At 44.1% G+C, this 69,498-nt stretch overlaps 6 protein-coding genes and 1 long non-coding RNA gene across 12 annotated transcripts; 3 read left to right on the forward strand and 4 right to left on the reverse strand.

Moving 5' to 3' along the window:
- Positions 1–210: 210 nt before the first annotated feature.
- On the reverse strand, positions 211–2,428 carry LOC137028906 (potassium voltage-gated channel subfamily S member 2-like). Its single transcript, XM_067398307.1, has 2 exons — positions 2,395–2,428; positions 211–2,137 (listed from the first exon to the last, which is right to left on the reverse strand). Exon 2 carries the CDS (start codon positions 2,135–2,137, stop codon positions 677–679), a length of 1,461 nt encoding a protein of 486 aa, XP_067254408.1. The 5' UTR covers positions 2,395–2,428; the 3' UTR covers positions 211–676.
- Positions 2,429–3,151: 723 nt separating this feature from the next.
- On the forward strand, positions 3,152–10,201 carry LOC137028919 (NIPA-like protein 2). 2 transcript variants are annotated; one of them, XM_067398322.1, is made up of 12 exons: positions 3,152–3,195; positions 3,643–3,715; positions 7,520–7,588; positions 7,677–7,845; positions 7,932–7,991; positions 8,124–8,245; positions 8,377–8,473; positions 8,722–8,860; positions 8,935–9,023; positions 9,100–9,163; positions 9,727–9,821; positions 9,904–10,201. In XM_067398322.1, the coding sequence occupies exons 2-12, from the start codon at positions 3,710–3,712 to the stop codon at positions 10,008–10,010; spliced, it is 1,017 nt and encodes a 338-aa protein (XP_067254423.1). In that variant the 5' UTR covers positions 3,152–3,195; positions 3,643–3,709; the 3' UTR covers positions 10,011–10,201. The 2 variants fall into 2 exon arrangements, with proteins under 2 accessions (XP_067254423.1, XP_067254433.1); XM_067398332.1 differs by lacking the exon at positions 3,152–3,195 and having other exon boundaries at positions 3,289–3,715.
- A 142-nt stretch (positions 10,202–10,343) lies between these two features.
- pop1 (POP1 homolog, ribonuclease P/MRP subunit) lies at positions 10,344–19,956 on the reverse strand. Its single transcript, XM_067361834.1, is given in 15 exon segments — positions 10,344–11,207; positions 11,312–11,473; positions 11,546–11,700; positions 13,998–14,183; positions 15,088–15,203; positions 15,383–15,502; positions 15,576–15,829; positions 15,942–16,156; positions 16,502–16,680; positions 17,346–17,433; positions 18,390–18,650; positions 18,764–18,939; positions 19,148–19,246; positions 19,325–19,400; positions 19,832–19,956. Coding segments are annotated over 14 exon segments (2,646 nt in total). The 5' UTR covers positions 19,832–19,956; the 3' UTR covers positions 10,344–10,648.
- A 925-nt stretch (positions 19,957–20,881) lies between these two features.
- On the reverse strand, positions 20,882–30,559 carry LOC137028930 (uncharacterized). 2 transcript variants are annotated; one of them, XM_067398345.1, is made up of 4 exons: positions 30,378–30,559; positions 26,836–27,912; positions 21,757–21,813; positions 20,882–21,485 (listed from the first exon to the last, which is right to left on the reverse strand). In XM_067398345.1, exons 1-4 carry the CDS (start codon positions 30,463–30,465, stop codon positions 21,433–21,435), a joined length of 1,275 nt encoding a protein of 424 aa, XP_067254446.1. In that variant the 5' UTR covers positions 30,466–30,559; the 3' UTR covers positions 20,882–21,432. The 2 variants fall into 2 exon arrangements, with proteins under 2 accessions (XP_067254446.1, XP_067254455.1); XM_067398354.1 differs by lacking the exon at positions 21,757–21,813.
- Positions 30,560–32,250: 1,691 nt separating this feature from the next.
- LOC137028937 (uncharacterized) lies at positions 32,251–33,509 on the forward strand. Its single transcript, XR_010896224.1, has 3 exons — positions 32,251–32,318; positions 32,611–32,653; positions 32,979–33,509. It is a non-coding gene; the product is annotated as an uncharacterized lncRNA (long non-coding RNA).
- A 73-nt stretch (positions 33,510–33,582) lies between these two features.
- On the reverse strand, positions 33,583–37,712 carry LOC137029714 (matrilin-2-like). The gene is made up of 4 exons (XM_067399374.1): positions 36,873–37,712; positions 36,568–36,699; positions 35,916–36,488; positions 33,583–33,863 (listed from the first exon to the last, which is right to left on the reverse strand). Exons 1-4 carry the CDS (start codon positions 36,940–36,942, stop codon positions 33,583–33,585), a joined length of 1,056 nt encoding a protein of 351 aa, XP_067255475.1. The 5' UTR covers positions 36,943–37,712.
- Positions 37,713–39,301: 1,589 nt separating this feature from the next.
- Positions 39,302–54,774, forward strand: LOC137002266 (frizzled-6-like). 4 transcript variants are annotated; one of them, XM_067361846.1, is made up of 7 exons: positions 39,302–39,718; positions 39,807–40,070; positions 45,996–46,192; positions 48,446–49,451; positions 49,531–49,679; positions 51,690–52,031; positions 53,580–54,774. In XM_067361846.1, exons 2-7 carry the CDS (start codon positions 39,891–39,893, stop codon positions 53,644–53,646), a joined length of 1,941 nt encoding a protein of 646 aa, XP_067217947.1. In that variant the 5' UTR covers positions 39,302–39,718; positions 39,807–39,890; the 3' UTR covers positions 53,647–54,774. The 4 variants fall into 4 exon arrangements, with proteins under 4 accessions (XP_067217947.1, XP_067217948.1, XP_067217949.1 ...); XM_067361847.1 differs by having other exon boundaries at positions 39,302–39,519; XM_067361848.1 differs by having other exon boundaries at positions 39,318–39,446.
- The last annotated feature ends 14,724 nt before the right edge of the window (positions 54,775–69,498 follow it).

Genomic DNA, 69,498 nt, shown 5'->3' on the forward strand with positions numbered 1-69,498 from the left:
AATCTTAACAGTCTTAAAAACAGGATTCATTTTCTTTAAGTAAAGGGAAAAGAAAATTTGGAGCTAGAAATATGACACAAATCCACACAGTAACAAACACGTTTGTGCTCATTCATACCCGACTCAGAAATAGAAAAATTTGTTTACCTCAAGGTTATGATAGACGGGGCAACTTTGTTGCTTGGGCACTTTCCTGTTGAGAATGGGCAACAGTTTTCTATCTGGATACTTTAGTTTGAATGGGAAAGTGCCCAAGCAACATTGCTTAAAAAGTTGCCCCGCGTATCATCACCTTTACAAAACTTTACAGCAACAAAACATCACTGAAAATCATTCATTTCAAAGTTCAGCTCCTTACATTTCAGATGGATTTGTCACATTTACAGATGCTTCTCAGTACTACTAATTCTGGTCACTACAATTGTTTTTCCCTTACTGAACAACAGTGATACAGAAAAACATGCAAATATATAGTGACAGTCGGAGGAGATTCAGTGCTAAGCAAAGTCCAGCAGACGCACAGAAATCCTCCTGAACCCACGAGACCGACAGCTTCCACCGATATATTGTACACCTGCTGTTCCCTCCAACCAATGAGCTAGACAATGAGGAGAAAGCCCAGGAGAAGATGCCGATTCACACACTGATCATCTCGCCGCAGTGACGTCAGCAGAGTCTAATGCAGAGAGACGTTCAGACTGTGATCGCTGGGGGAACTGCGGCTCATGTTGGACAGACTGGCCATCAGTGTCTTGACTTTATGAGCGTAATAATTCCTCAGATTGACAGACGGAGCCTCCTTCATTCCCCCATCGAAGTCGCAGCTCCGCATGATGATCTCCAGCTGTTTCTGTCTCTTATAAAACAGAGAAAACTTGTTAAATATCAAAGTGATCGGAAGCACGACGACTAATATTCCCGCCAGGATGCAGGCCGAGGCCGTCAGTTTACCCACGACGGAGCCTGGAACCACGTCTCCGTAGCCCACGGTGGTCATGCTCACCGTCGCCCACCACCAGCTGGCCGGGATGGTGTTCAATCCCTCGTTGTCCTCCTTCTCCACGGTGTAGGCCATGACGGAGAAGAAGGACACGCCGACGGCCAGATACAGCAGCAACAGCCCGATCTCCTTGTAGCTGTTTGTGAGCGTGGCGCCCAGCGACCGCAGGCCCGTGGAGTGACGCGCCAGCTTCAGGATGCGGAAGATCCGCATCAGCCGCAGCACCTGCGCGACTCGACCGAGGTTCGCCAACGCCGGGCTGCTCTCTGCGACCAGGTCAATGACCAAGGTCAGGTAGAAAGGCAAGATAGACACCAGGTCGATCAGGTTCAGCGGGTGCGCGAAGAAACGGAGGAGGTCCGGTGCCACGGCGAATCTGGCGAGCAGCTCGAACGTGAACCACCCGATTCCCAAGTGCTCCACAGCCTCGAAGCGAGGGTCCTCACGGGGCCGGCCGTCGCCGTCCAGCAGCGCGAACTCGCTCATGCTGTTCAAACACATGGTGGCGATGGAGCCCAACAGGACCAGGATGGAGAAGATACTGATGAGGCGGCTGGGGAGCGAATAGCCAGGATTGTCCAGCATCAGCCAGATCTTCCGGCGGACGCTTCCCAGCAGCTGCTTGTCAAATTTACCGGCGTCGCTGTAGAACTCCAGGATCTCGTCAAAAGACGAAGCAGTGCTTCCCTCTTCGCTCTTGTCGTCCCAGTCCGTCTCGTCGGGCTCCATCTTGCGGCAGTGGAAGGTGCCGCTGCAGCACGAGTCGATGAACAGCTCATCGATGCCCCAGTACTCGATTTCTTGACTGAAGGAAAAGACGCAGAGTTCATCCATAACGTGCAGTCGCCCCGTGTTGTAGAAGTGTAATACGTAAGGGAAGAGCGTTGGATTACGGTCAAAGTAGAACTCCTTCTCGGAGTCGTCGTAGTCGTCGCACAGTTCGAGGATGGACTCTTTGGAGCGACACCTCAGCAAGCGCGCAAGCCTCGTCTCGGGGAAGCGAGAGAGTCGTTTGGAAAGCAGTCGACGCCTGAAGCCTCCGACGTTGATGCGTATAGCGCCCTCCTCTGGAGCACAGGCGCTCTGACCCGTCATGACTGAGGAAAACAGTCTGTCACTGTGAGTTTCAGCAGGCATCTGGGGACAAACACACGGTGCAAACATGAGAAAACCATTTGCAGATATCACACACACACACACACTGAGGACTGAGCACCATTTCATCTACATCGAAGCAGATTCCCTCACAGAAACATTTCATCTGACACATGAAGCACGAGCAGCTCCCGGTTAAACCGAGCGCGGCGATTCCGCTCTAAACACGTTTCTAATTCACATGTCGTTTCTACGGATATGAGTAATATGTGAGGCGATTTAGATCGGCATAAACTCACCGCGATATTCCAGCGTTTCTCTACACGCGCAGAGCTGCAGGCGCGTGCACGACAGTGACGACACAGAATCCCGCAGATGACGAATGTGTGCATGAAACAAAAACAGTTCAAAATGTGAAAACGCTGATGACTTTCGCTCAGCTCTGCTGGATGTCCTCCAGTGTCATGATGGGCGTGTCTACTGACAGACAACAAGTGGATCATGTATTTATCAAACGAGCATCTCATTCTCTGTGTTTATGTCATGATCTTAGTCAGGGTGGAGCATCTCAGGGCTTTTTTGTGTAGTAATATTACCAAAAACACGTCTGGATCAAAGTACATGGAAAATTAATAAATGTAAACATCAGCAGAATGTTGAGAAGACCAGCTTTTTCTGTAAATATTGATACTTCGGGAGGGAAAAAATATGCTTTTACTTTTTTCTATCTTTAAACAAACTTATCTTTATCTTTAAGATGATAATGAGACATTTTTATTTGTAATGTTGGCCATTTTTTGTTTCAAATGCCACTTCTGTTACTCTAAACTTTACAATCCCACATTTAAACACACATTCTCAGTGTGTTAGCATGCAAGAATGTGCTGTAATGTAAGATAATAGATCTACTGTCCGTCCAGCACAGCACTGACCGCCTGCAACTCACACTCACTCACAGAACACTATTGTCCTGCCCTGCACAAAGAGTCCTGTAAGCATGAACACACACACACACACACACACACACACACACACACACACACACACACACAAACACAGAAAGTCCCAACACTGCCTCTTGTTCCTGTACCGGAGAAGCCGTATGTATTTCTACTCATAACTGCTGTTATTTTTAATAATAAGTGTGGACTGAGCCATGTTAGTCTTGTTAGTTATATGGCCTGTTGAGCGGTTGCTTATTGTCAAATACTGTTAATTTTTGATGTCAGGTTGTTTACTCAGCTACATATAGGCTATATTAAATTTCTTCTGATGATTTGTTTTTCTGCATGTTTTCTCTATGGAAGTCAAAAGTATTTGTTACATGGCTTTTCAGCAGTTTTGATTCTCTGTAAGGGATTTCACTTTGTTGTTGTTGTTTTTTTGTCTCAGACAGATTCATGGTTATGCGTCATGTATGAGATATGATACATGTAGTTCTGTATATACGCTCCTCTGATCACAGAGCTCTGAACAGCTGCGTCGGAGAGATGAACATGCGCACAGTTGTGTTGAAGTTGTTTCTGTTGTTCTTTTCACTTGTACAGTGTGTTTGTGAATGTGGTTATCCACTCTCTTTACATGCCTTGTGGGAACTACAAGTGAAGATCCAGGATGGAGGTACAAAATTAACAGTGTAGGCTACAGCATCTAACCTGAAATTACACTCAAACTACAGTTAAAACAGCCTGAGATTAAACTCTAACTTAAGCCTCTAATCTGACATTAAACTCAAACTACAGAATCTAATCTGACATCAAACTCAAACTACAGCATCTAATCGGACATTAAACTCAAAGTAAAGCCTCTAATCTGAGATTGAACTCAAACTACAGCTAAACAGCCTCTAATCTGATATTAAACTCAAACTACAGCATCTGATCTGACATTAAACTCAAACTACAGCATCTAACCTGAAATTACACTCAAACTACAGTTAAAACAGCCTCTAATCTGATATTAAACTCAAACTACAGCATCTGATCTGACATTAAACTCAAACTACAGCATCTAACCTGAAATTACACTCAGACTACAGTTAAAACAGCCTGAGATTAAACTCTAACTAAAGCCTCTAATCTGACATTAAACTCCAACTACAGCATCTAATCTAACATTAAACTCAAAGTAAAGCCTCTAATCTGAGATTGAACTCAAACTACAGCTAAACAGCCTCTAATCTGATATTAAACTCAAACTACAGCATCTGATCTGACATTAAACTCAAACTACAGCATCTAACCTGAAATTACACTCAAACTACAGTTAAAACAGCCTGAGATTAAACTCTAACTAAAGCCTCTAATCTGACATTAAACTCAAACTACAGCATCTAATCTGACATTAAACTCAAAGTAAAGCCTCTAATCTGAGATTGAACTCAAACTACAGATAAACAGCCTCTAATCTGAGATTGAACTCAAACTACAGCCTCTAATCTGATATTAAACTCAAACTACAGCATCTGATCTGACATTAAACTCAAACTACAGCATCTAACCTGAAATTATACTCAAACTACAGTTAAAACAGCCTGAGATTAAACTCTAACTAAAGCCTCTAATTTGACATCAAACTCAAACTACAGCATCTAATCTGACATTAAACTCAAACTACAGCATCTAACCTGAAATTACACTCAAACTACAGTTAAAACAGCCTGAGATTAAACTCTAACTAAAGCCTCTAATCTGACATTAAACTCAAACTACAGCATCTAATCTGACATTAAACTCAAAGTAAAGCCTCTAATCTGAGATTGAACTCAAACTACAGCTAAACAGCCTCTAATCTGATATTAAACTCAAACTACAGCATCTAATCTGACATTAAACTCAAACTACAGCATCTAATCTGACATTAAACTCAAAGTAAAGCCTCTAATCTGAGATTGAACTCAAACTACAGCTAAACAGCCTCTAATCTGATATTAAACTCAAACTACAGCCTCTAATCTGATATTAAACTCAAACTACAGCATCTGATCTGATATTAAACTCAAACTACAGCATCTAACCTGAAATTATACTCAAACTACAGTTAAAACAGCCTGAGATTAAACTCTAACTAAAGCCTCTAATCTGACATCAAAGTCAAACTACAGCATCTAATCTGACATTAAACTCAAAGTAAAGCCTCTAATCTGAGATTGAACTCAAACTACAGCTAAACAGCCTCTAATCTGATATTAAACTCAAACTACAGCCTCTAATCTGATATTAAACTCAAACTAGAGCATCTGATCTGACATTAAACTCAAACTACAGCATCTAACCTGAAATTATACTCAAACTACAGTTAAAACAGCCTGAGATTAAACTCTAACTAAAGCCTCTAATCTGACATCAAACTCAAACTACAGCATCTAATCTGACATTAAACTCAAAGTAAAGCCTCTAATCTGAGATTGAACTCAAACTACAGCTAAACAGCCTCTAATCTGATATTAAACTCAAACTACAGCCTCTAATCTGATATTAAACTCAAACTAGAGCATCTGATCTGACATTAAACTCAAACTACAGCATCTAACCTGAAATTATACTCAAACTACAGTTAAAACAGCCTGAGATTAAACTCTAACTAAAGCCTCTAATCTGACATCAAACTCAAACTACAGCATCTAATCTGACATTAAACTCAAAGTAAAGCCTCTAATCTGAGATTGAACTCAAACTACAGCTAAACAGCCTCTAATCTGATATTAAACTCAAACTACAGCCTCTAATCTGATATTAAACTCAAACTAGAGCATCTGATCTGACATTAAACTCAAACTACAGCATCTAACCTGAAATTATACTCAAACTACAGTTAAAACAGCCTGAGATTAAACTCTAACTAAAGCCTCTAATCTGACATCAAACTCAAACTACAGCATCTAATCTGACATTAAACTCAAAGTAAAGCCTCTAATCTGAGATTGAACTCAAACTACAGCTAAACAGCCTCTAATCTGATATTAAACTCAAACTACAGCCTCTAATCTGATATTAAACTCAAACTAGAGCATCTGATCTGACATTAAACTCAAACTACAGCATCTAACCTGAAATTATACTCAAACTACAGTTAAAACAGCCTGAGATTAAACTCTAACTAAAGCCTCTAATCTGACATCAAACTCAAACTACAGCATCTAATCTGACATTAAACTCAAAGTAAAGCCTCTAATCTGAGATTAAACTCAAAGTAAAGCCTCTAATCTGAGATTAAACAAACTCCAGCACTACAGCTGTGAATTCAGTGTCTCTCTGCTACAGTTTGTCTGCAGTGTGGAAGTTAAGTCAACTTTTATTTCTATAGCACATTTAAAAACAACAGAAGTTGACCCAAAGTGCTTTACAGCTCAAGCAAGATTAAAAAAAAAAAAGAAAAGTAAAATGACAAAATAATAATAATAATTAACTATTAAACTATTATAAAACAATCAAAATATTTAAATACAACATCATATATTTTATCAGCTTCAAAAACTATTCAGCAATCTATCCGAAAGCCACAGAAAAAAAGAAATGTTTTTAAAGAAGATTTAAAAACGGCTAGCGACGAAGATGACCTCAAAAAGGAAAGGAAGAATATTCCATAGTTTAGGACCTATCACAGAAAAGCGTGGTTACCCTTTGATTATAACGGCAACGAGGAACCTTTAAAAGCAGTGGACAGAAGACCTGAGAATTTTAAAATCAACCCTGAACTTCACAGGAGCCGGTGTAGGGAAATGTGATCCATCTTTCTTAACCCTGTTAACAGCCTGACTGACTGTTTGGGGCAGACCAATATACAATGAGTTTCAGTAGTCTAATCTTGATGAAACAAGTGAGTGGATCACAATTTCCCAGTCAGTACGGTAAAGAAAATGCTTTATTTTAGCAGTCGATCTCAGGTGGTAAAAACTTCTCTTGACAACAGCACTGATCTGCTTATTGAAAAATAAAGATTAGTCAAAAATCACTCGTACGTTCAACAACAACAGATCTAACTGGGCAACTGGGTCGGGTAAGCAAGACAAAGAGGAACCTAAACTCAAGACTTCGGTTTTGCTCTCATTATTTGCCAGCCAATGTTTAATATCTCTGAAGCAATTTAAGGCATTCTCTGAAGACCAATTCTTGTCTATACCAACTGGGAAATAAAATTGGGAATCGTCTGCATAACAGTGGTAAGATATGCTGTATTTCTGAAAAGTAAAGCTCCAGGGAAGCATGTACAATGAAAATAACAAGGGTCCTAAAACTGACCCTTGAGGGACACCACACTGCATCTGAGCTGATGTAGAAGAACTCGCCTAAATTAACAGAGTCTTTCTTTTAGATAGGAGGAAAGGTCGTCCCCTGGATGCCCATCATCCATTCTAAATGATTTAGAAGAATATTATGGTCATTTGTTTCGATGCGTGTTCAAATTGTATGTTTGTGTTCGTAGGTTTATATCGTGGGGATTTGCATTGCAATATGTGGAAACTTTCTCATCAGCATCTCCTTAAATATCCAGGTGAATCTCAGTCTCATGGACACACACTCACAAACAAACACTCTTCTCAGTGTTCTGGTGGTTTAGTGTTTCTTTGCTGGTGTTGCAGAAATACACGCACATGCGTCAGTCTCAGCGAGGGACGAAGCCGTACTACACCAGCCGTCTGTGGTGGTGTGGGATCCTGCTCATGGGTTTGGGAGAGCTGGGAAACTTTGCTGCATATGGATTCGCTCCGGCATCGCTCATCGCTCCTCTCGGCTGTGTGTCCGTCATCGGTAAATCACGACACAGTCTGTCAGGTATTTTACTCTTTGAATGGTGTTTAAAAGTGTGTAAAGTTGGTTCTGTTTCTCTCTTTCAGCGAGTGCTGTTATTTCTGTGGTGTTCCTCAAGGAAACGTTACGAGCTTCAGATATCCTCGGTGAGATCAGATTCCGTTTCACACCTCATGATGACATTAGAGTTTGCAGCATTGTCAATTCCAGCAATAATGTAAGATGAACACATTAAGCTCAGGTTGAAGCTCTTGTAATAAAGGTGTTTTCTTTCACAGGAGGTGCTTTAGCTCTGATTGGCACCTACTGTCTGGTGACCTTCGCCCCTCATTCGTCCCCTCATGTGACGGCCAATATGGTGGAGCGTTCGCTGGTCAGCTGGCAGTTCCTTATTTACTTTGTAAGCATGTCGAGATACAGCACACATTCGACCAATGACGTTATACAAGAAGCCATTAGAAAAGTGACAAAAACACAAACCGCTTTCATATGAATGACGAGCGAATCTTTCATCTGTCTGTCTCTCTGCAGTTGTTTGAAGCGATTCTCTTCGCTGTCCTGATGTATTTCTATAAGTGCAGGAACGTGAAACACATCGTAATCATGATGATCTTGGTGGCGTTACTCGGTAAGAACAGATTCTGCTCTCGCTGAAGATGATGAGAAACAGCACTGGTTATTCAATCAAGTCTTCACTCACAGCCATCAGCTGATGGAGAAAATGTAAATCTGTTTTGTGAGATTTTAGTTGGAAATAAAAGAGGCCTGAGATCCAACAGAAGTTGGTTTAAAAATATGATCATTTACCAGATTCAGAATAGAAGTACTTTGTATTTGTGTCTAGTTTCATAGTTATCCTGATGTTGTTTGTTTCAGCGTCAGTGACGGTGATCTCAGTGAAGGCCGTTTCAGGAATGATCACGGAGACGATCCGTGGAAGTCACCTGCAGCTGACCTATCCCATCTTCTACATCATGTTCATCATCATGGTCACGTCCTGCGCCTTCCAGATCAAGTGGGTCCGACCCTTCATTTACACACGTACTCTTCTCTGTATTAAATCTGAAGAATCTTGTTCGTCTCTTTCAGGTTTCTGAATCAGGCCATGAAGCTGTTCGACGCCACTGAGATTGTGCCCATCAACTACGTTTTCTTCACCGCCAGCGCCATCGTTGCTGGTCAGTCGTGTTTAAACCAGTTTTGTTCCTCCCTGGAAACACAAAAATGCTTAACAAATTTTTTTTGGATTCCTAGGCATTTTATTTTATGAAGAATTTTATGGTTTATCTATAATACACATCATCATGTTTGTGGTCGGGTGAGTGTTTCTTGAAGATTATTATTTATAACAATATCTGGTATATTTGAGGTTTAAAGGATTAAATTGACTTTAAAATTAAAATTAGCCCAAGCTTTACTCACTCTCAAGCCATCTTAGGTGTATATGACTCTCTTCTTTCTGATGAACACAATCACAGAAATATTAATAAATATCCTGACGCACATAAACTTTATAATGGCAGTGAAAGTATAACTGACGTGACGCCAGTTGTTTTTCGTAAGTTGAATACGGAAGGCAGTCTGGCGGAAGTTAGATATTTTACTTCATAACTTGTTAAATATGGATATTTTCTTACACAAACTCATCGCTTCACTTCAGAAGGTCTTTATTATGATGGATGGAGACTCTTTCTTCAGCTTCACACTCATTGATCCCATTATAAAGCTTAGGTGCATCATGATATTTATTAATATTTCTCTGATTATGTTCATCAGAAAGAAGAGAGTCATGTACACCTAGGATGGCTTGAGGATCAGTAAAGCTTGGGCTAATTTTCATTTGAAAGTGAACTAATCCTTTAAGATGTGTGCGTGGTTCAGGTGTCTGCTGGCATTTACTGGAGTGTTCCTGATTGCAAGAGCTCGTCCCAGAATCAAGATGGACCGTGTGTTCATTTCCATGGGCCAGATTCCAGGTATCTCTCAGTAACGCCTGATTACGCTCCAGAGATCGAGCCGTCAGGGATTCGGTTATAAGTGACTGTTTGTGCGTTTCAGGCAAAAGTTGTACGGATAAAGTGCAGCCGCAGTCTGACGACAGTAAATATGGAAAACTGGCATCTAAATTAACCTGCAACAGCGAAATACAGCAGGATGAGCCATAGAGAGAGAGAGAGAGCGCCACCTGCAGGAGGAACAGAGGAACTAACACTCAGTGTGTGTGTGTGGGAGAGTGTGTGTGTGTGTGTGTGTGAGTGTGTGTGTGTGTGTGAGAGAAGGTCTAACTGAGTTCAGAAAAGGGTTCATTTTGAATGCATAACTGTCTAAGTGTTTTGGGAGCATTATGATTTTTTAATAAACTAGTGTAACATGAAACAACAGAGTTTGATACTTTGTCTGAAGGAAAAACCTGAGAGACACACACACACACACACACACACACACACACTCTCTCTGTTAAATCATCAGATCTCACGAAGGTAAAACTTTTACTTGCACTTATTTTTACTGTACTGGAAGACGCATCATTTACATGAACTGAAACTAGAGGGAGTTTAATTGAACATCATTGGTTAATAACTCTGTATTTAAACAAAATTAAATGTCTTAGCAAGTCGAATCTTCCTCAAATCCCAGCAGAAAAAAAACAATCCAAACTTCCGATGACGAAAAGAGTTTCTCTGAAAAAAAACAAAAAAAAGTAAAAAGTTTCAGCATATGGTCTTGGAAGTCTGACACGCATTGATCGGATCACACAGATCACAAACATGCACGCTGAGCAGTCACGTGACAGGCCGAGTCTTCATGTGTCGATGCAGATCTGAGCGTAGCGGTACTGCAGAGACGAGGGGTTGCGCAGGAGGACGACGCCGCGCTGTTCCTGCGGCTGCTGGAGGAGCGCGTGCAGCAGTCCGGTCACGCTGATGAAGGCCAGCGCCTCGCCGCGGCCGGCGGCCAGAGAGAAGTCGCCCTGCTGAACCCAGCCCAGCGTCGGCCGGCTGCAGTGGGACACGACGCTGGGCAGAGGCTGCGGCCACACGCCCCGCAGGAGCCGCGCCGGACGCTCCGGGTCAGTCTTGTGCTCACGCAGGTTCTTCAGGTGGTCTTTGTGTCGGGGCTCCTGCGGGCCGCTGCTCCGTCCGTCTTTAAGCAGCAGCTGGAGGTCAGAGGTCGTCGGGACGCACACGGTGGCGTGCAGCGCCGGCTGGCCTTTACTCAGCAGACGCACACGCACCCACACCAGACTCCGTCTCCAGTCCTGCTGCAGCGCCGCGGCCGCCACACGGGTCAGCGGAGGGTTAGCGTTCCTGCGCGACACGCGCCGACACCACGCCGACAGCTGACGCAACACCTTCAGACTCCTGCAACACACGTCACATGACTCCGTCTGCACACGCTCAGTTTAGTGACAGTCTACAGATAAAAGCGAATCGCTCTCTCTTCTCAGCGTGGACGAGCAACTGACCTCAGAACAGTGAAGTGTGACGCTCCGTCTCCGCTGCCGCTCGCCGTCTCCGTGCTCAGATTCACTAGCTCCTCCCACTCCTCCGTCAGCTGTTGCCAGGGGCAACGGAACGGCGCCAGGCAACCGTGTTTGATGTAGTTGGTGCGTTTTGATGGAGGACGTCTGAAAGCAGCGAAAATGATTTATCATGGAGACATTGTGCACAAAATACACACAAAACAACATTTCTCCCACCTTTTGAACTTTTCTAGCAGCTCCGCCTCCTGCTCGGACTGGAAGCGCACTCCGGCAGGGCAGTCTGGGTAATCGTGAGGGAAGTGAGGCTGACCCATGAACTGGGAGTGTTTGATACTCATGTGGAGGCCGCCGACACGAACGCCACAATACACCTGCAGAACACGCATTAAACACACGACAGGAGATCATTATGAGCGTCTGATGTGTGAACTGAAGTGAGGCGGCGTCACATAATTTAACACCAGTGCTTCCTGATCTGAGACGGAGGCTGTGATTTGTTCTGGTCAGGAGTGATCAAGGACGACAGTAAACAGTGTTCAGATGAGTTTGGATCACTTATAAAGCACACCAACTTCACTTTGCTTTTACATTTCAAAACATTTTAACATTTCACATATTAAAAACTACACAGAAGCTTCCTTAGGAATTCAGACAAAATAAAAGTGTGCTTAAGGCATAACGTGAAGAGATTAAGACTGAAATGTAGAAAATGACTGCAAAACAAAATCTCATTCAACATAACCGCATTCTGCTCTGGTTTTGGGCTTGTGATCGTAACGGTGAAGTATTTTATGACAGTCTTTGCCGCATCAGTAACGCTGTACAGTTGATCACAACAACAAGGGAGACAACTGAATTAAAGGATTCGTTCACTTCAGAAGTAAAATTCCTGATAATTTTGGAAAGTTGGAAAGGTCACACAAAAAAACTCCATCTCATTTTCTGCTCCAACTTAAAAATCGTCCGAAATCGTTGTTTTACCTTTTTTTGTAAAGGTTGTTTGACTTAGTCTTTGTACATTCACTCTGTAAACACTGGATCGGTACTTCTGCCTGACCTTTCCAACATGATTATGTCATGCGTGGAGCATCACAGAGCAGTGCAAGACGAGCATTTGTGCTTAAAAAGTATAAAGTAAATTTTTTTTTTTTAGTACATGTCCGATGGTTTCTCTAGATGAGACTCTTATTCCTCGTCTGGGATCATGTAGAGCTCTTTGAAGCTGCACTGAAACTGACATTTGGACCTTCAACCCGTTGAACCCCAGTGAAGTCCACTATATGGAGAAACATCCTGGAATGTTTTTCCTTCATTTCTTTTCCACTGAAGAAAGAAAGACATGAACATCTTGGATGACATGGAGGAGAGAGATATTATCAGGACATTTTAATTCTGAGGTGAACTAATCCTTTAAGAGATCTCTGATCATAATATCATAACCCTCACCCACTGCTGGGTCAGTCGCGGCATCAGTCAGATCCACTCCACTTGAGGAATTCAATTCAATTCACATTTATTTGTAAAGCGCTTTTCACGATACATATCATTTCAAAGCAGCTTTACAGAGAACGCATGTGAACATTACAATTTAAAGAATGCAGTTAAAAAATAATGTAATAATTTAGGCAATTAATTTCCAATCACTGTTAGCAGTTTAACCGAAGGTAGAAGCAATGAGCTCCTGGAAAAATGAATTTCATTAACAATAAATAGGATATAGAAAATGCCCTAATAAATGAAACTCCAGTGCGTGTTTTCACTCCTCACACCTGCTGCACTCCGTAAACAAATAAACATCGTATCATATCTGTCACTAAACAAGCTGGTAATTTTTGTGAATGTTCATCATTTGTTCGCTTTAAATGCATCATGTAGTGTTTATTGCAGCACTGAATTACAGTTACACTATGATGTTATAATAACGCTAACAGTTATCTGACAGTAAACAGACTAAAGTATAAAACGTGTTACATGTTATAAAAAGGGACACTTCCAGTTCTTGATTATAACTGGCTGAGCTGTGTTCAATGCCAGTAATATACTGTGACCCACACACTTGAGAGTCATGAGACTGCAGCACGGTATCACTGCGCCATCTAGTGTTTGTGTCACACATAACTTTCTGCTGAATGTTCAAAACAACTTACTAGACTTGTGCTACTGTTTATTTTTGGGAAACCTTGCCAGGTATGTGGTAACTGTTTTAGGCTATAAAAACTATTTTATTAAAAGGCACCAGAATACAGGAAATGGCATGTTTCTGGGGGACGACCCATCCACATTGTTTTGCTTTCAACGCCCATGTCTCAAGTGGTTGCTTGAACATTTTTGCTTTTCGTTTATTGTGTGATTACCTCTATGTATTGGTGCTGCGAAACCACCAGCTTGTTTTATTATTTTACTTGGTTTAACCACAGCAGTCGTGTCATGTGCACAATTTCTTTTAGGTCCCTGTTGAAAGTTTTCCAATGCCCTCTAGTGTCAGCTTCCTGTCTCCACCACAGATCAACACCAAAATAAGGGCAATTTAAAAATAAATAAATACATGTTATGCAATACCAATACACATAGAGGTGATCAATGATTCCACTAACAAAAATAAGAAATGTGAGCAAAATGAACAATGTCAGAAGAAGACAGAACGAACATGAAGGGTGTCAGTGCGTACCAGAGGGACCCAGAATGCCATTCCCCAGCCCTTGGGCAGCAGCAGATCCCAGCCGGAGCCCCAGTGCAGACGCTCCTCTCCGCGCACACGACCCGCCTGATGAACCAGCAGCACCGGAACACCAGATGGAGCCGCTGACAGACGGGAACCTGGAACCAGCAGCTCGCTCCTCATGCGGTTCAGCTCCTGACACACACACACACACACACACACACACAACTTTATCATGTATCTGAAAGAGCATGTGTTAAACGGGTAGTTGATTATGATGTGACTTCTTTAACTTTAGTTAGTGTGTAATGTTGCTGTTTGATCATAAACAACATCTGCAAAGTTACGACGCTCAAAGTTCAATGCAAAGAGAGAGATTTTCTTTTTAAGGACTACAACGAGCTTCTTCCTGAGTTAGTGACACCAAAAACCCTAAAATTTACATAAACCCCGCCCAGAGAACACACAAAGGGGGCGGGGCCATGTTGGGCTGCTTTAGAGAAGAGGAAGAGTTGTTGTAGTCGAGTGTTGTTGTCATGCCGTCATTTTACGCCAAACGAGGGTCAATTCAACACAAAAGATGAACATGACGGCACATGCTAGTGGATGAGTTGAATCAACTCCACAGCAACTACATCAATTTATCCACTAACCATTCAGAAACGTCTAAAAGTTGTAACTTCTTCCTGAGTCTCTCCATCAGTGTCGACTCCGGTTTGAACAATGTAAGGCTGAACACTTTCCTCATTTTGGCTGCGTGAGATTCTCCAGCTTTGTTGTTGTTGAGCTGTTAAAGCTCCGCCCTCTTCTGGAAAGGGGGCGGGGCAGCAGCTCATTTGCATTTAAAGGGACACACACAAAAACGGCGTGTTTTTGCTCACACCCAAATTTGACAAGCTATAATAAATGAACTGTGGGGGATTTTGAGCTGAAACTTCACACACACATTCTGGAGACACCAGAGACTTTATTACATCTTGTGAGAGGAGCATTATAGTCTCCTTTAAGGAGAGAACTGAATTACCACATTATAAATAGACCAAGGGCAGTGAAGCACATGATCCATTTCATACGGTCAGTGTGAGTGTTGCTGCGTTACCTGCTCTGACAGTCGGCCGAGTGTCACACGCTCCCGAAGCAACGCGTCCCACAGCGCACTCTGACTGCAGTGAGCCGCGACTCCTCTGAGAGTCAGATCTCTCACACGCTCCTCCTCTGACATGTGAAACACGACAGCACAGTCATCATCACGTCTGGTGCGTGTGTGTGAGAGAATCTCAGGCCCTGCCAGGATTCGAACCTGGTTCATCTGCATGGAGGCGCAGAGGCTCCCGGAGCTCAGGGTCAAACACACACACACACACACACACACACACACTTCCTGTCATGTGTACCTGTGCTCTGCTGTAGGTCAGGTACAGTTTTACCACGTTTCTGAGGTAAAGTCAGTCTGGGATCATCTACAGTCAGTCCCAACACACAGCCTGCTGGGAGCTCTGCTGTTGAACACACTCCTGTAAAACACACACGCCATCAGACATTTACTGCCTCCTCTAACGGTGTCACATGACATCAGTCTTCATTCACCTCTCAGAAGACGGAAGACGTCCGTCTGCTGCTGATGGACGCTCCTGTCGGCCTCACCGCTGCTCAGCGGCTCGAACGCCTCCTGCAGACACGAGAGCCAATCGTCAGCCGTCAACGAGCAAAACGCATCATCAGCATGAGTGTGATGTCATCAGAAATCTCTCACCTCACTGGCTGGATGAAGTGCGTCTGTGAGCACCGTGTGGGCCAGCGGACCAATCAGACGATAGCGCACAATCTCCATGGTGAGGTCGCTAAACAGGATATGATTAATGATCACAGTCTTAGAAACGCACTTTCTACTTAACGACATGCGCTACAGAAATAAACGTGAATTGAACATGTGACATCATCAGATGAAGTCACCTGATGGCGATGGCCGTGTCTGTGGACTCCCAGCGCACCGGGGCTCCGGCGGGACGCGTCCCGTCACCCAACAGCTTTTTGGCGGGAGGCCCAGCGCCACCTTCGTCGGTCTTCCTCTTCCTCCCTGCGGGCGGCTCCGCGGCGGGACGAGGCTCCTCAGAGACGGACACGGCCTCAAAACACTGACACACCAGCTGCAGCTCCGACAGCACGTCCTGTCACATGATCACACCACTTTCATCATGACAGAAAAGAAAACAAGAGGTGAAAACATCCAAAGCATCACATGACCAGCAAGCAAGCTTCACTTCATACCATCATCAGTCGTCACGTAAATTGTTAAATTCCCGCCACAGTCTGGATATTATTTCATTTAATAATCATTCAATAATCGGATGTAGATTTGGAACGACAGGTATGTACTTGAAAAAGTATCAAGTGTCATTTAAAAGTCAAGCATGAGCTCTAGTCGTGATGTTTGTGGATCTTTGGCCATCGACACATGACATCACTGACGTCACAATGAGCTGTGAACACATGCATGTGACAGTCTGTTTGACCTGTTTAAGGGCCGGATGGATCCAGATCCACAGCTGTCTGTCTGACGCGTTAGAGACCCGGGGCCGCCACAGGAAGTCAGCCGGACCCAGAGAGCCTTGAGGAAACTGATCCGCTCTGTACAGGTGGACGCTTCCCTGACGCGCACCCGAGAGACACGACGCCGCTGCAAACGTGGGACCTGTGAAACACAACCAGATCAGAGACGATATCAACACAACAAATACACACTCACTGTTTGATTCAGTATGTTAGTGAGGACACTGCATGAATTTCTATTGATTTTAAATCAGGTTAATGATGTTTAAACATGTGCAAAACTCTCACCCTCATGTCGTTCCACACCCGTAAGACCTTCACTGCTTCAGGAGCGTTATGAATCTTTTGTGTCGAATCATGATTCGGATCGCGTGTCAAACTGCTGAAATCATGTGACTATGGCGCTCCGAACCACTGATTCGACACACGGATTCATAATGCTCCGAAGCTTCCTGAAGCAGTGTTTTGAAATCAGCCATCACTAAATAAGTCGTTATTTTGTTTTTTTGGCGCACCAAAAATATTCTCGTGGCTTTATAATATTAATATTGAACCACTGTACTCACATGACCTGATTTAAATATGTTTTAGTACATTAAGTACTAGGGTGAGTAATTAATGACATTATTTTCATTTGTTGGTGAACTAACCCTTTAAATAAAAGCATGTTTTGGCCAATTTATAAGCCTTTTTAAAACAGTGAGTACCAGTAAAATGTCCTCACTAGTCAGCTGATATAATATTTCAGACATTTGGTCCTCACTAACATAGATAAACCTATAAACACACACACACACACAAACCCACCCGTTTGTTTGTTGGTCAGTCGAGCCAGCGCTCTCAGTATCTGATCCTCAGATCCTCGAAGCTCCAAGCAGCAGAAATATGACAAATCCTGAGAGAGAGAAAGAGAGAGAGAGAAGGAAATCATGTTTTTTTCCTGTGTTTTCCTTTACAGGTGCAATGTGTAAAATTTGTGAGGATCTATTGACAGAAATTCAATATAATATACATAACTATGTTTTCAGTGGTACATAATGAACCGTTATGTTTTCATTACCTTCAAATGCGCCATTTCTATCTCATACAACGCGGGTCCCCTTACATGTCAAGTCGCCATTATGTGCCGGCCTGTTTCTACAGGAGCCCTAAACGGACAAACACTCTACAGAGCGCGCTTCATGTTTTTAGAGGCAGCTTGCATCGTCACTACTTTGAATATGCACAAAGAAGTAGTCGTCGTCTGGTTTATTAGAAGCAGTTCTTTGTTAGAAGTAAGAAGAAACCTCATTGCTTCACACAAGCTACTCTCTGCTCTCTCAGACGACGACATGTCGGCCAGACGGCCACCATAGCTTGTTAGTTGCAGTTCACAACCTCACCACTAGATGTCGCTAAAATTTACACACTGCACCTTTAAGGATTGAATAAATGACAGTGTTGTGGAAACACACACTGATGTCGTGACGTAAACACACACTGATGTCGTGACGTAAACACACACTGATGTCGTGACGTAAACACACACTGATGTCGTGACGTAAACACACACTGATGTCGTGACGTAAACACACACTGATGTCGTGACGTAAACACACACTGATGTCGTGACGTAAACACACACTGATGTCGTGACGTAAACACACACTGATGTCGTGACGTAAACACACACTGATGTCGTGACGTAAACACACACTGATGTCGTGACGTAAACACACACTGATGTCGTGACGTAAACACACACTGATGTCGTGACGTAAACACACACTGATGTCGTGACGTAAACACACACTGATGTCGTGACGTAAACACACACTGATGTTGTGGAGACACACACACACACACACACACCTGCAGCAGGGCGTGAGCGCTCATGGCTCTGTAACTGGCTCTGTAGCTCTTGGCCGTGGGTTTGAGCGGCAGACAGTAGCTCCAGGTCTTCAGCATGTGGAAGCGTTTGGTGTGCCAGATGTGCGTCTCCATCCATTTGTTCTTCCTCTGTCTGCGATTGAACTCCAGCAGCAGGTTTCCGTGACGACGGCGCGCTCGCCGACTCCTGCTTTTGGGCAGCGGTTTCTTCTCCTTGTCTGGTGCGCCCTGACTGCGCTCCGCCTGCACACACACACACACACACACACACACACACACTGAGTGACCTGTGACCTCTGCATCAGATTGTGTGAGACCGATGACTGCCGGGTCAGTAGGTCAAAGGTCAGCAGTACCAGTCTCTGAGCGCTCTCGCGCAGGCGGCTCGGCAGTCTCTTGGTGTTGTGGCTCATGGATCGTCTGCGCATGTGCTTCGGCAGAGCGTTGAAGACGTGGCAGCTGCCCGCAGGCTTCCTGACGGCCTTTAGCATGGCGTGGACTTCAGCGGCGCGGGCTTTAGCGAAGTTAGAGCCTGCGAGACGTCAACATAAACAATGTCATTCTTTTAAGCATTTGGCAGACATACACTGACTCGAGGTACACGCTTGATCACTTCTTGTTTTTCCTGGGAATCGAACCCATGACCTTTGCGTTTGTGACCGTATGTTTATATTCTGCTAAACATCAGAAATCTCAAGGTTTGGATGAACTATTCTATAATGATGAAGGTTTTTGTTCACCTGTGATGTGTTTGGGCAGATCTTGACTGTAACTATGACCCCCAGCCTGATGACCTCTGACCCAGCCGCATACCTGTGACCCCTGACCTCTCTCTGTACCTGCAGATGAGCATTTATTTAATGAACAAAAACGATACAAGAATAAACATGATTTCTGTCATCATCAGCTCTGATCACCTGAGCTGGAGTACGTGACGTTCCTCGGCTGATTCTTCATCTTTTTCTCTCTCATTCGGTCTTTTGCTCCAGTCATCTGAAACACGGTTACACACATAACACCACATATATATCTGACACACCACACATCATGTCTGCTTTATACAGTACAGACAGCAATAAACAGGATCAGTGATGTTCAATTCAGACAATAGAGTCGTAATTCAATGAAGTTAATTTCATCTATAAAGCAGTTCAGAAAACAGTGATAGACGATAGATAGATAGATAGATAGAGATAGAGAGAGTACACAGCACAGCAGACAGGACATTATTTACATCATGTACAGAACAATCTTCTGTCTTTACAACCTTCACACAATATTAATGTAGTATAATTAATATAATAAAAAGGTAAACTAATGTAAACCTGTCATTTAATTGTCCTGTAAATCTTGTTGTGTGCTTTATTCTGTTCTGACACAACACCTGATCGATACAGCACGCGCCTGCAGCACTCAACTCTTACCTTGAAACGCAGGTAATCGGTCCAGTTAACTTTGTCTGTTTAATCAGGTTTAAAACACAGTTTTTGTAAGTTTCCTGTTTGCACGCTGCTGCTCACGCTCTGACTGACAGCACACGTGCTCAATCTTATTTCCGGTTTAAAGGATTATGGTAAATGTAGTTTTTCATACCAAAGAAACGTTAAAGGGATAGTTCACCCTAAAATGAAAATTCTGTCATCATTTACTCAGCCTCAGGTTGTTCAAACCTGTATGAATTTCTTTCTTCTGCTGAACAGAAAAGAATATATTTTGAAGAATGCCTGTAACCGAACGATTGATGGACCCCACTGACTTACATTGACTTCTATAGTATGGAAAAAAAAAATTCTATGTCAGTGTGTGTGCAAGTTCATGAGTGCGTGTCATTGAGCCTGTGTGAGATTGTGTGTGTGTGTTTCAGTAAGATTGTGATTGTGTGTGAGTGAGACTGTGAGTGTGTGTGTGTGTGTGTGTGCCAAAAAGCATAACCTGATATTGCCGAGTTCAACATGTTCCTGGGTCAACATTTTTGTTGATCCTAGAACAACATTCAAATCAACCAATCAGATTTGAGGGACAAGTTTACAGATTATGTCAAGTTTAGGCTTAAAATCATGAATTGGTGCTTCTACATCAGTGTTATTCATCTATCATTTCCCTCGGATTTTTGGGATAACTTATGGGTAGTGTTAGGTTTAGGGGTAGGAATAGGGTTAAGACTAGAATGTTGTTCCAGGATCAACAAAATAATAACCCAGAAACGCATCTAACTCAGCAATATCAGGACGTGCGTCACAAGAAACTGTTTAAACTCATTTCTGTGTGTGACTCATTTATTTTACTATGAGATCAACTGCAATGTTAAAATAATGTAATTAAAATCCACAGAACATCCACAGACAGATTTTTATAAAAGAAAAATCAATACACAATCATATTATTAGTAACAGTATTTATTCTGTGCACATATAAATGTATAAAAAGACACACAGGATATGTGCGGAGAGATCACAGTTCAATAAAAGCTCTACGTATCAAAGTTTTTATAAAGAGCAGCTAAACTTTCACATTTACACTGATATGATTCAGCGAGTGAGTGACCGCTTTCCTTCAAAGATTTAAAGCGTCAGTTTAAAGCTGATCAGATGAGGTTCATTAGTGATCTGGAGTTTAAGTGTAACCATCAATCACCACAAACAACAGTACTAAAATAACATACTCTATTGATTAATATACTACCGTTTGCCATCATCGATTAATGCATGTGAAGAGTCAAACTGCTTTACATCTGCAGCTTGAGCAGAAACTCTGATGTGCAAAAAGCACTAAATACATAAAAGACCCATTAAAAGGCACATTATTAAGCATCATTTGGTTGATTCACAGTTATTAGAGCTTTGGCTCATGTTCGTTCAGATGAGTTAAGATATATTGCTGTTGTCTATTAACAATGCTGCTAATGCTACTTAGAAACACTAATTTATGTACAAACTTGTACCCAAACACTCAGAGGCTGCTGAAACAAAAGGCACATGACTTTTCTAGATCTGAGTTCGGCTGTGTGTGCGTGAGGGCGTTGACATCAACCTTCAGCTTCTGTGGATTTCAGCAGATCAGCTCCATCTTCTCCCACCACTGAAACACAAACATGAAGGCGCTTGTGCTTATTCCATTTTATAATATACAAATGGGATCCACCCAACCCCCATTTCTTATCTACTGTATATCACTGACTTTGCTGAGGAACCAAAAAGATTTTAGATTGCCACAATAAATGTATTTGCTCAGTTATCTCCAAATATTTTTTTCTAGGACTGAAGAGATCAGAGGTTGCAGTGTCAAAAGAAAGAGCTAAAACACAGCAGTTAATGAGTTTGACCTCTGACCCCCTGCAGGAGCGTCTCACCAGCTGCATCCGCTGCGATCTCCTCACTGTCAGGCTGGGAAGCTTCAACGGCCGCCCCTGAAACACACACAAGACATCTGATGCTCATACTTCTGCCCGTGAACAGCAGTGACAGTATCATTCTCTCTCTGTGAAATCATTGAGCAGAAAACACACAGAATCCATAGACAGAGGAAAAGTGTTGATGTAAACAGACTTTTCGTGCTTCACAGCATGCTTTACTGTTTTTAGACTTGTTGGCATTATTTTTAATAACACTGACCTAATAAACTGGAATGTATAAAGCATCTCTGGCACACATAAGTCTTCTGCACAGTCAATAATGAGTCTGATCTATGATAAAAGCCTTCGTATACTTCAAGCGAAATTGAAGAATGAACTGGTGTGACGTCCTTTTGAATTAAATGAAGTTCATTTGGAGTTTGTTTTGGGAGTTCGAAACAGCGTGCCAACGTTTTTGAACACCTTCATACTATATAACAATAACGTATAATTCTGGTGTTACGCATGACATGTTACGCATCACGTTTGAGCTTCAGCGAGAACCAACGAGGTTCATTCTGGTGTTACACAGAACGTTTGAGCTTCAGCGAGAACCAACGAGGTTCATTCTGATGTTACGCAGCACGTTTGAGCTTCAATGAGAACCAACAAGGTTCATTCTGGTGTTACACAGAACGTTTGAGCTTCAGCGAGAACCAACGAGGTTCATTCTGGTGTTACACAGAACGTTTGAGCTTCAGCGAGAACCAACGACGTTTATTCTGGTGTTACGCAGCACGTTTGAGCTTCAATGAGAACCAACAAGGTTCATTCTGGTGTTACACAGAACGTTTGAGCTTCAGCGAGAACCAACGAGGTTCATTCTGGTGTTACACAGAACGTTTGAGCTTCAGCGAGAACCAACGAGGTTCATTCTCGTGTTACGCAGCACGTTTGAGCTTCAGCGAGAACCAACGAGGTTTATTCTGGTGTTACGCAGCACGTTTGAGCTTCAGCGAGAACCAGCGAGGTCCATTCTGGTGTTACGCAGCACGTTTGAGCTTCAGCGAGAACCAACGAGGTTTATTCTGGTGTTACGCAGCACGTTTGAGCTTCAACGGGGTCCAACGAGGTTCATTCTGGTGTTACACAGAACGTTTGAGCTTCAGCGAGAACCAACGAGGTTCATTCTGGTGTTACGCAGCACGTTTGAGCTTCAACGGGGTCCAACGAGGTTCATTCTGGTGTTACGCAGCACGTTTGAGCTTCAGCGAGAACCAGCGAGGTCCATTCTGGTGTTACACAGAACGTTTGAGCTTCAGCGAGAACCAACGAGGTTCATTCTGGTGTTACACAGAACGTTTGAGCTTCAGCGAGAACCAACGAGGTTCATTCTGGTGTTACGCAGCACGTTTGAGCTTCAACGGGGTCCAACGAGGTTCATTCTGGTGTTACGCAGCACGTTTGAGCTTCAGCGAGAACCAGCGAGGTCCATTCTGGTGTTACACAGAACGTTTGAGCTTCAGCGAGAACCAACGAGGTTCATTCTGGTGTTACACAGAACGTTTGAGCTTCAGCAAGAACCAACGAGGTTCATTCTTGTGTTACGCAGCACATTTGAGCTTCAACGGGGTCCAACGAGGTTCATTCTGGTGTTACACAGAACGTTTGAGCTTCAGCGAGAACCAACGAGGTTCATTCTGGTGTTACGCAGCACGTTTGAGCTTCAACGGGGTCCAACGAGGTTCATTCTGGTGTTACGCAGCACGTTTGAGCTTCAGCGAGAACCAGCGAGGTCCATTCTGGTGTTACACAGAACGTTTGAGCTTCAGCGAGAACCAACGAGGTTCATTCTGGTGTTACACAGAACGTTTGAGCTTCAGCGAGAACCAACGAGGTTCATTCTGGTGTTACGCAGCACGTTTGAGCTTCAACGGGGTCCAACGAGGTTCATTCTGGTGTTACGCAGCACGTTTGAGCTTCAGCGAGAACCAGCGAGGTCCATTCTGGTGTTACACAGAACGTTTGAGCTTCAGCGAGAACCAACGAGGTTCATTCTGGTGTTACACAGAACGTTTGAGCTTCAGCAAGAACCAACGAGGTTCATTCTTGTGTTACGCAGCACGTTTGAGCTTCAGCGAGAACCAACGAGGTTCATTCTGGTGTTACACAGAACGTTTGAGCTTCAGCGAGAACCAACGAGGTTCATTCTGGTGTTACACAGAACGTTTGAGCTTCAGCGAGAACCAACGAGGTTCATTCTGGTGTTACACAGAACGTTTGAGCTTCAACGGGGTCCAACGAGGTTCATTCTGGTGTTACGCAGCACGTTTGAGCTTCAGCGAGAACCAGCGAGGTCCATTCTGGTGTTACACAGAACGTTTGAGCTTCAGCGAGAACCAGCGAGGTCCATTCTGGTGTTACACAGAACGTTTGAGCTTCAGCGAGAACCAACGAGGTTCATTCTTGTGTTACGCAGCACGTTTGAGCTTCAGCGAGAACCAGCGAGGTCCATTCTGGTGTTACACAGAACGTTTGAGCTTCAGCGAGAACCAACGAGGTTCATTCTGGTGTTACACAGAACGTTTGAGCTTCAGCGAGAACCAACGAGGTTCATTCTGGTGTTACGCAGCACGTTTGAGCTTCAACGGGGTCCAACGAGGTTCATTCTGGTGTTACGCAGCACGTTTGAGCTTCAGCGAGAACCAGCGAGGTCCATTCTGGTGTTACACAGAACGTTTGAGCTTCAGCGAGAACCAGCGAGGTCCATTCTGGTGTTACACAGAACGTTTGAGCTTCAGCAAGAACCAACGAGGTTCATTCTGGTGTTACACAGAACGTTTGAGCTTCAGCGAGAACCAACGAGGTTCATTCTGGTGTTACACAGAACGTTTGAGCTTCAGCGAGAACCAACGAGGTTCATTCTGGTGTTACACAGAACGTTTGAGCTTCAGCGAGAACCAACGAGGTTCATTCTGGTGTTACGCAGCACGTTTGAGCTTCAACGGGGTCCAACGAGGTTCATTCTGGTGTTACACAGAACGTTTGAGCTTCAGCGAGAACCAACGAGGTTCATTCTGGTGTTACGCAGCACGTTTGAGCTTCAACGGGGTCCAACGAGGTTCATTCTGGTGTTACACAGAACGTTTGAGCTTCAGCGAGAACCAACGAGGTTCATTCTGATGTTACACAGAACGTTTGAGCTTCAGCGAGTACCAACGAGGTTCATTCTGGTGTTACGCAGCACGTTTGAGCTTCAACGAGAACCAACGAGGTTCATTCTGGTGTTACACAGAACGTTTGAGCTTCAGCGAGAACCAACGAGGTTCATTCTGGCGTTACACAGAACGTTTGAGCTTCAGCGAGAACCAACGAGGTTCATTCTGGTGTTACACAGAACGTTTGAGCTTCAGCGAGAACCAACGAGGTTCATTCTGGTGTTACGCAGCACGTTTGAGCTTCAACGGGGTCCAACGAGGTTCATTCTGGTGTTACGCAGCACGTTTGAGCTTCAGCGAGAACCAACGAGGTTCATTCTGGTGTTACGCAGCACGTTTGAGCTTCAACGGGGTCCAACGAGGTTCATTCTGGTGTTACGCAGCACGTTTGAGCTTCAGCAAGAACCAACGAGGTTCATTCTGGTGTTACGCAGCACGTTTGAGCTTCAGCAAGAACCAACGAGGTTCATTCTGGTGTTACGCAGCACGTTTGAGCTTCAGCGAGAACCAACAAGGTTCATTCTGGTGTTACGCAGCACGTTTGAGCTTCAGCGAGAACCAACGAGGTTCATTCTGGTGTTACGCAGCACGTTTGAGCTTCAGCGAGAACCAACGAAGTTCATTCTGGTGTTACGCAGCACGTTTGAGCTTCAGCGAGAACCAACGAGGTTCATTCTGGTGTTACGCAGCACGTTTGAGCTTCAGCGAGAACCAACGAGGTTCATTCTGGTGTTACGCAGCACGTTTGAGCTTCAGCGAGAACCAACGAGGTTCATTCTGGTGTTACGCAGCACGTTTGAGCTTCAGCGAGAACCAATGAAGTTCATTCTGGTGTTACGCAGCACGTTTGAGCTTCAGCGAGAACCAACGAGGTTCATTCTGGTGTTACGCAGCACGTTTGAGCTTCAGCGAGAACCAACGAGGTTCATTCTGGTGTTACGCAGCACGTTTGAGCTTCAGCGAGAACCAACGAAGTTCATTCTGGTGTTACGCAGCACGTTTGAGCTTCAGCGAGAACCAACGAAGTTCATTCTGGTGTTACGCAGCACGTTTGAGCTTCAGCGAGAACCAACGAGGTTCATTCTGGTGTTACGCAGCACGTTTGAGCTTCAGCGAGAACCAACGAGGTTCATTCTGGTGTTACGCAGCACGTTTGAGCTTCAGCAAGAACCAACGAGGTTCATTCTGGTGTTACGCAGCACGTTTGACATCCGCAGTCCACAGTGACATCCATCAGCTACACTGACTAAAACTCTCCCAGAGCCCAGCTTTCTGCCTCATACAACAAGTCTTCAGGCCTTTCACAGAGATGTTTGGTTTCAGACCTTTAAGTTTGTTGTTCTCTTAACTGTAGTGTATGTAACGGGTGTCTGAGTGCTAAAATGCTTGTGAATATTCGACCCAAATAAGCCATAGAAAAGCACATGAACATCCATTTGCTCATATTTTAAATAAATGGTTATATCAGAATATTGATTACTATCATTCAATCTTGTAAAAAGCAACACTGTGGCAATGCTCAGCGCCGTGTGTCACCAACAGCTGCCGTCATCGCAGGACATGTTAAGTGCTCGTATTACATAATCTGAGGCAACAGAGCGCAAGATTATTGTGATGTTTGGCTCAACACAAAGAGGGATAAAGTGTCAGCAAGAGGCTGTTGTGCAGATGTGAAGAAAACTGACATGTTCTGTGTTTCACACTGTAGTGTCTTTGTCTAGACTGCAGTAAACAATCCCTGCTCTGTTACCCAGCATTAGTTATGCACTGCCTTACTGTATATGTAGTGACCGACGCTTTACTTTACTTCTCGAGTGTGTTTTAAATCTTTTCATATGTGACCCCAAGAACCCAACTGCCCCATAATCCCAAGCGTTACCCTCTGGGGCGGCTGCACAGATCACATTCTCCTCTGCAGTTACTGCCTCAACTGCTGGACTTGGTTCTTCTGGTGTGGGCTCTACAGCTGGAGCTGCTTCTAGAGCTGGGCTTGGTCCCAGTGGAGCGGGTTCTGGAGATGCAGTTGGGTCCTCAGCAGGAGCTGATTCTGCACTCAGGATTGGTTCCACTGGAGCTGGTTCTGGAGCTGGAGTTGGTTCCACTGGAGCTGGTTCTGGAGCTAGAGTTGGTTCTAGAGCTGGGCTTGGTTCCACTGGATCTGGTTCTGGAGCTGTAGTTGGTTCTACTGGTGTGGGTTCTGGAGCTGGAGTTGGTTCTACTGGTGTGGGTTCTGGAGCTGGAGTTGGTTCTAGAGCTGGGCTTGGTTCCACTGGAGCTGGTTCTGGAGCTGGAGTTGGTTCCATTGGAGTAGATTCTGGAGCTAGAGTTGGTTCTAGAGCTAGGCTTGGTTCCAATGGAGCTGGTTTTGGAGCTGGAGTTGGTTCCATTGGAGTAGGTTCTGGAACTAGAGGTGGTTCTAGAGCTGGAGTTGGTTCCACTGGTGTAGGTTCTGGAGCTGGAGTTGATTCTAGAGCTGGGCTTGGTTCCACTGGCACAGCTTCAGTTGCTGCATTAGCTTTCTCTGGTGTGGCTTCTGAGCTTGGGTCTGGTACTTCTGATGGGAATTCTGGAGCTGGCGTTATCTCAGCAGGCTTGGGTTCCGGAGTGGGAGTGAACTGGACCAGTGTCTGGACTGGATCTGATGCTGGTTCCGGGTCTAGGGTGGTTTCTGTAGCCGTAGTGTCAATAAGTTCTGAAGCAACGTCAAGTACAGGCTGCTCCTCAGCAGGGACTTCAGGACTTGATGCTGCAAGAACGTCTGTCAGATCTACCACCTCCAGAGCAGCATCACTACTGCTGACTGTTGCCTGCTCTGGTTCTGAGGCCTCAATCTGGACCTCATCCACCACCTCTCCCGGTCCTGGGCCCATTTCGTCCAGAAGGGTGCTTTGAACTGGCAACTGCATCTGATCTGAGATGGTCTCACTTTCTTCTGCTACAATCCCATTACGACTGACTGGCAAAAAACACAAGCATGGGAGGAAATAAAGTTTATTAACATGTTTTAAACATGCAAACATAATTGTTTGTCATCACAATTATTTCTTTTAGCTACGAAATGTCAATACGCCAAAGAGTTCTCCATTTCCTTGACCCATTTTATAAACTGCGCCTACAGCAGAAGGGTAAATGAAGAATTAGCTCTCAGATCACATGGATTTGAAGGTGCTCTTTGATAGAATTCCTCAGTTTTTAAGCGTATGCCTCAAAGCAAAGTTATAGACGTGCCTTTATTCATACATGCATCAAAAATCATATTGGAGTCAAGTCCATTTATTTGTCTGTAGTCCGAACATCTGAACAAATGTAACTTCTTGAAAAATGCAGCACTTTATCTGAGCATAGAAACACATACTGTATCAAGGAGTAAATAATTAAAAACACATTCCTGCCTCACTTAAATGGTTAATATTTATCTTTCTACAAACAGTAATGAAGCATCATGGAAGATGTTCTCATGGAAACCCAACAGAAACATGAAGCCCGAGTCTTTCTGTTTGAATACATATCGAGTGTTTAATGTTTTCTCTTCTTCCATGTGTTCAGCCTTAGAAGAGCATCATGCTTTCCAGTCCCTTCGTTTGTTTACCACCCAGTGTTTATCTCGCTTCATCGGACAGGTTTGATGTACAGATTCTGAATCACAGTGACAGTGACACTTTCTGTGTGTGAAAGAATGATAAAACAATCTCTTAGTCAGGCATTCTGAGTTATAAATTGTTTTTTATTGTGTGTGTGTGTGTGTGTGTGGTGGAATAGACCCAAACACACCTGGGCCACATCACACACACTCACTAAGCATCACACGCCTGCAGGTTCTGCCCCGTTCTGAGCTCATTTCCTCAGACACAGAGAGAAAAGAAAAAGTAATTTCCTGATGGTCAGCGGCGCTGTTACAGCAGCCAAAGATGACAGACTCCAGAGCAAACAGTGACCAGACTCACGACACACAATATGTCTCTCTCTATCATGTGTGGAAACAGACAGTCATACTGTCACAGTGTGTTGGTACGGATTGAACACGTCACCACCAGCGTTCATGCAGCAGTGCCACGAGTGACGACTCTAGACACACATTACTTTATGTTCTTTTATTCTCATGTTTTCCCTCATCTATTTTAAATGAAGCTTTGCTTAACGCCTTCCCTATACTCAAACCCTCTCCTCCATCAAAAGTGTTTCTCTTGCTCCACATTAAAGGGTTAGTTCACCCAAAAATGAAAATTCTGTCAATAATTACTCTCCCTCATGTCGTTCCACACCCATAAGACCTTCGTTAATCTTCAGAACACAAATTAAGATGTTTTAGATGAAATCCAATGGCTCAGTGAGGCCTGCATAGCCAGCAATGACATTTCCTCTCTCAAGATCCATTAATGTACTAAAAACATATTTAAATCAGTTCATGTGAGTACAGTGGTTCAATATTAATATTACAAGCGTTATGAATCAGTGTGTCGAATCAGTGGTTCGGAGCGCCAAAGTCACATGATTTCAGCAGTTTGACACGCGATCCGAATCATGATTCGACACACTGATTCATAACGCTCCGAAGCTTCCTGAAGCAGTGTTTTGAAATCGGCCATCACTAAATAAGTCGTTATTTTGTTTTTTTGGCGCACCAAAAATATTCTCATCGCTTTATAATATTAATATTGAACCACTGTACTCACATGAACTGATTTAAATATGTTTTTAGTACATTAATGGATCTTGAGAGAGGAAATGTCATTGCTGGCTATGCAGGCCTCACTGAGCCATCGGATTTCGTCAAAAATATCTTAATTTGTGTTCTGAAGATGAACGAAGGTCTTTGAATGGCATGAGGGAGAGTAATTAATGACATTATTTTCATTTTTGGGTGAAATAACCCTTTAACCATAATCCCAATCATAATCACAAGCCAAGTTATGTTCCTGAATTAAACGTGTGTGTGTGTGTGTGTGTGTGTGTGTGTGTGTGTGTGTGTGTGTGTGTGTGTGTGTGTGTGTTACATATGACACAAAAGCCATGAGAGAAACATGACAGGTCAACAGAGAAAACAGCCTAGAGAAACATGCAAATAAACCGCTGGAAATGAAGGTCCGACAGTAAGCTGTGACTCTCCTCTCACACTCTCTCAATGGAAGCAGCGATGTGAGATGATCCGGACCGGTCGGACCAGAGGAACAGATCGACGCCCGGGGCTGCGCGTGTCCTGACCGGGCTTTGAGCTGTCTGTACTGATCATCATCAGCCTGAACTCACTGACAGCACAGAGATATGATTCTGCCATTCTGAATAATTAAAGATTGCCTATATGAAAAGATGCCATCTCTGACTAAATGTTTTAGGACAATTATGATGACTATGATAACATGTCAAGCTTTTACAGCACTGCTTCAGTTATCATCAACATTACATGTTTATGAAATGACTTACGCAGAGTTTCTCCGTTCGCCTCCTCCGCTTTGACGCCCGGTCGGTTCTCCTGCGCGAGCGTCTGTGTGCTGGACGACGAACAGCCCATTCTTACAAAATGTCTCGAGCTTCGTGATGACGCACAACTTTCTATAGTTTCTGAAACTTGTTTAAATCGCGTTCTTCAGTTGTGAGCGCGCGTGTGTTCATGTCAAACGGACGCGGCTGGAATGAAACGCGCAGCAGCTCAAACTCGCTGGAGCGCACTCAGATGACGCGCATGCGCTGAACGTGCCCAGCCTGAAGAATCACCTGTATGTCACTCTTCTTCTGTGTTTCGGGTTGTGCATACCAGCTTTTAAGTCTGTATGTCACTCTTGGACACAAGCATATTAGCCTCTACAGTAACTGATTAATTTAGGTTCTTTGGCTGGTGATTGATTGAGTGAGTGAGTCTCTCTCTCTCTCTCTCTCTCTCTGTGTTTGTGTGTGTTGTCTGTGTGTAACTGTGTGCTTGTTTTTCATTTATGAGGACACAAATGTCGTAAACATGAAATATGAGCACATTACATATTTAAAATAGCTTTAAAAACACACTAAACAATGTTTTATTAAAAATGTAAAAATGCATAATGTTTCCTGTGATGGTTAGAGTTAGGAGTAGAGATAGAGTACAGTATAAAAACCATTACGCCTATGGAGAGAACTCACTGAGATAACAAAACAAACCTGTGTGTGTGTGTGTGTGTGTGTGTGTGTGTGTGTGTGTGTGTGTGTGTGTGTGTGTGTGTGTGTGAGAGAGTGTGTGTCAGAGTGTGAGTGTGTGTGTGTGTGTGTGTGTGTGTGTGTGTGTGTGTGTGTGTGTGTGAGAGAGAGTGTGTGTCAGAGTGTGAGTGTGAGTGTGTGTGTGAGAGAGTGTGTGTCAGAGTGTGAGTGTGTGTGTGTGTGTGAGTGAACTTATATTTTTTACTTTGTGGGGTCCAGAAGACCCCTTAAAGTATAAAAGATATGGAATGTTTGACTTTGACTCCTTTAGTCTGACCCAAAGACAACATCTTGAAAATCATGTTGATAAAATCTTAAGTCACTATAGTGTGACCCTTCCCTACACTATTCCTAACCCTACCCATCACAGGAACTTAACGTATATACACACTACCGCTCAAAAGTTCGGGATCGGTAAGATTTTTAATGTTTTTAAAAGAAGTTTTGTCTGCTCACCAAGGGTGCATTTACTTAATTAAAAATACAGTAAAAACAGTAATATTGTGAAATATTATTACAATTTAAAATGACTGTTTTCATATTAGAATGACTTCTGAAGGATCATGTGACACTGAAGACTGGAGTAATGATGCTGAAAAATCAGCTTTGCCAACACGAGAATAAATTACTTTGTAAAATATATTCAAATAGAAAACAGTTATTTTAAATTGAAATATTTTTTCACAATATTACTGTTTTTACTTTATTTTTAATTAAATAAATTAAGCCTTGGTGAGCAGACAAAACTTCTTTTAAAAACATTAAAAATCTTACCGATCCAAACTTTTGAGCGGTAGTGTATATATACATATATACGCATATAAGAATGTTAAAATTAGGTTTCTGTGATGGGTAGGGTTAGGAATAGTGTAGGGAAGGGTCACACTATAGTGACTTAAGATTTTGTCAGTATAATTTTTAAAATGTTGTCTTTGGGTCAGACTAAACGACCCCACAATGTCGTAAATTCCTCATCTTACTATCTTGGTGGGGTGATTTGAGCCCTAAAAAGTAGTATAAACAAGGATGCGTGTGTGTGAGAGTGAGAGAAGAGTGTGTGCACATATAAGTTCACTAGAGAGAGTGTCATATCACAGTACGTCCACCAGGTGGCAGTAAAGCGTCAGAGGAGCGAGTGACCAATGAACAAGAAGAAGAGCGAAGCTGTTAGTGTGGAGGCGCTGTTAGGCCCTGCTGGTCTGTTTGGATGTTTAAAGCATGTATTTTTACCTTTGAACGGTGTTTTGTAATGTGTCTGTGATCTAAATAAGGTTTATTGTAATTCAGTTTCATTTGTGTGCTTTTATCTTCAGAAGTAGAGGATACTGAAGTGTCTCACAGTAGTGCACGTGGAAGTGTTATCTAAATAAATATATAATTGTTTACTCAGATGGTTTTTGGTGTTTCTGCTGGTTTTCTGTGATATTAGATTTTACATCCATGATGTTTGTAGTCTGTTAATTGTAACTTCTGTTTTTCTCTCTCACAGCCTCGATCAGATGATCAGTGATCCTGGAGCTCCTGCTGATCTGGTGAGATCCTCCTCTGTTTCTGTCCGTCTGAGCTGCGAATCGTTCTCGCCTGTCGGGTCTGTCAGTGGTCTGATCAGGGCTGGACATTCGCTAGATCAACAGGCCAGTCGAGACTCTTCAGATAAGGCTGTTGTGCTTCATCTGTGCTCGTCCTGCACCGCTGGCCACAGTGTTCATGAGTAACTCTAATATCACAGTGTTTCACTGCACAATTCACCTCTTTTATCAGATTTTAGTCTCTCAGGTGTGTTAGACAGGTGACGTGTGCAGTGATGTGGATCTTTACTGGATTTACTATGGTAAAGCTGAAATAACTTTCTTTCAGCAGGTCATCAGGAGCTCATCAACGACAGGTCGAATGAGCTGAAGATCTGAGGAGACGTTCAGAACATCAGTGGAGATGCTTTGGGAAGTTTTAATGCACTTATACATGTTTCTTTACTTTACTTTAAATCATACACAAAATTATGCAGTACATGTACAATATTTTGGGAAGAATGTCATTCAGACGAGTATGAAGGAATGTTGTCACACGAGTTGACGCTGAATCTCTAACACTTCAATCCTCTTCATGACCGTTTCTAGTGTTGTTCTGTTAAGAAAGTTAATTTTTGACATTAAATATTCACTAATAATGATCTGACTGCACTGACGCTATCAAACTGAACAGAACTTGATCTGAATAATGACTCTCTTGTCTTCTGTAGAGCCGCTTTACTCCTGAATCTGAATTTGTCTCATATTTGAAGTTTGGATCATTTATTCTGTTCATTACTGTGAAACAATCTGTACTGTATAAAGCGCTATAGAAATAAAACTGACTTGACTTAAAATACACAGATTGCAGATTTAATTTATAAATTTGTTTAATATATTTTACTTATTTCAGTGTGAATGATTTGAAGTGTTTAAAGTTTTGTAAGTGCTATTCAACTTTTGACCACCAGATGGCCACAAAGTAAAAACAAAAGTGAAAAGTAAATATGCTGTTGTTTATTAGTGGCTCTTAATTCAACATCACGTCTCTCAACAACTCTTTCTGTCATCGGCTGATGATGGAGATGCTGTATATAAATTGTGCAGTGCCTTATGGGTAAGTCTGTGGGATAAAGGATATACTTCCGTGAAATCCTCAGCAGCGCTTCATTGGTCGTGTTGTGAAACAGCATCATCTTTCCACATTTACACGGTTGTGACACTGACCGCTGATCTGAGAGAATAATATGCAAAGTGTTACGTTTGTAGATGAGTATCTATTTATAATATATTAAAAACACCAGTTTAATGCTTATTTGCACATTGGTGTATCAATTTAAGGAAAGCATTCTTAGGAAAGACAAGGATAGAATCACAACTTCCGCGTGACCTTTCCAACATGATTATGTCATGCGTGGAGCATCACAGAGCAGTGCAAGACGAGCATTTGTGGTTAAAAAGTATAATGTTTATTTTTTTAGAAAATGACAGAAGGTTTCTCTAGATAAGACTCTTATTCCTCGTCTGGGATCATGTAGAGCTCTTTGAAGCTGCACTGAAACTGACATTTGGACCTTCAACCCGTTGAACCCCAGTGAAGTCCACTATATGGAGAAAAATCCTGGAATATTTTCCTCAAAAACCTTTTCTTTTCGACTGAAGAAAGAAAGACATGAACATCTTGGATGACATGGAGGAGAGTAAATTATCAGGAATCCTTTAAGTGGAGCAAATTGTAACAGTCCTAATGCACAAGTTTTATTTTCATTATTCTGTTTATTTTGTACTTTTATATCACAAGATGTTTTCAGTTTTGTAGCTGATTGTGGCTAAATACCTTTTGTTTTTTTATCAGCCCTGCAGCAAAAAAAAAAAAAAAAAAAAAAAAACAAGACCTATGCAAGAGTGCATTCTGTTCACTGCTTAGTGCTGCTGTACTCTAACTCTGACTAAATGCCGCTAGGTGGAACAAACTGTGATTTGCACTACTGTCTGTTCAAAATAAAATAAAATAAACCTCGCATTGTAGATTTGTTCCTTTCTCTGGTAACACTTTAGTTTAGGGTCCAATTCTCACTATTAACTAGTTGCTTATGAGCATATTACTAGATTATTGGCTGTTATTAGTACTTATAAAGCACATATTTGTGCCTTTTTCTCCATGACCATATTCTACATCTCTTAATCCTACCCAGTACCTAAACTTAACAACTAGGCTACCTTATTAACTATTAATAAGTAGTAATTAATAAGGGCGTATTGAGGCAAAAGTCATAGTTAAAGGGTTAGTTCACCCAAAAATGAAAATAATGTCATTAATTACTCTCCCTCATGTCGTTCCACACCCGTAAGACCTTTGTTAATCTTCGGAACACAAATTAAGATATTTTTGATGAAATACGATGGCTCAGTGAGGCCTGCATAGCCAGCAATGACATTTCCTCTCTCAAGATCCATTAATGTACTAAAAACATATTTAAATCAGTTCATGTGAGTACAGTGGTTCAATATTAATATTATAAAGCCACGAGAATATTTTTATATAGTGATGGCCGATTTCAAAACACTGCTTCAGGAAGCTTCGGAGTGTTATGAATCATGATTCAGATCGCGTGTCAAACTGCCAAACTGCTGAAATCACGTGACTTTGGCACTCCGAACCGCTGATTAAAAGATTAGTCCACTTTCAAATAAAATTTTCCTGATAATTTACTCACCCCCATGTCATCCAAGATGTTCATGTCTTTCTTTCTTCAGTGGAAAAGAAATGAAGGTTTTTGAGGAAATCATTCCAGGATTTTTCTCCATATAGTGGACTTCACTGGGGTTCAACGGGTTGAAGGTCCAAATGTCAGTTTCAGTGCAGCTTCAAAGAGCTCTACATGATCCCAGACGAGGAATAAGAGTCTAATCTAGAGAAACCATCGCTCATTCTCTAAAAAAATGTAAATGTATATGCTTTATATAAACAAATGATCGAGTCCCAAGTGGTTCCGCCAAAACCGCACTTTCGTATTCTTCAAAAAGCTTACGCTGTATGTCCTTACACCTTCCCTATTCTACTTAAGGAAAAAATGCGCCGCGTTCGTTCCGTAAGTAGAATAGGAAAGGCGTAAGCTACAGCGTAAACACGGATCAGATCCTGAGGAGATCACGATGAGTGTTAAACAAGTAAACATCTAAACAAGAGTTCAGCTCCAACATCATCTTCAGGATTACTAGTTGACAGCCTGTTAAACCAAGCAAGGTGGAAATATATTTTACAGAGTGAAGTGAACAGACTGACCTGCGCACAGCTTTGAGTGGAAGACAGAAACGAGAGTTTCTATCTGGCTGAAATTGGCCACCAGATGCACATGTTCCGCGTGCGGCTCGCTCCCGATGGCTCGCAGGGTTGCCATGTCAACACGACCGACGCCCACCGCGAAGATCTCTATCCCGTCCTGTCGTGCACGAGCCGCTTCCTCCTCCACAGAGTCCTGCGGCCGGCCGTCTGTCACCACCACGGCGATGCGCGGCACCTGCATGTGAGCGGGCCGCGCGCCGCGCGCCAGAGAGAACGCCTGCTCCCGCGTGAACTGCAGCGCTAACCCGGTCATGGTGCCCGACGCCAGGTGCTCCATGCTCCGGACGGCCCGCTCCATCTGCTGCTTCTCAAAGTAGCTGTTCAAGAAGAACTCATTCTGCACGACGCTGCCGAACTGCACGAGTCCCACGCGCGTCTGATCGCGAGCCACGTCCAGGAACAGCAGCACGTCCCTGATGAAGGACTTGACCCTCTCGAAGTCATCAGGCCGGACACTGCGAGAGCTGTCAATCACAAAGATGAGATCCAGCGGGCGTCCGGCACAAGAACTCTCTGGACAAAAAACAGCTTGTCAGTTCATACAGAGACAGTAAAAATGACTGAATTATTAGAGTGTTGTGTATCTGAACACCTGTGTTGTGGGTCTGGGCTGTTGTGTCCAGCGGTGATTGTTTGCTGGGTCTCCGCTGACACACACAACTGCAGCAGATGACCAGCAGAATGAGTAATGAGGTCTTCATTATGAGCTTCAGCTTCAACAACACTGATAATGAGGAAAGCACGACTTACAGGAGGTTTCAAACACACATCAAAGTTTCAACATCAAAAACTGGGCTGGAAACATGATATAATACATCAGTGTAAATAACTTTAGATCCAGAAACATCACAATGTAGAATAGATGAATATTCATGTTTAATAGTAGAGCAAACGTACCTGTTTTTAAAGAGCAGACTGTTGAAGTGAGGAACGCTGAGCAGAACCCAGATGTTTTTCTGCTCTTCATCCGCCTGTTTCCTCCCTCAGCGCCCTTCTGCTTCAAGAGAAGTGCTTTTCTTCAGATGTTTTTCTGTTGTTGACAGTTTCACCTTTTTCATTTGGTTTCTTTGTGCAAAAGCAAACCGTTTTATATATACATACTTTTACCTTTTGGTTTGGATTAATTCTTTTGATCCATTATTGGTGGCTCTTGCCTCCGGTAAAGCATCACTTTTGTTCTCTTGCATACTTCTTATACTTATTAGATACACGAGTTTGGCTTTTTTCAGTCAGTCGGTTTAACCTGCTAACTGTCTAGCCACGCCCTAGCAACCATTTAGAGCACCCTAGCAACCCAAACGCAAAAGAGGCACATCTTCAAATCTGAAGGTCATAGGGTTGGTTTATACCATTCATACTGACAAGCAGCCTTTGAAGTATCATCATTGGCAGCTGGCACTCCCTAGCAACCAAACAGAGTACCCTAGCAACCGTTTAGCAAGACCTATATCTCTGCATCAGAACATCGTACGGAGTTGGGGGTTGGCTCTTCGTAAGTTGGATACAAACAGACCTGCTTAAATCAACCTAATAATGATCTTTTTCCGTGTGTTCAGGGACTAAAGTGACTTCTAAAGGTCAGTCACAGCGGCTGTTTCTGTGATTCATGTGAGATGTTGGAGCAGCGCTGACAGACCTCGTATATCCCTGAACTGAAGAGGATAATGACTGCAGCATGTTTCAATCCTCAGATTACTTCCTACAGTAAAATGATTTTTCTTATGTGGAATTGAGTTCATATTCCAATCGCAGCTGCTGTAAAACCTCTCGGGTGTTTTCAGCGCTCGGGCGATGATACAGGACATGTTTGTTTATGGTCGGTTGAATCTTCAATGGTGGTCTGGAGACGAAAAACAGGGCCAAGCTTCACAGAAGCGTTTAGAAGTGCTCTATTGAAAATGTGAAGTTCAAAATCTCAAAGTTAATCTTTTATATTGATATTGTTCTCGCAGATGCCCTCTGAGACTCAGGGAGGTTATGAACACAATTTCAGAGTAAATTAATATTAAGATAATAAATCTTATTATCGATAAATGGTGAAGAATGGTTCTTAATGTATGATCTCAATAACTTTTTCAAATTAAAAAACAAGGTTGCTTTCTTCAAACTGGTAGAGAGACGGGCGGGACGAGAGAAGGCAGATGGAAACTTAGTGCTGGTAAAAGAATAAGGAACCATTACATACACGAAACTACTGAACAAGAGAAACACTAGGGGTAATGAGACTAACAACACACCTGGGAACAACTAATGATACGAGAACTACAAGGGGACTACAAAACAAGGCACAGGAAATGGGAACCCAACTTCAACATAAGAGTCCTGGGACGAACATATCAATACTAGTGTCTCTCTCAACTCTGAAAAACCTGAAAAACAATTACTTGACAGGCCAATTACAGGTCTTGATGTATGTAGAAACCTATATAAATGTCCTGGAGGTCAGGTTTATTAGAAAATGATAAAATGCATAATAAAGTCATAAAAATATGTAGCCTAACAAAACATTTCCTAAAAATGCATTCAGATACGTTTGTACATGTCTACAATTCTCTGGGGTCACATGTATAATTGTTACTTTTAGCTTTGTGTCGTTCAATACATAATAATTATTTAATTCATTAATATAGCCTAAAAACTTACATCCTCTTCTTTTTGGATTCCGTTCGTTTCACCGTGTCATAGAATATAATTGCAAACTGGTGTGACAGTTTAAAAAACATTTTATTTCGACTAAAATTGTATCGGATAACGCTAAAACCGAACAGCAATCAGCTTATATTTACTGCCATGTTGTTTATTTATTTATTAGTTTATTTGTCTAGTCTTTATTCTAATTTATAGTAAATACTATAGTGTTTTTCAACCATACTATAGTAAAGTACTTGAATTAATTTGTTGTGGTAATTTATATAGCTGTGGTAATATAACAACTATAGTAATATAAACAAATTACTTTACCCAATACTGTACTAAGTTTTCTACAACTATAGGGAATATTATACTGCAAGTAGTAAAACTAAAGTATACTACAGTATTTATTACAGTTTATCAGTTCACTATAGTTAATACTACAGTATGTAACATTCTTTTTTTCATGTGGAATGCATCTCGATAAATTAAAGTTGTTTGAGTTTTGAGGAGAAAAGTAGCTAACTCTTTATATGAAGAAATGTGGCAAAACTACACTTAAATGCGGCAGTACTTGTACTTAGTTGTTATTATACACCTCTGCTTAATGGCCACAATAAATGAATCCGTTTGCCAATAAAAGTATGTATCATATTTAATGTTAGACTGGCTCGAGCTCTCTAAAGGTGAAATCGGTCTTCTGCGCATGCGCACACAAGAATGACATTCTTTCGGAAGGCAAGAACTCCGATTGTTTCTCTGCGGACATAGAGGATTATTTACGGATATATGGAGACTTTTAAAAGAAAGACACACCTGGAGAATGAAGTAGAGGAGTTTGTACGTATAGTAAGACATAATGTAATTGTATAGAAGAACAAATGGAGTTTGTGCGACTCTGGATGAGCTGAAGGTAGCTGCGTGTTTTTCTTTGAACAAAAATGCTTTTTCTTCAGAGCTGTTTAAAGAAAGCAAAACACGATTTTCAAAACGAAAACCTACACAATATGACATTTAAGGCACGTGATGAATGTTAAAAACAAACAAACAAACTGTTGACCAACTGTTTCTAATCACTCCATGAACGAACGTCTCATTTCACGTCTTATCATGTAAGAGTTTCTCTGGAACTAGTCAGTTTTATATAATAGTTTCATACTCGTCCTCGTGTGTTAATGTAGAGATTGTGTCTTCTTGTAGATTTGGTTCCCGCTGATGACTCGCAGATCCTCCTGAATCATCTGGACGCGACTGAATCATCTGGAGTCGACTCCGGCGGCCGCCATGCGGATCTTGCTGTGGTTCAGCATCGCTTTCTTCCTGCTGGATTCCTGCACGAGCCACACTTTGTTCACGTGTGAGCCTGTGCACGTGCAGTGGTGTCATGGCATGCCCTACAACACCACATTCTTCCCCAACATGCTCGAGCACTATGACCAGGACATCGCTGCAGAAAAGATGAAGGTGATGTTTGGTGAAGCTCATCTTTAAAGGGTTAGTTCACCCATAAATGAAATTTCTGTCATTAATTACTCACCCTCATGTCGTTCCACACCCGTAAGACCTTCATTAATCTTCAGAACATAAATTAAGATATTTTTGATGAAATCCAATGGCTCAGTGAGGCCTGCATAGCCAGCAAGATAATTATTAACACTTTCAGAAAGCTACTAAAACATATTTAAATCAGTTCATGTGAGTACAGCAATTCTACCTTAATATTATAAAGCGATGAGAATACTTTTTGTCTGCCAAAAAAAACTAAATATCGACTTTTAAACAATACCTAGAGATGGCTGAGGAAGCTTCACAAATCTTTAGTTTCAAATCCTTGGTTCAGAGCACCAACGTCACGTGATTTCAGTAGTTTGATACGCGATCCAAACAACTGACTCGAAACAAAAGATTCGTAAAGCTATGAAGCAGAGTTTTGAAGTCGCCCATCACTAGATATTGTTGAAAAGTCGTTATTTTGTTTTTTTGGTGCACAAAAAGTGTTCTCGTCGCTTCATAACATTAATAAGGTAGAACCACTGTACTCTAGAGCTGCACGATTAATCGTAAAAAGATCGCGATCTCTATTCAAGCACCCACTCGATCCTACTTTATTAATGACAATGATTCTCCCGCGTCTATTTGTTTTGAATCACACATTAGTTATTTCTGTGTTACAAATATTCACATAATCACAGAAGTACTGAGATATAAGTTTTAAGTTCGTATTTAAACACTGCTGTCTACGATAGCGATCAAAATAGAGCAAACTACCTTTTGAAACAAACTTGGCACGTCAAATAACGGTTGTATCAATTACATCTAATTCCACTAGGTGGTGACAACTGACTGTTAAAAAATGTATTTTTCATTGAATCGTTCATTCAAAAGATTAGTTCAAAAACATTGATCCAGCAATGAAACAAGTATTTATTAACGAGTTCAAACATTTTCCAGTAATTAGAGTCAGCAATTTATATTTGGTCAGAACCTCTAGTAAATTGCATGTTATCTTGTTTGGTTGTATATTCAGAATCGTGGGAGAATCTCTATTTGAAACCAAAAAATCGTGATTCTCATTTTATCCAGAATCGTGCAGCTCTACTGTACTCACGTGAACTGTTTTAAATGTGTTTTGAGTTGGTGAAGGTGACATTGCTGGCAATAGAGGCCTCATTTAGCCATTGGATTTCATCAAATATATCTTAATTTGTGTTCTGAAGATGAACGAAGGTCTTACATGTGTGGAACAACATGAGGGTGAGTAATTAACCCTCTGGAGTCTGAGGCTGATTTGGGGCCTGGAGAAGTTTTGACATGCTCTGACATTTGTGCTTTTTTCAGTTCTTCATAGACATATTAATGGAAAAAGTGTCATTACACTGTATTCAGCACAAACTAGGCTACAATAATATGTGAGGAACATGTATGTACATGTTTGTGTTTTTGAAGGAATAACATTTATGCGTGGTTATTGAAAAAACAAAAAACTTAAGTCACTGAAATAAGGCCAAATAAAGTATAGTAAATCTGTGTTCACAAGACTTTTGGGTATTGGAGGTTGTAGACTAGAATTTTTGCTTCAGAATTATGTAAAAATTATGCTGCCTACTCCTTCATATAAAACAATATATTCATTTAGTTTTTGTAAGACACTTTTTGCCAAGAAACACAGTATGCGAGGAGGCGTGAATCACCACTGAAAATGGGCCATTCTCACCTGAGAAGACAAAAGAATTGGATAGTAATGAGCTGAAATGACTTGCATATTAATGAGGCATTTCAGTCAGGTAGGCTGTGAAAAAAAACCTTCTGTGATGTCTCAAGCTCATTATGATATATGAAACATACAGAAAAATATTATTACAATATAAAGTAATGGTTTTATATTATACTTTAAAATATAATGTATTTCTGTGATGCAAAGAGTCTGAATATAGGCTTTTAGTTTAAAAGCATGCACATTTGGAGAAATATTGGATTCTCATATGCTTATGTCAATTTTCTATACAGAGGAGTTATTTTTATTTAATATTCACTGTCATTACTATGAGCGCTGGTGTTTTCAATTCATCCTTGAAGTCGGAGGGCGCTCTGTGCATTTTTAGTCCACAAATTCATCTAAAAGAAGAAGAGGCTATTCCATGAATGGAGTTTCCAATTCATACAGCAGCAGGAGGGCACTAAAGAAACAAAAACTCATCTAAAATTCATCCATAGAAGAAACGTAAACAGGAACTAACTGTATGTCTTCTAGAGATCGCTAACCATGACTTTTACATCCAGATAAACACTTTTCAAGACAATAAATACACGATTGAGATGATGAATGCATGTATTGCCTCTAAATTTGCGTCTGAATAGCGCTGGCTCCGTGGGCGTGGCCGCATTAGCGGATAATGAGCTGAATCACAGTCTTCTGACATGGCTCTCTTTTCATACAGATTACATAAACACAGAAGGTTTGTTTTCGATTTGACTTACATGATTTAAAACCTGACATCTTAACGTTTTTTAGACATAAGTTTAATTTTTCTGTGATTAGTATTCACTAAGTTACAGTTCATTTTCTGAGAATTATCAGATTGGATTTCGTTCAGAGGGAGAGGAGAGATCACGCATCATGTTAGTTTTCTTTATTTTACAAAAAGCACAACATTTTGTTTTTACTTTGAGTGTATATAAATAAAAGAAGACATTCTATAGTTTCAATTGATATATTACTTATGTCTCTATGACAAAAAATGACGGAGTATTTGAAGTCTGTTTTGCTGCAATGTGAAAAAAAAACTGCAAAACGCGCCGGCGCGTTTTTAGACCTCAGAGTGTTAATGACAGAATTTTCATTTTTGGGTGAACTAACCATTTAATGGTGCCCTAACCCTTTTTCACAAGATGTAATATAAGTCTAAGGTGTCCCCTGAATGTGTCTGTGACGTTTCAGCTCAAAATACCCCATTTTGTATTATTACATTTTTTAACTGCCTATTTTGGGGCATAATTAAATATGAGCCGATTCAGGCTGTGGCCCCTTTAAATGCTCGCGCTCCCCGCCCTTAAGCTCGCGACTCTATAACACACTGCATAAACAAAGTTCACACAGCTAATATAACCCTCAAAATGGATCTTTACAAAGTGTTCGTCATGAAACATGTCTAATCGCGTAAGTATAGTATTTATTTGGATGTTTATTTTATTCTGAATGAGTTTGATAGTGCTCCATGGCTAAAGCTAACATTACACACAGTTGGAGAGATTTATAAAGAATGCAGTTGTTTATGAATTATACAGACTGCAAGTGTTTAAAAATGAAAATAACGACAGTCTTGTCTCCGTGAATACAGTAAGAAACGATGGTAACTTTAACCACATTTAACAGTACATTAGCAACATGCTAACGAAACATTTAGAAAGACAGTTTAAAAATATCACTAAAAATATCATGTTATCATGGATCATGTCAGTTATTATTGCTCCATCTGCCATTTTTCGCTATTGTTCTTGCTTGCTTACCTAGTCTGATGATTCAGCTGTGCACAGATCCAGACGTTAATACAGGTTGCCCTTGTGTAATGCCTTGAACTTGAGCTGGCATATGCAAATATTGGGGGCGTACATAGTAGTGTTGTCACGATACCAAAATTTTGACTTCGATGCGATACCCAGCTTAGATATCACGATACCGATACTTAAACGATACTACAGCAAAAACCTAAAACAGCAGGAAAAGTAAATAAATAACATATGACTTCTTTCTTCACCAGTGTGCAGGCTGATACTTCTGGATTTGAAGTTAGAGTTAGATTTAATATAATTTTTAATGTTTATTATTTTCATGCTCAATAAAACTGCAATTAGTCCTATTTGCTGTCATGTTTTTTTGCTGTTTTTTTATACGTGTAGGTGTTTTTTACAGTAAGATTATTGTAAAAATTAGATTACTGTAAATACTTAGAGCAATGTTATTAAGCATAAATTGGTTTAAAATAACTGTATAAACCCTTCACATATTTATGTATTTTTAAATTAATTTTATTTTTGCAACCAGATATCACTTATCAAACTTAGACTCAATAATACACCTCAGGTCTGCATGCACCAGTAAAATAAATAAAAAACACTCATTTAATGTTTGAGAGCATAAACATAATGCTGGTATCACATTCACTAACCTGTCGCTCTTTAAATTCTTTGTAGAAATCGGGATGTTTGACGGCAAGATGCTTTTGACTCCCTTCGCTTGCGTAATTCTGTAACATCTTTTGCAGACGGGCTTTGTGGTGTCCGTGGGCTTGCCCTGACAGTCGGGAATGTAAGCAAAATAATGCCATATTTCGCTTTGTGCATCTGCTTTCTCAACAATTTGTGGACGGTCTGCAAGAGCACCTCTCCAACCATACCTCTCGTTCCGTCGCCATGAAAGCCGTTGCGCAGTTGAGAGGAATAAACACACACTCAGTGTGTTTTAGAAGCAGCGCGCTGCACAAACACTGCCCCCTGCTGTCGCACTTTAGGAAATACAGCTGGCACTCAAAGTACCGGTACTAATAAAATGAAGAACCGGGCCGTTTTTAAAAGCAGGGTGTCGCGATACCTTTCTAGTACCGGTATATCGTGCAACACTAGTACATATTAATGATCCTGACTGTTACGTAACAGTCTGTGTTATGTTGAGATTCACCTGTTCTTCAGAGGTCTTTTAAACAAATGAGATTTATATAAGAAGGAGGAAACAATGGAGTTTGAGACTCACTGTATGTCATTTCCATGTACTGAACTCTTGTTATTCAACCCTGCCGAGGTAAATTCAATTTTTCATTCTAGGGCACCTTTAATTACTGCAGCAGGTTTATTAGGCTGCTGCCACTTTAAGTTATACTGTTATGTTTTATTCATCAACTGTTTATGTTCATTTAAGACATAACCAACTGTTTATGAGGCATTTCGTCATTTTGTGTGTAGGTTATTTGATAGTTTAGGCGTGTATCCGAAGCCCACAGTATCCGTAGCTCGTCTCGGAACGTGCAAAGGAGGCCGCCTCGGGAACGTCTTTCACAGCTTAATGCACTTTAATAACACTGTTATTATTATCAAGCACATCCCACAGTTTAGCATTTCACATCTTTCACTTATTCGCTGATTTGATGTTAAGTTTGGCTTATAGAGGAACGAAACTGAACCGCTGTGAAGGAAAGGAAGGTGCGCTGGACGGAATTCACGACAGTTATCTTGTTTTCATAATCATTGGAAGCCGAAATAAAAAAATCAATTATGATTAATCGCACATAATATGGTTTCGGGAAACACTGACTCTTTGAACTGCTAAATGTCTTTATGCCTTCCAGAGCACATTCCTGTGCTTCCTCACTGGGATTGATTTCACTGTAGTGCGACTGCTTTTGTTGTTGTATCAAATAAAAGGCTCTGCGTAACACAGGAAAAACACCCTCGGCCCTGTGGGTACAGCCTTTGATTTAAACAAGAGAGCAGGAAGGAAGGAAACTGGAGGGGAGAGCAGTCTCACACACACACACACGCACTCACACACACACGCACTCACACACACACACACACACACACACACACACACACACACACACACACACACACACACTCTCTCTCACACACACACACACACACACACACTCTCTCACACACACACACACACACTCACACACACACACACACACACACACACTCTCTCACACACACACACACACACACACACACACACACACACACACACACACACACACTCACAAAAAGTGAGTTAATGAATATTAATTTAAGTGTAAATGAATTTATGTTAGAGGAAAAAAGTGTGTAATGGCTTGAAATTCATGAAACTACAGCTGTGTAGAAATACCTTCCCTCTCTCTTTCTTGGTCTGTGCAGCACTTCATGCCGCTGGCCAGCCTGCGCTGCTCTCCTGACGTGCATCTGTTCCTGTGCCAGGCCTTCGTTCCCGAGTGCCGGGATCACACGCGTGTGCTGCGTCCGTGCAGAGAGCTGTGTGAGCGCGTGCGGTCCGACTGCAGCGGAGACATGCTCACCTTCGGCATCAGCTGGCCGTCAGAGCTGCGCTGCGACCGGTGAGACCGTCGTCTGTTCATCTGTGCACATGTTCAGATGGTGAACAGGCCTGCGACTGCTAGCTGATCATGACAATGGAACAACAGATTATCATTATGGGTTATTTGGGTCTGTGAACTTCACCTTTGAGAACTGAAAAAACACACATTTGGAAAAACAGCATGGAAAATTTATTTGTAATCATAATTAATGTTATTGTATTCAGATTGTTTGGCTTCCTAAAACACCAGTGAATGTGATGTATACTGAGACACTATCACAACTAAAAACAAATTTGAGTCCACTTTAAAGTCGATGCAAGTCAAGTCAAGTCAAGTCAAATTTATTTATATAGCGCTTTTTACAATTGGTAATTGTTTCAAAGCAGCTTTACATATTAGAAGCACAGAAAAAAAAGAGAAGTGGTTAAAAATAAGCTGTACAAACAAGCATGGTAATATGTAACATATACAAGATGGTGCTACATTAAGCCAATGTCGGCTGACTCCCAGGGGTGGAAAAAAACCCCTAGGAGAAAAACCCAGCATGCTAACACTGGGAAAAAAGTCCTAGGAGGGAAAAAAACCCTTGGAAGATATATATAATATATGTAAATGGATATGGAGATCAAAATCTGAATTATACATTTTTATTATTGAGATTAAAAATCGATTATATATAAATATATGTAAGCGGATACGGGGATTAAAAATCTGAATTATAGATGCAGCCAGAACTGGATCTGTAGGCCCATTGTCTCCTGGGCTACGTTATAGTCAGGTCCAGACACAGGTTCTCCATCTGATCTGGATACGGCCTGGATCCAGCACCCGGCAAACCTCAGGATAAGCAGAGAGACAGATATTAGCTTAGATGCCATTCTTATTCTGATGTACAGGTATATCTAGTGTTATAGGAAATATACTGTAGCAAGGACTTTTTACTGTCTTCAGTTAGGTAACTGAAAAGCTCTTGAACTCCAGATTAATGTATTTCACTTTATAATGTACACCGTTTTCATCTGCTAGAGGGACTGGGGTAGTCTCCATAGTCTTGTGGGAAACACTGTCAACAAACACACTTCAGAGCTGCAGGAAAGGAGAGCAGATGGTATATTTTCACATTTTGAATTGATTAATTAAACAGTGTCATCATAAGCTGTTTGTTGCAATGCAAATTCTAGTGTGAGTGTAACAGTACTGAGATTATACAATAAAATGTCGTTACATCTACAGGATCAGTCAGTCAGTCACCTTTGTTTATAAAGCAGATTTTAAAACAACGGCTGCAAAAAGACACAACACTTCAGACAGATTCAACACTTACTGAATGATTGATGCTTTACAACTCTAACCATTCGATTTATTTTAATTCTGTAAGCTGCTTATTTGACCCTCTGGTGCTCTTTGCGTGTCGGTCAAAAATTACAGAATTTTGTTATTTCAATGAAATTAATGTACTGTATTTTAGTATGATAATGTTTTTATTTAATATTTTGTACTTTTAGGGGATTTTGTGGTACTAAATTATATTTATGCTGTAGTTATAATGCATTTATTCACTTTTTGAGCATAGACCTGAAAATGAAGTTTCCAGTTTAAACTGTCATACATTTTGAATGCTTTAGAGAACGGACTTCAGTTTGATCTCTTTTCATAGACGACACTTGGCAAATTATTGCTAGAGTGATAAAAGTTTTAAAAAGTTACAGAATTTTACGTTTATTGTTTTGAAAAATGCACAAAAATACTATTTTCAAAAACATTTTACTCTAAAACGGCAAGAAAATCAAAGCCATAAATCAAAACAAGTTGTGTTCCAAATTTGAGCTTGATATCTCAAAAAATGAGCTTTCAGTCAGATTTTGTTTGGTTGCAGTACCAAAAGTTTCCACTAGATGAAATTCATCTGCCGTTCATTTCCAATGCAGTAATTTTTGACGGTAAGGAGCACAAGCGTGACTATTTTTTTTCAGGACCAATTAACCTTTTCGAATCATGTCCTTGATTGTTTTTTGTGTTCACATAGCAAGTGCCAAAACTTTTATCAAGTTTCATACCATTCCGATGAATTATAAAATTCTAAAACATTTCCAGTCAAAAATGACAGAGAGCACCAGAGGGTATTGATCTTTTGCTGTGCACAAACATTTATATTTAATTTTCACACTGTGAATCATGCGTTTGTTTTTTCCACCTAAACATGTTGATACAATGCAATACTTGATGTTTAGAGCTGTAAATGATAGTTTGGCTTGTTTTCTTGTCTTATAGATTGGAATCATGCCGCTTTTCTCCAGACGGTTCTGCTGTTTCAGCCGTAGAAGAAGTGAACATGTCCAGAAGCTCTCTGCCGTCCGGTCGGGATCTGGGATTCTGGTGCCCCCTTCAGCTGAAGACTCGCCCCGGCTCTTTCCTCGGGGCTCAAGACTGCGCGCCGCCCTGCGACAACATGTACCTTGAGCCACATGAAGTGCGCTTCGCTAAGACCTTCATTGGCGTGAGCTCCGTTGTGTGCTTGTGTGCAACTCTGTTCACATTTTTAACCTTCCTCATTGATGTCGAGCGATTTCGCTACCCTGAGCGGCCGATCGTCTTCTACTCTGTCTGCTACAGTTTTGTCTCTCTCGTCTATTTTGTTGGTTTTCTGTTGGATAACGCGGCCGCTTGCTCTGAGCCGAGTGTGCCGGGCCGCGTGTCGACGGTCGTGCTGGGAGGCCGGAGCCGCAGCTGCTCGCTGCTCTTCATGCTGCTCTACTTCTCCTCCACTGCGGGAATGGTGTGGTGGGTCATTCTGACCATCACCTGGTTTCTGGCTGCAGGGCCGAAGTGGAGCTGTGAAGCCATAGAGAAGAAGGCCGTGTGGTTCCACGCGGTGGCCTGGGGTCTGCCCGCGGCGCTGACCGTCGTGCTGCTGGCGCTCAATAAGGTGGAGGGAGACGGCATCAGCGGCGTGTGCTTCGTCGGCCTGTACGATCTGCCGGCGCTGCGCTGGTTCGTCGTGGCTCCGCTGGCCATCGGGGTGCTGGTCGGCCTGTCGCTGCTGCTCGCTGGCATCGTGTCTCTGAACCACGTGCGTCAGGTGATCCAGCATGACGAACGGAACCAGGAGAAGCTGAAGAAGTTCATGATCCGCATCGGCGTGTTCAGCGGCCTCTACCTGCTGCCTCTGCTGGTGCTGCTCGGCTGCTACCTGTACGAACAAGCCCAGCGCCGCACCTGGGAGAACAGCTGGATCCACGAGCACTGTCAGGAGTACAGCATCCCCTGCTCCAGCCGCGTGAGACATCAGTCCTGTGCTGTGAGATTATCAAAGTGTTTAGTCTCTGACTGACTGACTGTTCTTTGGTTTGTTGTAGAGTATTGATGTGGAGCGGCCTGAGCTCTCCCTGTTTCTCATCAAGTACCTGATGACGCTGGTTGTGGGAATACCAGCTGTGTTCTGGGTCAGCAGTAAGAAGACCTGCTCGGAGTGGGCGTCATTCTTCAAGAGAACGCGCAAAAAAGAGTGAGGCCACTTTCTCTAACCCTAACTTAACTGATTATGGCTTTATGGATTATTCTTTTTGTCATGTTTTCCACTTTAGTTTCACTCTGATCTGTTCAATGTAATATAATTTAAACCAAAAAAGGTTGATTTATGATTTCACTTTTTTAACTTTAGTTAGTGTGTAATGTTGCTGTTTGCTCATAAACAACATCTGCAACGTTACAATGCTCAAAGTTCAATGCAAAAGCAGATATTTTCTTTTACAGAAATCGCTGTTTAAGGACTACAACAAACGGCTTGGTGACATCACTAACACTAAAATTTACATAAATGCGTAAAATGACGGCATGTCAACAACACTCTACTACAACAACTCTTCCTCTTCTCTAAAGCAGCCCAATGTGGCCCCGCCCCCTTTGTTGTGTGTTCTCGGGGGCGGGGCCATGTTGGGCTGCTTTAGAGAAGAGGAAGAGTTGTTTAGTCAAGTGTTGTTGAAATGCCGTCATTTTACGCCGGACTGCTTCACAAACGAGGGTCAATTCAACACAAAAGATGAAGATGACGACACATGCTAGTGGATGAGTTGAATCAACTCCACAGCAACTACAGGTGCTGGTCATATAATTAGAATATCATCAAAAAGTTGATTTATTTCACTAATTCCATTCAAAAAGTGAAACTTGTATATTATATTCATTCATTACACACAGACTGATATATTTCAAATGTTTATTTCTTTTAATCTTGATGATTGTAACTGACAACTAAGGAAAATCCCAAATTCAGTATCAAATTCAGTATCAAAATTTCCTTAGTTGTCAGTTATAATCATCAAAATGAAAAGAAATAAACATTTGAAATATATCAGTCTGTGTGTAATGAATGAATATAATATACAAGTTTCACTTTTTGAATGGAATTAGTGAAATAAATCAACTTTTTGATGATATTCTAATTATATGACCAGCACCTGTACATAAATGTATCCACTAACCATTCAGAAACATCTAAAAGTTGTAACTTCTTCCTGAGTCTCTCCATCAGTGTCGACTCCGGTTTGAACAATGTAAGGCTGAACACTTTCCTCATTTTGTCTGCGTGAGATTCTCCAGCTTTGTTGTTGTTGAGCTGTTAAAGCTCCGCCCTCTTCTGGAAAGCAGCAGCTCATTTGCATTTAAAGGGACACACTCAAAAACGCTGTGTTTTTGCTCACACCCAAATAGGGGCAAATTTGACAAGCTATAATAAATGATCTGTGGGGGATTTGAGATGAAACTTCACAGACACATTCTGGAGACACCAGAGACTGATATTACATCTTGTGAAGGAGCATTATAGGTCTCATTTAATGTTGAGGAAGCAACTGAATTCCATGTCTACCTGTATAAAAACAGAATCTGTGATTTTTGTAGTGCTGTCAAAATGAACATGTTAACACAAGCAGTTAATTTTTTCTCAGTTTAACGTGTTAAAAATATTTAATGCAATTAATGCAGCATCCATTTTTTTCCCATCATAATTTGGCCAGCGTTATATTATACTATCCATCCAAAAATTATTCAGATATTTTTTTATATATTTTTACTAGTGGGTTCAGGACACTATAATTCATTTATATGATCACCGGGGCAAAGCAAGACTTCACAACGTGCGTGTGTGCGTGTGTAATGTGGTGCAGGTGTGTGTGCAATCAGTCCCAGGAATGAGGGCCAATGGGTAATGAAGTCCGGATGGGAAACGGTCATTATTGTGATGGCTCCCTCTGGTGGTGCGAGGAAGGAGGTGCGGGAGCCTCACTTGTAATAGTAACAGTGATACTGGCCTTCATTCATAAAAAGATGCCATTACAACAAATATTCAAAATATACTGTCTTTAACATGTTTCTGCATTAATTTGGAGTGTAACTGTGACTAAAAAATATTAAAAACCCCAATGTTTTTAATCGTGATTAATTACAGATAAAGTGTGCGATTAATTAGGTAATTTTTTGATTGATTGACAGCAGTTTTGTTGTTTTTGTGCTTCAGCCCCATCAGCGAGAGCAGGCGTGTTCTGCAGGAGTCCTGCGAGTTCTTCCTCAAGCACAACAGCCGCGTGCAGCACAAGTCCAAACACTACAAGTCCTCCTCACACAAGCTCAAGGTCGTGTCCAAGTCCATGGGCACCAGCACAGGCGTTCACACCCCTGTCAGCAGTAACCATGACAATACACCTGTCTCCACGGCAATCCGCAACCACTGCGTTCCCAGCCAGAGCGTCTGTGATCCGCCTCGCTCCTCGGAAGGCTTGGGCTCGACGGCTCCCGCTGAGAGACGCAGTAAAGCCGACACTTCCAGTCGGATCAGCAGCCGCGCTGAAAGCTTACACAGGTCAGTATTTTATATTATGATGATTATTTGACAATGGTGCATGCAGTTTACATTCAGATCACATGACAGCCTTTCCACTGGGAACATCATTTCCTTTAATCTAATAACTGATCTGAAGTATTAAAAGGAAAGCAGATGCATCTATTCACTTTTTTGTATGTTACATCATCTCTATTCAAATCAAGCATTTTACTTGGGTTCATTTGTTATAATAGTGTATTCATGGCCATTTGTCTGTTTAACTTTTGCAATATATGCTCAAGAATACCAGAAATGACACTGTTTACATGTGGCTATCTCCTCCCACAGACTCTCCGACTCTTTTTATCCAACTTTATTTGAAATGCAAGAATGGTACGGAAATTTGTACATTGAATGTGTCTGGCTTCCTGTGTCATTCACTTCAAAACACAAAAAAGGGATGTGCACAATGACTTATTTTATGAACTAAAATTTTACTATTCTAACCCTAACCCCAGAGACCGTCTGTATATTGAAATATACTCTTTAATCTATGAACAGTCAATACCGCCTAAACAGGTCAGATATATGCGATGTGCTTGCCTTGCGTTATGATCACTGTATATTAAATGTAATCAACGTTAGCCAATATAGGCATGTTTATGCAAATCAACTGAATCAATAGTGCAAGACCAATAAGTTAAAACCTAATAGCCTATTATAAACAGATTTCCTCAAATAAAATCACATAATAGTTTGACAACTATACATTATGTAAGCATATTCTCTAAGTGTCAAGTAAGTTTTTTTTATGTTTCTCCTTTAATCCAATATAAAATTTCATACCATATTGTCCCTCATAAACGGTAGTATAACGAGCCTATAAGCAAGCTTATTTGTTCGTTTGACATGACATAGAAGAAAACACTACTAGTTTTGTGCAGGCTTCCGAGTGGACGTTTCTCTGAACCCGCCGCGAGTGAAAACCAATGCTAAACCTTTTCCGTTCCAGATATACAATATTTAAATTAATTTTAAAATGTAACATTAACATGATGGTTATTTAAACATAGCCTTTGTAAAAATAAAAAATAAGACGTTAAACGTGCAAAAAAAAAAAAAAGTAAATGGCTAGTCGACTAGCAGCAGCAATAGTCTCGCACATCTCTTGTACAAAACAGCCTTAGTTATGCTGCTTGATGTTGCAAACTGGTATTTCTTAACATATTATTTTCATGTATTGTCATAATCATAAACACACTGGTTTAAGCTCAAACAGTTTTACCGTTTACTGCACTTTATTCTTCTGATTCATTAGCCACTATAAGTAAATAACTAGAAGTCTCACACATACACATGAAATATCTTAATTCCACGTTGCAGATTATGGTGGATATGGAGAAATTTTTATTAGTGCTTTAATAAAAATACAAGCTTCACATTTCAGAATTTCTTTTGTCTCCTGCAGCTTTCCAGACCGATAGATGAACTTGCTGAGCCTGCAATATTCCTTGCATTTGTCAGATCTCAACAGATGTTTAATTTTTCCTTCTGCTGTTTAACACCTACTTTAATTGCTTTTTGAAGGATGACACCCAAAGATGATGTGCTGGAGGCTGGCCAGAGCTCCGCCCACTGCACCAGCAGCCAATGAAAGCTCAGGCTGGGCTTTGCATCTGAATGGAGGTCAGAGAGAGAGACTTCTGGCTCCGCCCTTCATTCTCTGTGGTTTTTCATTATTGATGTCTGCAGCACTGGAATCTCTGCTTGAGTTCCTGTACCTTCTTGTAAGATCTGAGGGTTTAATGGTCACGCAGCTGATGCTCACTGACAGGATCCATTTTGACTGACAGTCTTATAAGTCCGTTGTGATTTTTGCAGCTGCGGGAACAGGATTGCACATTTGTAACACTTCTCTAAGCGATTCATCACTGGAATGGTCTTAACACTGGAATCTATGAACAAAAGCGACAGATTTCACTCAAGAATCACTCTTAAATTAAATGTTCTAAAGATTTCTACAGAATTTGCACAAGTGCTCTAGCTCTTCACCAAAAAACATCCCAAACTGGAAATACAGCAGTAATGTTTAGTAATATTAACTTTCTCTGCCTTCAAGTAAAACTTAAATTGAAATGATAAAATTAAAATGATAAAGATTAATGTATTTAACATTTCAGTTGAATCTCAGCTTTTCTATCAAATAATCTTTTTACTTAGCTTTGCTAAATGTATTTTTAATATGTATGATATATAGACCTTAGTGCCTTCTTAAATAGTAGTACAGTGTGTTAAACAGTTCGTCCTGCTGTTTAACAACATGACAGATGCTCATCTGACAAAACATAAAAAATGAGTAGACCAAAACTCCATAAAAGTTTTGAAAGTTTTTAAATTTATCTAGTACCTTTACCTATACAGCATGCACCATTGTAAAGAGTCTATCTCTCACAGCCTCGTTTTCATCTGTTAAATTCAATATGGCATCTGCCCTGACTAAGGATTATTGATGTTCATTATTATGCCAGTTATTAAGGGTTTTTTGCACCTTCTATAGTTACAAAAATACTTTAAACGTTCTTTATATACAGTAAATAAATGGTGCACAACGACATTGGGTGGAGGATAGAATAGGTCACTTGATATATTTTGATTATCATTGTATTAATAATCAATTGCAATTGTGTGATGAAGTACTGCTGTATCTGTCTGGCATATGTTTTTACTATAATATGGTTGTAGTGCAAAGTTTATCTTAACAAAATAAAGCCCATAGAAAACCATCAATGCAATGATTTTTAGCCTGTGGTCTTTATTGCTCACATCCTGATGTGTAATTCTGTTTGTTTACAGGAAAGTAAAGAGTCACAGCCATAATGTTGACGTTATCTAAACTAGATTGTTTTAAGGACTCATTATACAGCCATAAAATTTGCTTAAAATATTTTGGCAGAAAATATAACTACTTTATATAGTACTTATACAATATAGATTTACAGGGATAAACAGGAAAATAATTATCTATGATGTAAATGGCTATAAAAATACACTGGTGTCATTGTTCAGCTGAAGTCAGTTCAGTTTTGATTCAGTTTTGTTCAAGAAATATTTCATCAATTATGAAACAAGCTTAAAATAATTGCGAGATAATTTTATCGTAGAGAACACTGGTGGCCATGGTTCTATAATCAACTTTGGCTCACGATGCTTTTGGTAAACGCAGCCTAGCTCAGATCAGTTCTCATCCAATGGTGTCACTGCAGTCAGATCACTAATGTTGAATATTAAGTGTTCTCAAATAAGCAAGGCAGAGGCGACAGCGACAAGAACCCAAACTCCATCAGGTGACAGAATGGAGAATAAAACCTTGGGAGAAACCAGCTTAGTAGTTCAGTTCTCTGGCCAACAACAAACAGTGCATGATTATGATTCAGACAGAAATTAGACTGGGATCAGAACAATCAAAATATTTAATCCAGTTCCATCTGGTTGAAGATCGGATTCATCATGCTGATATGGAGACAGGTTAGTTGAGGATCTGTGTCGATGAGGCCTTCACAGCGGATGGTCCAGTTGATAATCTCAGGGATGAGTTGTGGTCGTGTCTATCTGCGGGTTCTCCATCTGATCTGGATATGGCCCTGTTCCGGCTGACTTTGGTACACCTCGGGATAAACAGAGGGACTAATATTAGCATAGATGCCATTCTTTTTATTATGTAACTATTACATTGGGTGTTATGGGTAGGGTTTCCACCTTCAGTGTGGCAAAATAAGCGACCCCCATTCATGACCCAAAGGAAGATATTTTGAAGAAAGTTAGCAACCAGGCTGCTCTGGAGCACCATTGACTTCCATAGTAGGTAAAAAAAAAAAAACTAAGTCATTTTTTTTGAAAATGTCTTTTAATTTATGAAAAGAATGTCTGTTAGAGCAATCTTAATTTTCAAGATTTTCGATTGTTTGAGTTGACTATTAGAATTGACTAGAATATTTGTCTGTTTATTGAGAGGGTGTAATTTCTATCTACATTTCTGAATGACTTCTCTCTGTGGGTCCACGGAGCACTTGCACTTAAACACGCCAGCTTACCTTATTCCTCCTCTGCTGTTCCCTCTGGCGATGTGGGTGTACACGTACGATGTCAAGATGATGGTTTCCATACACACAAACAGATCCATGGCATTTCCATCCATTTGATCCAAGCCATAAATGAGGAAGAGGAGATTCTTTGACAGTTAATTGGACGTTTTTGAAGAAGTTTCTGAAGTTTCTGTTTAGTGAGAGTAGTGACATGGATGTGAGTGTTTGCATCAAGAAAAACTGTTTTGGCATATAATAATATGTATGTATATGTTTGTGGCGACCAGGGCGGGTGAGAGTCGTGAGGGAACGGCGCGAGGCCGGTGGCGCGAGTGTTAATGAGCTTCACCTGGGAGGCGCACCGGCCTTGAGTCCCTCACGGAGGAGCTCCGGGAGCATAAAGGAGGAGCGACTACAGTGAAGGACGAGAGAGGACCAGGCCTGGATATTATTTTATGTTTTATTATGTTTGTGTGGCCGGCAGACGTCTGCGAGCAAAATTGCTTGTTTTGTTCTTTGTTTATTTTATATTAAAGTTTTGTTGAATGTTCGCCGGTTCCCGCCTGCTTCCCGTATCTACTGACCACGTTACAATGTTTTTTTTTTTCATTCTTATATTTCTGTAGTCTTCATTGCTGTTATTGTAACATTCTGAATTTCTGAGTGAACCCGATACTTGTTTTATCCATAATTATGCTTTTTCAAATGTTTTATTGTCATAGGGAATTGGTGGGTAACACTTCAGTGGGTGCATCAGAAAATGTTGCCTTCCTTCAATGCATCCTCTGACCAACCAATTTTTAATGCAGGTGCATTTCCAAAACATGCGCTCAGATATCAGACGGGGGCTCCTAAACTTGGTTATAAAAATTGGTGATAAGAGAAGTTGTTTTAGATGTGTATTTAACAGTGCACACTAAAAAGCAAAACGTGTGGTTGATATTGGTGTTTTATTTAATTAACGTTGTGTAATGCCACACCAGCAGAGGGAGCCATCTCCTGAATCCTGACTGAGATCTGCTCCCTCTGCCGCTTCTACATTGACTTCCTGTTTGGTGACTATTTAGCCAGAGAAGCTGTATCCATGCTTTGTGAAGTTTTGTCAGCTGTACTGTCTTACTGAGCAGTTTCTTTGTTTTCTTGATTGCCAACCACGTGTATGATTCTGCCTGTTCATCATGCCTTTCTGATTTCTGTGTTTGGACCTATTGCCTGCCACTCTGCCCTTGGATTATCCCTTGTGTATGTTCACGGATTGGACTGATATTCTGGTATTGACCCATTGCCTGTCTAATGGTATTTGTTTCTGCTCCTGCTCCGTAAACCCTCTGTGAATGGATTGTACTGCGGACTCTGCGTCCTCTTTACACATTGAAGCTGTTAAATTGTTTGAGACTGGTTTTTACAAAGGGTCTCCATATTTCTGCAGTGTTTGTTTCTGTCTGAATAATTTGCTGTTAAATTTAGTTTGTCAGCATTAGTGCCCATTTACTGCCAAGGGATACCAGACTCAGAAGGCAGATGTTCGTGAATCACAGCAGATTTGACCGGTTTGTTAATGCAGACTATTTAGAGTTTGCAGGAGATGGATATTTGAACAACTGAGTCTCTTGTTCTTCATCAGGTTAGAGATGGTGTTGGAGCATAAACTTTTTTTTTTTTTTTTTTTTTTTTTCTAATGCCCCTTATTTCCTTTTTAAGCTTTCCTTTTTTGTATCATTTAGTATTCATTCCTTTGCATTATGACTTATGATCCTTTTGAATAGAAGCCTTTGTGCCTCAATGAATTTAAATAAAAGCATAATGACTTTTGCTTCTATGCCTTTCATTTTAGTTCCTTTCTATTAGGGCTGCACGATTAATCGCATGCTATTCTCACGCGCATTTCTTCAGTAAAGCCGGTTCCCTGATTACCGCTAAATCGCCATCACCTGCTTTCAAATGAAGCGGCATTTAATAGACATAGTCACTGAAAAGCCACGCAATATCGCGTTCATATCGCAGATGAATCGCCTGCGATAATGAACGCGATATTGCGTGGCTTGTCTGTGAACTACGGCTCTGTCTATTAAAAGGCGCTCCGTTTAAAAGCAGGTGATGGCGATTTAGCGGTAATCAGGGAACCGGCTTTACTGACGAAATGCGCGTGAGAATAACATGCGATTAATCGTGCAGCCCTACTTTCTATGTCTTTGCCACTTCTATTTGATTCTTATTGAAGGAAGCTTTTGTTCTTGTCTCTATTGTAGACTGATGCAAGATGGTTTCCTTGTTTTATTACCTGCTTGTGGTGTTGCCTTTTTATATTAACTGCATTTAAAAAGTTTAAAACAGTTGGAATTTTATTTGTTTGAAGTCTCTTATGTGGTCTAGTTTTGTACGATTTATGAATTGTGCAAGTTCACAGACCAAGGCTGAAGAGAAGGCATTTCATATTTATGTCTTTTTTTCTGATCTAATCTATTCTTAATCGCACCAGCACATTTGTCACATGCCCTCTTTTTTTTCATGTGTAAAATTATGCATTTTGTTTAAATCTTTTCCTACACCTTTTTTACAGCTATTTTGCAGTTCCAGTTTTGAGTTACCCATTCATCATGAGTTTGTTGATTTCACAACCGGACAAAGTGACCCTTAGAAATTCAATTTCTTGCAGGCCCTTCACCATAAACTGGGAAGGGAGATTGAGCAGGTTTCCTTCAAAAATACCTGTAAATGTACTCTATGCAACATCTTCTTTGAATGTCATAAACTTCACATGTACCATGTCTTCTAGATGAACTGGACAGTTTCTTTTCAGTTGGTTGTCCTGTTCTTTGGCCTTCCTTGTAGTCATTTGCAACTTCAGCACTCACATAATTGAGCTCTTCTACCCTCGTTTGCTTTTTGAACTTTGGGAATTTTTTTTTTTTTTCTCCTCTTCTTCTCATTTTTGAAATTGACTCCTGTTATCAATTTGTTCCTACTCTCTTTATTGGGTTGAGCCATGTTCCTGAACAGCTTTGGAGAAATATGGCTATTCTGATCCTCTGATCAGACAATGTTGGGCACATCCGAACCACAAGCTCAGACATCCGAGGGCTGCCCCAAACTTGGTTATAAGCTAATTTGGCAGAAAAGATGTATTTAACAATATGCACACCAAAAAGTGAGGGAAGGTCGACCATTTCTGCATTTATCTATTAAACCAACATCAACAAGCTGTTATTGGTTTGTTTGCTTGCATGTTTGTAAAGGCTCTCCAAATTTCTGAAGTTTTTTTGGGTAATGTCTTTGTATTAATGAACATTTTATCTGTATATCCATTTTGATTTAATGGTCTGTGTCTATTTGAGGCTTTGACAAATTTATCCATCTGTATTCCTTTTGGCTCTAGGTTTGTCCTTTTTTGCATATGTCAGTCTTCTAGTATTTATACTATGTGCCCTATTGTACTGTTTTAATTTGTATTTTGACTTTACTATTTTGCATGTTTTATGGCCCTTTTATCTTTAAATTATGCAAATCCTTTGTTCGGTAACTAAGTCCTTTTTACACTTAATTTTATTCAAACCAGCTTTGTCACTATAAATGTAACAACTATTTTTTTTTTTTTTTTGTATTTTCATTTATGCATGCTTTTGTCTTGTGCATTCCCTTTTTATTGCCTCTCTATTTTAAACTCGTTGTCCCTTGTATTTATGCGCTTGTCTTTACTACTTTAATTTGTGCTGTTTGTATTATACCATTTTTGATTATACCTTCTTTGAGCTTTTGCTTGTGTATTTTGTTTTACTTTTATTCCCCTCTTATGCCCATTTTCTGTTCTATTTATGCATCAGTGTCTTTTTATTCCCCTTTGTATTACACCTGTGGTGGTTTAGTCCCCTTTTATATTGACTGTAAATTCAGCCAGTGTAACTAAGACATTGAGAGTGATCCTTTGCAATCAGTTAACGTAACTGCTCAACCTGTCACCTCCTGCTTTTATTCCACTGGCTCCGTTAACAAATTTAAGGGCATTGACACTGTCTTTCAGGACAACCACTGGAGCAGAACCCTCTATCTCAGTACAGTAGTTCAGATGTAACACAGTGAGCATGTATTTGTACAAGTGCGCCATGTGCTTTCTCTGCAATGAAGTCACTACTGTCACAATCTACTTCCACCATGCCTGTCACCACAACACACATTTCCCATAATCCTCCCTGGCCATCACCTGCACACATTCACACGTTTGCCATCAACCTCATCAGTTTCCATACAAAAGCAAACACCAAACGTTAAATCATTGTTTGGTCTCATTGCTACTAGGATCGTTTCATCATCTTTGCCCAAAAACTGCTTACCTACTTTGTTTCATACAGAAGGACTTGCCCATCTACTCACCTGTGCCATGCCTGTCTTCAGCCAGAACCTGCAAAACATAAAGACTTTCTCATTCAGTTAAGTTCTATGTTATATGAATTGCCTACTCACCTGCTTGGATCTCGGCTGTCTTGAAGCGCTTTACTGTAAGTAAAGACTGTCTTTTGCATGTCATCTCATTATCCTCCTCTGTTGTGACAACTACAAATATTGACAACTCTAATGCTTTTTCTATTTGTACTTAAATAACATACTCATGAAATTTGATTTGACACTTTTTTTTTTTTTTTTTTGTGTGTGTGTGTTTGTCTGAATGGCTATTGCTATTTATGCATTAATGCATTAGTTTCTTTATTTACATTTTTATCTGACTTTTTTTTTTTTTTTTTTTTTTAAATCCCCTTTATGTCAGCCATAACTTTTCCTGTTTTGTTTTTATGGTTTAATGTCTCTTGTATTTATCCCTTTCATTTGTACTTCTTGCATAGTTGGTTATTATGCCACTTTATGGCCATTTATCCATAGACTCGATGTTATGACCCTTCCTATTTTTATTTTAGAGCTGTTATTGTAACTTGTATTGCACTGTATAATGTAAGTGAATACCAGACTCAGAGACGGGATTATCCTCAAACCCAAACAGGAATTTACAGAAGAGATGGAATTGAATGAAACGGGTGAGTAATGGCTAAGTCTCTTCTCAAGATACCTGGTAAAAGGGAAGGACTATGGCTGGAGACTGGAGAGCACATACTACTTGGGTGGTTGGAACAGGTGAGTAGAGGTGGGGAAGGGTTGAGTAGAAACGGGTACGTAATAGGAGATTGTTATTAGCAGAACACTGGAGGAATAGAAGGAGATATCTAGAGTATAACTGAATCAAGGGGAGACAAATATTTTTTGGTTTTTACCACTTTGTATTCCCTTTTTGCTGTTATAGTATTTATGCTGTTTTGCCCAGTTTAAGCTCTTTTGTATCTTATTGTAGTTAATCTGTTAATTTGTTCAGTTTAAGCATTTGCCTTTTTTATTCATGCTCCTAAGCTTGCTCTCTCATGATCTGTATACTTTTTAGTTATCCTTTTAATTGAACCTTTTTCCTTTTTATTTGTACCTGTGCCCTTATGCCGCCATCTATTTGTACTGTATACAATTCCTTGTGTATATATAATGCCTTGTTAGTTTTTTTTTTTTTTTTTTTTTTGGACTTTTGGTGTTTTCAAAAGCTCTACATTTTAGCTGTGCTTGTGTCTGAGATATTGAAGAAAAAATCAGTTTTGAAGAATTTGCTCTCTCATTTGATAAGCCGTTTTAGGTTAAGCCTATGCTTTTTGTTCTCTGTAATGGAGATCTACTTTTTGTAGCTGTGGTATTTGCGTTATGCTGTGACTTAATGACCTTTTTTCCACTTGTATGTATTTACGCCAGTTTCATGTGTTCCTTTATTTTTATTTTTATTCTACCTGTGCCCATATGCTCATTTTATATGCTCTACCATAAAACTATTGGAACCAGTTTACTGGTTGAGAATTTTAGTCAATTGACTGCAGGTTAATATTCAAAGCCACTGAACTCCAAGAATTAGGCAGCAGAGATGCTTTTAGCAAGGTACACTAAAAATCTTCAGGGATAGTTGATCTTTGGTGCATTGTCAACATTAACAAGATATTTAAGTTTTCAGCCAAGCATATTTTGGTATGTACAAATGCTTTAGATTTCAGTGGTGCTTGTTTGTGTCTGACACTTGGAAGACAAATCAGTCTTGAATCACTTCTATTATAGTTGGTGTAATTTGCTCTCTAATATGCTATTAAACCTGTCTGCATAATTTATATTTGTGTGCCTTTTTCCCTTTATGTATTCATTATTTTATTTATTTATTTTTTTTTTATTTTACTTTTGTAACTGTGGTTTTTGTATTATGTTGTGACTTTTTGCACTTTTACTTTTATGCCAGTTTCCTGCGTTCTTTTTTTTATTTCAGATTTTTTTTTTTTTTTGCAATCAAGAGCCTTTATCCACCAGACACTTTTGTATTCTTCTGTGCACCTATTCCTTTTCTTTTATACCCTTGTTTATATGCCTTTTGTCTGTCAGTTAAATTTAGTAATGCATTTTCAATTTTTTGTCCCTTTTTGTACTTTGGGTTTTTTTTAGTGTTAATGCCTTGCATTGTCTTTATACTTTAGGGCAGCAAAAAATTAAAATGTTTAGTTTATGCTCCTTTTTTTTTTCTTTTTTCTTGTTTCTTTGTCTTCTATGTATGTTCCTTCCTAATATTTGTAAAGCTTTCTATGAGAGTGAAGATTTGTGAACTGACTTGTATGTATTTTGTAAGGCCTTGTTTTGTATTTATGCTTTCATTTTGAAGTATCTTTTATACTGGTTAAGGTTTAACCTGTTTTTTTTTTTTTTTTTTTTTTTTTTAATCCAACCTCTTAATTTATTTACCTTATTCTTGTGCCCATAGGCTCCTTTGTATTTTCTACCTGAATCATGCCTTTTTGTTCATAGTTCTTTTGTAATCTAACCTTGTGTCTTTTGTAATGCAATGCACTTTGGTTTCTTCCCTCTTAGAATGAATGTTCATGTTTTTGTAAACATTTGTAATTGTTTTATTGTAAATGTTTCAGTTGTTTTTGAGAATAAATAAAAGCTTTAAATACTGTCTTTGATTCAACCTTTTCGGGTCGGAGGGGTAGAGGGTCGGAGGGGTAGAGGGTCGGAGGGGTAGAGGGTCGGAGGGGTAGAGGGTCGGAGGGGTAGAGGGTCGGAGGGGTAGAGGGTCGGAGGGGTAGAGGGTCGGAGGGGTAGAGGGTCGGAGGGGTAGAGGGTCGGAGGGGTAGAGGGTCGGAGGGGTAGAGGGTCGGAGGGGTAGAGGGTCGGAGGGGTAGAGGGTCGGAGGGGTAGAGGGTCGGAGGGGTAGAGGGTCGGAGGGGTAGAGGGTCGGAGGGGTAGAGGGTCGGAGGGGTAGAGGGTCGGAGGGGTAGAGGGTCGGAGGGGTAGAGGGTCGGAGGGGTAGAGGGTCGGAGGGGTAGAGGGTCGGAGGGGTAGAGGGTCGGAGGGGTAGAGGGTCGGAGGGGTAGAGGGTCGGAGGGGTAGAGGGTCGGAGGGGTAGAGGGTCGGAGGGGTAGAGGGTCGGAGGGGTAGAGGGTCGGAGGGGTAGAGGGTCGGAGGGGTAGAGGGTCGGAGGGGTAGAGGGTCGGAGGGGTAGAGGGTCGGAGGGGTAGAGGGTCGGAGGGGTAGAGGGTCGGAGGGGTAGAGGGTCGGAGGGGTAGAGGGTCGGAGGGGTAGAGGGTCGGAGGGGTAGAGGGTCGGAGGGGTAGAGGGTCGGAGGGGTAGAGGGTCGGAGGGGTAGAGGGTCTGAGGGGTAGAGGGTCGGAGGGGTAGAGGGTCGGAGGGGTAGAGGGTCGGAGGGGTAGAGGGTCGGAGGGGTAGAGGGTCGGAGGGGTAGAGGGTCGGAGGGGTAGAGAGTCGGAGGGGTAGAGGGTCGGTGGGGTAGAGGGTCGGAGGGGTAGAGGGTCGGAGGGGTAGAGGGTCGGAGGGGGAGAGGGTCGGAGGGGGAGAGCGTCGTAGGGGTAGAGGGTCGGAGGGGTAGAGGGTCGGAGGGGTAGAGAGTCGGAGGGGTAGAGAGTCGGAGGGGTAGAGAGTCGGAGGGGTAGAGAGTCGGAGGGGTAGAGAGTCGGAGGGGTAGAGAGTCGGAGGGGTAGAGAGTCGGAGGGGTAGAGAGTCGGAGGGGTAGAGAGTCGGAGGGGTAGAGAGTCGGAGGGGTAGAGAGTCGGAGGGGTAGAGAGTCGGAGGGGTAGAGAGTCGGAGGGGTAGAGAGTCGGAGGGGTAGAGAGTCGGAGGGGTAGAGAGTCGGAGGGGTAGAGAGTCGGAGGGGTAGAGAGTCGGAGGGGTAGAGAGTCGGAGGGGTAGAGAGTCGGAGGGGTAGAGAGTCGGAGGGGTAGAGAGTCGGAGGGGTAGAGAGTCGGAGGGGTAGAGAGTCGGAGGGGTAGAGAGTCGGAGGGGTAGAGAGTCGGAGGGGTAGAGAGTCGGAGGGGTAGAGAGTCGGAGGGGTAGAGAGTCGGAGGGGTAGAGAGTCGGAGGGGTAGAGAGTCGGAGGGGTAGAGAGTCGGAGGGGTAGAGAGTCGGAGGGGTAGAGAGTCGGAGGGGTAGAGGGTCGGAGGGGTAGAGAGTCGGTGGGGTAGAGAGTCGGAGGGGTAGAGGGTCGGAGGGGTAGAGGGTCGGAGGGGTAGAGGGTCGGAGGGGTAGAGAGTCGGAGGGGTAGAGGGTCGGAGGGGTAGAGGGTCGGAGGGGTAGAGGGTCGGAGGGGTAGAGGGTCGGAGGGGTAGAGGGTCGGAGGGGTAGAGGGTCGGAGGGGTATAGGGTCGGAGGGGTAGAGGGTCGGAGGGGTAGAGGGTCGGAGGGGTAGAGGGTCGGAGGGGTAGAGGGTCGGAGGGGTAGAGGGTCGGAGGGGTAGAGGGTCGGAGGGGTAGAGGGTCGGAGGGGTAGAGGGTCGGAGGGGTAGAGGGTCGGAGGGGTAGAGGGTCGGAGGGGTAGAGGGTCGGAGGGGTAGAGGGTCTCAGGGGTAGAGGGTTGCAGGGGTCGAGGCTGGGAGGGTTAGAGGGTCGGAGGGTGAGAGGGTCGGAGGGGTAGAGGGTCGGAGGGGTAGAGGGTCGGAGGGGTAGAGGGTCGGAGGGGTAGAGGGTCGGAGGGGTAGAGGGCCAGGGCCAGGGCCAGGCCAGGCCAGGCCAGGCCAGGCCAGGCCAGGCCAGGCCAGGCCAGGCCAGGCCAGGCCAGGCCAGGCCAGGCCAGGCCAGGCCAGGCCAGGCCAGGCCAGGCCAGGCCAGGCCAGGCCAGGCCAGGCCAGGCCAGGCCAGGCCAGGCCAGGCCAGGCCAGGCCAGGCCAGGCCAGGCCAGGCCAGGCCAGGCCAGGCCAGGCCAGGCCAGGCCAGGCCAGGCCAGGCCAGGCCAGGCCAGGCCAGGCCAGGCCAGGCCAGGCCAGGCCAGGCCAGGCCAGGCCAGGCCAGGCCAGGCCAGGCCAGGCCAGGCCAGGCCAGGCCAGGCCAGGCCAGGCCAGGCCAGGCCAGGCCAGGCCAGGCCAGGCCAGGCCAGGCCAGGCCAGGCCAGGCCAGGGCCAGGCCAGGCCAGGCCAGGCCAGGCCAGGCCAGGCCAGGCCAGGCCAGGCCAGGCCAGGCCAGGCCAGGCCAGGCCAGGCCAGGCCAGGCCAGGCCAGGCCAGGCCAGGCCAGGCCAGGCCAGGCCAGGCCAGGCCAGGCCAGGCCAGGCCAGGCCAGGCCAGGCCAGGCCAGGCCAGGCCAGGCCAGGCCAGGCCAGGCCAGGCCAGGCCAGGCCAGGCCAGGCCAGGCCAGGCCAGGCCAGGGCCAGGCCAGGCCAGGCCAGGCCAGGGCCAGGCCAGGCCAGGCCAGGCCAGGCCAGGCCAGGCCAGGCCAGGCCAGGCCAGGCCAGGCCAGGCCAGGCCAGGCCAGGCCAGGCCAGGGCCAGGCCAGGCCAGGCCAGGCCAGGCCAGGCCAGGCCAGGCCAGGCCAGGCCAGGCCAGGCCAGGCCAGGCCAGGGCCAGGCCAGGCCAGGCCAGGCCAGGCCAGGCCAGGCCAGGGCCAGGCCAGGCCAGGCCAGGGCCAGGCCAGGCCAGGCCAGGCCAGGCCAGGGCCAGGCCAGGGCCAGGCCAGGCCAGGCCAGGCCAGGCCAGGCCAGGCCAGGCCAGGCCAGGCCAGGCCAGGCCAGGCCAGGCCAGGCCAGGCCAGGCCAGGCCAGGCCAGGCCAGGCCAGGCCAGGCCAGGCCAGGCCAGGCCAGGCCAGGCCAGGCCAGGCCAGGCCAGGCCAGGGCCAGGCCAGGCCAGGCCAGGCCAGGCCAGGCCAGGCCAGGCCAGGCCAGGCCAGGCCAGGCCAGGGCCAGGCCAGGCCAGGCCAGGCCAGGCCAGGCCAGGCCAGGCCAGGCCAGGCCAGGGCCAGGCCAGGCCAGGCCAGGCCAGGCCAGGCCAGGCCAGGCCAGGCCAGGCCAGGCCAGGCCAGGCCAGGCCAGGCCAGGCCAGGCCAGGCCAGGCCAGGCCAGGCCAGGGCCAGGCCAGGCCAGGCCAGGGCCAGGCCAGGCCAGGCCAGGCCAGGCCAGGCCAGGCCAGGCCAGGCCAGGCCAGGCCAGGCCAGGCCAGGCCAGGCCAGGCCAGGCCAGGCCAGGCCAGGCCAGGCCAGGCCAGGCCAGGCCAGGCCAGGCCAGGCCAGGCCAGGCCAGGCCAGGCCAGGCCAGGCCAGGCCAGGCCAGGCCAGGCCAGGCCAGGCCAGGCCAGGCCAGGCCAGGCCAGGCCAGGCCAGGCCAGGCCAGGCCAGGCCAGGCCAGGCCAGGCCAGGCCAGGCCAGGCCAGGCCAGGCCAGGCCAGGCCAGGCCAGGCCAGGCCAGGCCAGGCCAGGCCAGGCGCCAGGCCAGGCCAGGCCAGGCCAGGCCAGGCCAGGCCAGGCCAGGCCAGGCCAGCAGGCCAGGCCAGGCCAGGCCAGGCCAGGCCAGGCCAGGGCCAGGCCAGGCCAGGCCAGGCCAGGCCAGGCCAGGCCAGGCCAGGCCAGGCCAGGCCAGGCCAGGCCAGGGCCAGGCCAGGCCAGGCCAGGGCCAGGCCAGGCCAGGCCAGGCCAGGCCAGGCCAGGCCAGGCCAGGCCAGGCCAGGCCAGGCCAGGCCAGGCCAGGCCAGGCCAGGCCAGGCCAGGCCAGGGCCAGGCCAGGCCAGGCCAGGCCAGGCCAGGCCAGGCCAGGCCAGGCCAGGCCAGGCCAGGCCAGGCCAGGCCAGGCCAGGCCAGGCCAGGCCAGGCCAGGCCAGGGCCAGGCCAGGCCAGGCCAGGGCCAGGGCCAGGCCAGGCCAGGCCAGGCCAGGCCAGGCCAGGCCAGGCCAGGCCAGGCCAGGCCAGGCCAGGCCAGGCCAGGCCAGGCCAGGCCAGGCCAGGCCAGGCCAGGCCAGGCCAGGCCAGGCCAGGCCAGGCCAGGCCAGGCCAGGCCAGGCCAGGCCAGGGCCAGGCCAGGCCAGGCCAGGCCAGGCCAGGCCAGGCCAGGGCCAGGCCAGGCCAGGCCAGGCCAGGCCAGGCCAGGCCAGGCCAGGCCAGGCCAGGCCAGGCCAGGCCAGGCCAGGCCAGGCCAGGCCAGGCCAGGCCAGGCCAGGCCAGGCCAGGCCAGGGCCAGGGCCAGGCCAGGCCAGGCCAGGCCAGGCCAGGCCAGGCCAGGCCAGGCCAGGCCAGGCCAGGCCAGGCCAGGCCAGGCCAGGCCAGGCCAGGCCAGGCCAGGCCAGGCCAGGCCAGGCCAGGCCAGGCCAGGCCAGGCCAGGCCAGGCCAGGCCAGGCCAGGCCAGGCCAGGGCCAGGCCAGGCCAGGCCAGGCCAGGCCAGGCCAGGCCAGGCCAGGCCAGGGCCAGGCCAGGCCAGGCCAGGCCAGGCCAGGCCAGGCCAGGCCAGGCCAGGCCAGGCCAGGCCAGGCCAGGCCAGGCCAGGCCAGGCCAGGCCAGGCCAGGCCAGGCCAGGCCAGGCCAGGCCAGGCCAGGCCAGGCCAGGCCAGGCCAGGCCAGGCCAGGCCAGGCCAGGCCAGGGCCAGGCCAGGCCAGGCCAGGCCAGGCCAGGCCAGGCCAGGGCCAGGCCAGGCCAGGCCAGGCCAGGCCAGGCCAGGCCAGGCCAGGCCAGGCCAGGCCAGGCCAGGCCAGGCCAGGCCAGGCCAGGCCAGGCCAGGCCAGGGCCAGGCCAGGCCAGGCCAGGCCAGGCCAGGCCAGGCCAGGCCAGGCCAGGGCCAGGCCAGGCCAGGGCCAGGCCAGGCCAGGCCAGGCCAGGCCAGGCCAGGCCAGGCCAGGCCAGGCCAGGCCAGGCCAGGCCAGGCCAGGCCAGGCCAGGCCAGGCCAGGCCAGGCCAGGCCAGGCCAGGCCAGGCCAGGCCAGGCCAGGCCAGGCCAGGCCAGGCCAGGCCAGGCCAGGCCAGGCCAGGCCAGGCCAGGCCAGGGCCAGGCCAGGCCAGGCCAGGCCAGGCCAGGCCAGGCCAGGCCAGGCCAGGCCAGGCCAGGGCCAGGCCAGGCCAGGCCAGGCCAGGCCAGGCCAGGCCAGGCCAGGGCCAGGCCAGGCCAGGGCCAGGGCCAGGCCAGGCCAGGCCAGGCCAGGCCAGGCCAGGCCAGGCCAGGCCAGGCCAGGCCAGGCCAGGCCAGGGCCAGGCCAGGCCAGGCCAGGCCAGGCCAGGGCCAGGCCAGGCCAGGCCAGGCCAGGGCCAGGCCAGGCCAGGCCAGGCCAGGCCAGGCCAGGCCAGGCCAGGCCAGGCCAGGCCAGGGCCAGGGCCAGGCCAGGCCAGGCCAGGCCAGGCCAGGCCAGGCCAGGCCAGGCCAGGCCAGGCCAGGGCCAGGCCAGGCCAGGCCAGGCCAGGCCAGGCCAGGCCAGGCCAGGCCAGGCCAGGCCAGGCCAGGCCAGGCCAGGCCAGGCCAGGCCAGGCCAGGCCAGGCCAGGGCCAGGCCAGGCCAGGCCAGGCCAGGCCAGGCCAGGCCAGGCCAGGCCAGGCCCAGGCCAGGCCAGGCCAGGCCAGGCCAGGCCAGGCCAGGCCAGGCCAGGCCAGGCCAGGCCAGGCCAGGCCAGGCCAGGCCAGGCCAGGCCAGGCCAGGCCAGGGCCAGGCCAGGCCAGGCCAGGCCAGGCCAGGCCAGGCCAGGCAGGCCAGGGCCAGGCCAGGCCAGGCCAGGCCAGGCCAGGCCAGGCTGCAGGCCAGGCCAGGCCAGGCCAGGCCAGGCCAGGGCCAGGCCAGGCCAGGCCAGGCCAGGCCAGGCCAGGCCAGGCCAGCCAGGCCAGGGCCAGGCCAGGGCCAGGGCCAGGCCAGGGCCAGGCCAGGCCAGGCTGTGCAGGCCCAGGCCCAGCCAGGCCAGGCCAGGCCAGGCCAGGCCAGGCCAGGCCAGGCCAGGGCCAGGCCAGGCCAGGCCAGGCCAGGCCAGGCCAGGCCAGGCCAGGCCAGGCCAGGCCAGGCCAGGCCAGGCCAGGCCAGGCCAGGCCAGGCCAGGCCAGGCCAGGCCAGGCCAGGCCAGGCCAGGCCAGGCCAGGGCAGGGCCGGCCAGGCCAGGCCAGGCCAGGCCAGGCCAGGCCAGGC

The sequence above is a fragment of the Chanodichthys erythropterus genome, chromosome 2, assembly GCF_024489055.1.
Source record: "Chanodichthys erythropterus isolate Z2021 chromosome 2, ASM2448905v1, whole genome shotgun sequence".
Lineage (NCBI taxonomy): Eukaryota > Metazoa > Chordata > Actinopteri > Cypriniformes > Xenocyprididae > Chanodichthys > Chanodichthys erythropterus.

Excerpts from the sequence above, each read along its gene's own strand:
- LOC137028906 (XM_067398307.1), bottom strand. The coding sequence starts at position 2,137 with ATGCCTGCTGAAACTCACAGTGACAGACTGTTTTCCTCAGTCATGACG.
- LOC137028919 (XM_067398322.1), top strand. Across the intron at positions 7,589-7,676 it reads GCATCTCCTTAAATATCCAG|AAATACACGCACATGCGTCA; the intron begins GTGAATCTCAGT and ends CTGGTGTTGCAG. Across the intron at positions 9,164-9,726 it reads ATCATCATGTTTGTGGTCGG|GTGTCTGCTGGCATTTACTG; the intron begins GTGAGTGTTTCT and ends TGCGTGGTTCAG.
- LOC137028930 (XM_067398345.1), bottom strand. The coding sequence starts at position 30,465 with ATGGGCTGTTCGTCGTCCAGCACACAGACGCTCGCGCAGGAGAACCGA. Across the intron at positions 27,913-30,377 it reads GGCGAACGGAGAAACTCTGC|TCAGTCGTAATGGGATTGTA; the intron begins GTAAGTCATTTC and ends GTTTTTTGCCAG. Across the intron at positions 21,486-21,756 it reads GATCGCAGCGGATGCAGCTG|TGGTGGGAGAAGATGGAGCT; the intron begins GTGAGACGCTCC and ends TTTGTGTTTCAG.
- LOC137029714 (XM_067399374.1), bottom strand. The coding sequence starts at position 36,942 with ATGAAGAGCAGAAAAACATCTGGGTTCTGCTCAGCGTTCCTCACTTCA. Across the intron at positions 36,700-36,872 it reads AGTCTGCTCTTTAAAAACAG|TGTTGTTGAAGCTGAAGCTC; the intron begins GTACGTTTGCTC and ends CCTCATTATCAG. Across the intron at positions 33,864-35,915 it reads CCACTCAAAGCTGTGCGCAG|ATCAGCGGTCAGTGTCACAA; the intron begins GTCAGTCTGTTC and ends TTATTCTCTCAG.
- LOC137002266 (XM_067361846.1), top strand. The coding sequence starts at position 39,891 with ATGCGGATCTTGCTGTGGTTCAGCATCGCTTTCTTCCTGCTGGATTCC. Across the intron at positions 40,071-45,995 it reads TCGCTGCAGAAAAGATGAAG|CACTTCATGCCGCTGGCCAG; the intron begins GTGATGTTTGGT and ends TGGTCTGTGCAG. Across the intron at positions 49,452-49,530 it reads GCATCCCCTGCTCCAGCCGC|AGTATTGATGTGGAGCGGCC; the intron begins GTGAGACATCAG and ends GGTTTGTTGTAG.